The 72,089-nt window shown below is 34.7% G+C and overlaps 6 protein-coding genes across 9 annotated transcripts in view; 3 read left to right on the top strand and 3 right to left on the bottom strand.

The window, feature by feature from the left end:
• The window catches only part of LOC125218888 (elongation factor 2-like), a 7,038-nt gene extending 2,534 nt beyond the window's left edge, over positions 1–4,504 (bottom strand). The window contains exons 1-4 of the mRNA XM_048120680.1: positions 4,425–4,504; positions 3,823–3,866; positions 3,647–3,734; positions 2,777–3,525 (exon numbers count right to left, since the gene is read on the bottom strand). Of these exons, the coding sequence (XP_047976637.1) occupies positions 2,777–3,525; positions 3,647–3,734; positions 3,823–3,825 (840 nt within the window). The 5' untranslated portion in view covers positions 3,826–3,866; positions 4,425–4,504. The remainder of the gene's footprint in view (positions 1–2,776; positions 3,526–3,646; positions 3,735–3,822; positions 3,867–4,424) is intronic.
• An 8,886-nt stretch (positions 4,505–13,390) lies between these two features.
• Positions 13,391–17,127, top strand: LOC125218890 (elongation factor 2). Its single transcript, XM_048120684.1, has 4 exons — positions 13,391–13,493; positions 14,147–14,190; positions 14,279–14,366; positions 14,487–17,127. The coding sequence occupies exons 2-4, from the start codon at positions 14,188–14,190 to the stop codon at positions 16,925–16,927; spliced, it is 2,532 nt and encodes an 843-aa protein (XP_047976641.1). The 5' UTR covers positions 13,391–13,493; positions 14,147–14,187; the 3' UTR covers positions 16,928–17,127.
• Positions 17,128–27,197: 10,070 nt separating this feature from the next.
• LOC125218892 lies at positions 27,198–29,722 on the bottom strand. 3 transcript variants are annotated; one of them, XR_007176044.1, is made up of 5 exons: positions 29,231–29,599; positions 28,310–28,347; positions 27,987–28,210; positions 27,676–27,875; positions 27,198–27,587 (listed from the first exon to the last, which is right to left on the bottom strand). XR_007176044.1 is itself a non-coding variant. In XM_048120686.1 (4 exons), exons 1-3 carry the CDS (start codon positions 29,255–29,257, stop codon positions 28,193–28,195), a joined length of 576 nt encoding a protein of 191 aa, XP_047976643.1. In that variant the 5' UTR covers positions 29,258–29,722; the 3' UTR covers positions 27,198–27,875; positions 27,987–28,192. The 3 variants fall into 3 exon arrangements, 1 of the variants encoding a protein (XP_047976643.1); XR_007176043.1 differs by having other exon boundaries at positions 28,310–29,596; XM_048120686.1 differs by having other exon boundaries at positions 27,198–27,875; positions 28,310–28,840; positions 29,231–29,722.
• A 1,850-nt stretch (positions 29,723–31,572) lies between these two features.
• LOC125218889 (elongation factor 2-like) lies at positions 31,573–35,275 on the top strand. 2 transcript variants are annotated; one of them, XM_048120681.1, is made up of 4 exons: positions 31,573–31,670; positions 32,313–32,355; positions 32,440–32,527; positions 32,647–35,275. In XM_048120681.1, exons 2-4 carry the CDS (start codon positions 32,353–32,355, stop codon positions 35,085–35,087), a joined length of 2,532 nt encoding a protein of 843 aa, XP_047976638.1. In that variant the 5' UTR covers positions 31,573–31,670; positions 32,313–32,352; the 3' UTR covers positions 35,088–35,275. The 2 variants fall into 2 exon arrangements, with proteins under 2 accessions (XP_047976638.1, XP_047976639.1); XM_048120682.1 differs by lacking the exon at positions 31,573–31,670 and having other exon boundaries at positions 32,296–32,355.
• A 311-nt stretch (positions 35,276–35,586) lies between these two features.
• Positions 35,587–38,427, bottom strand: LOC125218891 (porphobilinogen deaminase, chloroplastic-like). The gene is made up of 5 exons (XM_048120685.1): positions 38,163–38,427; positions 36,969–37,374; positions 36,331–36,537; positions 36,065–36,242; positions 35,587–35,965 (listed from the first exon to the last, which is right to left on the bottom strand). The coding sequence occupies exons 1-5, from the start codon at positions 38,375–38,377 to the stop codon at positions 35,853–35,855; spliced, it is 1,119 nt and encodes a 372-aa protein (XP_047976642.1). The 5' UTR covers positions 38,378–38,427; the 3' UTR covers positions 35,587–35,852.
• Positions 38,428–51,531: 13,104 nt separating this feature from the next.
• Positions 51,532–53,119, top strand: LOC125218044 (probable BOI-related E3 ubiquitin-protein ligase 2). Its single transcript, XM_048119640.1, has 3 exons — positions 51,532–51,708; positions 51,793–52,156; positions 52,241–53,119. Exons 1-3 carry the CDS (start codon positions 51,653–51,655, stop codon positions 52,754–52,756), a joined length of 936 nt encoding a protein of 311 aa, XP_047975597.1. The 5' UTR covers positions 51,532–51,652; the 3' UTR covers positions 52,757–53,119.
• The last annotated feature ends 18,970 nt before the right edge of the window (positions 53,120–72,089 follow it).

Here is a 72,089-nt window from a genome sequence, read left to right on the forward strand (position 1 = left end):
ATGAGAACATTTTAAATATTTTTTCAAGAAAGGAACACGTGCACATGACACACACCCAACCCCCTCATTCTTTCAAGTACTTATATGTCTAAATGTGAAGAAAAACTTAAAAAGGTGATTTATGAAAGTAGAAATTTTACAGCCACTCCTTCATTGGGGGAGGAAACTTGAGAAATTGATTCATATGCCATCTTTGAGTCCATGTTATGCCCCTAATGTCAAATAGGCTCAATGTGTCACCTCAACTTCAACCATAGTGGTAAGACTTGTCCGTAAAAAATTAAATGAAACCGGGGATAAATTTCCTTTTTTTTTTAGATTCCACAAGTTTTATTTTTGAAAGCAAACTCAACTTTTGACCAAAATTGATGATTCCATACTACAAATTCTAGAATCAAAAATATGTTGGCCCAAAAGATTAAATCTCATAATTAAAATGATCATGTTTGATTCATAAGTTTTAATCTTATAACAAAAATCCGTTTGGAAGTCAGAAAATTTAAATTAAGGGCCTTCCCCCCAACTAAAATAACCCCCAAATTTAACCAAAGGAAAATTTTCCCCCCATTATTAATTAAAAGCTACCTAAAGCAATATATTTTTACCCTAATGTTTTACCCATATAAGAAAATACCGTCCGAAATCCTAATCTTTTTGTTGTGAAACGATGACATTTGACAGGGTTTAACCACCACATAAACTCTCACCCCTAGGCCCTAGCCAGTCAGTTAACAAATTTTTGCACAAGCTTATTATAGAATCAAAAAAATACGTTAATGATAATAAGCATGAAACCATCAATTTTAGTAAAAAAAAAACCGAGCAAACACAAAAAATTACTAATCCAAAAATGACCAAACACCACAATTACTAGTAATAAAGTATTGTTAAGTCGGTAATGATAAAAACATATTGGAAATAAAACAGTCACTAAGAATCAGCATACCCCAACGTTTTAACCTTAGTAGATGATTCCAAAATGTCACGGAATAAATAGAAAAACTAAAAAAAAAAACCGGGAAACAATAAAAATACTCGAGAACCGAGATGTCTAATAAAAACAATACAAACTTGATAACATTAGCTGCTCACAGCCTGTCCCGAACCCCCGGGAAAGAGGAGTCATATTCCCCTTCAAACCCTTCCTCTTGCGAATATCAGGGGCGGGGTTGAAGCCTGGGGTACCTGGTTCAAGAGGACCCAAACCATCATCTCCCAGTGATCAAACACACATTGGGGGAACGCCTGCCCAGAGGTTCAGCTCTAGGGTACTTAAGAAACCAAAGGATTGATAACTGGAAGGTATGTTTGATGGGAAGGGGAAAGGTGCCTGGCCTCTGCTTTTCCTCGAACACATGACCACGCTTCTGATTCAGCACACTATAAATTCCCCCAAAGGGCTTGCTCTGGTGCCTGGACCCGACGGGGTACACAGGTTCCAAAGCCGAGGTTTTGCTGTAAGCTGGGAGGCATAGATGACCCTCCTCGCAGTGGGAATAACCTGCCCACCACCTCTGTGAATAGCATCAGCGTGAAGAACAACATCACAAACCTCGTAGCAAATGCCACGCATGTTTTCTTCAGCCAGTGCACCTTCCTTAGACGCCCATTGGAAACCAGCAACAACAGAGTCCTTGATTTCATTCAGGTACTGCACTCCCTTACACATATCCACGACCATGTTGGGACCAGTCGTTTCAGGACCAAAGCACCAAATTTTCTTAGCAAGCTCCTTGTCCCACCCAAATTCCTCTGCCAAGATCTTTGACCGAATCTTGGGATCATCCCTTGGACCAATGCGCCCATCATCGATGGCCTCAGCTAATCCCTCTTCCATTGGCCTTGCCTCCATGTAGAGCCTGTTGTGCTTGTTAGGTGATTTGCTCATAACTGTACGGCACGACCTCTCCAGGACCGTCTCACGGAAGGAAACAACGGGATCAGATTTTATAATCTCAGCACCGCCCATGAAATCATCCTGCAAGTCCTTCAAACAGATCTCAAGATGCAACTCTCCAGCCCCAGCAACAATATGCTCACCGGATTCCTCCATGGTACAGACAACCATGGGGTCAGATTTGGCCAAACGCTTCAGACCTTCAACAAGCTTTGGTAGGTCAGATGCAACCTTGCACTGCACAGCAACACGAACCACAGGTGACACAGAGAACTTCATGGCTTTGATTGGATGAGCATCTACTTCTTTCTCATTTGTCAGGGTAGCATTCTTGGTAATAAACTGATCAAGACCAACCAAAGCCACTGTGTTACCACAAGGCACATCTTCCACTGTTTCCTGCTTCTTACCCATCCAGATAACAGTTCTCTGAACACTCTTGGTGTACAAGTCCTTTTTCTCACCAGGAACATAGTTCGGGCCCATGATTCTGACCTTCAAACCAGTTGAGACTTTCCCAGCAAACACACGGCCAAAAGCAAAGAACCTGCCTTTGTCAGAGGCTGGAATCATCTTAGATACGTATAGCATGAGAGGACCATCAGGATCACAGTTCCTGATGGCAGTTGCATACTGATCATCAAGAGGTCCCTCGTACAGGTTCTCAACACGGTACTTTTGAGCTGTGGCGGGTGAGGGAAGATGGAATATCATCATCTCCAATAGAGCAGAGCTGGCAGGAAGCCACGTTTGCATAACACGCTTCATCAAAGCTTTCCCCATCAAATCCTTCTCGTCAGACTTCATCGTTATGCCAAGCTTCTGCAACATAGGCCACAGCTTGTCTTTCTGGTCATTCATGCAGGTGTTGATGATCATCTTTATAGGTTCGTAGCAGAACTGAACAAAACCACGTTTGCAGGTGGCAGATCCAGTAGGCTTGGTGGTCCACTTCTTCGTGGCTGGGTCAAAGAAATTCTCTCCCCAAAGCCTTTCCATCATCTTGGACTCATCAACACCAAACTTGGCTGCGTACATCTTAGCAAAGTTTGTCAAAGTAAAAGCCCAACCGTGCAGACCAGCAGAAAAGGCAACAGTCCCCTTCTCTGGGTAGACCTGAACATCACCAAGCAACGGATCCTCATATGTGGCCATGATGACATTGGCATTTTCAATAACCCTCTGGAATGTCTGATATGCTTCCTCTCCGTCCACTTGCAGTTCAAGGAAGCACCTGTCCATCTTGTTAACAGTCAAGACGGGCCTAATTCTCTCACCAAGTGCCTGGCGAAGGACAGTCTCAGTCTGGACGCACACACCTTCAACACAGTCCACCACAACAAGAGCACCATCAGTGATACGGAGTGCAGCAGTCACTTCTGAAGAGAAATCAACGTGCCCAGGCGAATCAATAAGATTGATGAGGTAATCGTTCTTGTGGCGTTCCCCCTTATAGCTCTTCAAGGACTCATCACTCATTTGATAGTACAATGAGATACCAGTCGACTTGATTGTGATGCCGCGTTCAGCTTCATCAGCTCTAGTGTCTGTCATTCTAACATCCCCAGCAACCTCTTGGGCAATAATACCAGCAGCAGCAACAAGAGAATCTGTTAGGGTGGACTTTCCTGCAACAACAGTACAAGTAAATGTTACTTCAACTTTCATTGTAGAAAATCACACCAGGCAATTCATTCATAATGGAGTTGATTGTAAAAAAAAAATATATGAATAATGCAGCCAGCTTACCATGATCAACATGGGCAATAACAGACATATTACGGATGTTATGCTTGAGGTCCATAATGGCACGAAGCTCATCTGCTGTGAACTTCACCTGCAAAATTGAATTGTGTACTCAGCGTTAGATCATATCACATAATTTGATAAATAGGTTTCAACCATAAGTAATTCCTTCCAAGTACCATTTTGACTGATTCTGGTTGTCTTCGCAAATATGAATAATTACCTGCAAGCAGCAACATAAAAATAAATGAGAATCTAAAAGCATGTGACTATGAGCTCCTGCTAGTAATGCCAAAACTATCACAAATCACAGAAGAATTCTCATATATATGAAACACTATACATTCAAAACATAAAAATGAAAAACATAATAAATTTTTTAGTCATACATATCCTGAAAAAAAATAATTTATAAACGATTTGAACAAGATACAATATAGCTGCAGAGCACAAAAGAATCAGTGTGTTTATTTGAGCAAAACAGATATACTCCGTTTACAAGAGAAAGCTAGATGCACAATTGAAAAAATTCTCGATCCACACAAATCAGTAGATATCTAAAATATACTGACGACCAGATTCAGAAAAAATATAAGATTTTTTTTTTAAATCAGAAAAGAACTGGATCAAATTAATATATCTGATCTAATAAACTTTAAGCAATAATCCGTTTGCTCAATTCAAATTAAGCCATAGCCGATAAAATCGAAGCATAAATCAGAACACACATATTAATTTCTTGTTAATTCAATGAAGAAAAGTAATGATTTAGAAAGCTCACTTGAAAACGGAGGCGCTGAGGCTGCAAAGAGAGTGTGGGAAGAAGCTGACCAGTGGAGATATAAAGTGCGTGGCGTTGGAAATCCCCAAACCCTAATAAAATGATAAATTGCAACTAAGGCCCCCAAGTATATTTTACTTTCAAACTGAACCCACGACAACTTTATAAAATTGAGTGAACTACATAAAAGGTCCTTGAATTATGGATTTATCTCGTTCATGATCCCTGAACTTTAAAAATATTGTTAGACATCCCTAGATTAAGAGTTTATTTTAAAATTGGTTCTTTTGACTATTTTCTATCCGAACATGCTCATTTGGGCTGCTGGACAATTTTGTTTTTTTACATTTATTAACTTTTTTAATATAATATTATTTCAATGATGTTATAAATAGGATATTATTTTAAAATTATCTTCTTCTTCCCATTTTTTCATCCTTCATTTTGTTTCATTTTTAAATATCATATTTAATTTTATAAAATTAAATTTAAAATATTAATAAATTATTTTAATTAAAATTAATAATTTATAACTTTGATTTCAACCTTTCTTACAATTGAATGTATAGCTTTGATTTTCAACCTTTCAATATATTTTTTCTAGCCCTTAGAATATTTTAGACAGCTTAGTGAAGAGAGTTAATTGTTGTTTAACTTATTTGTATTTCTTAACTACTAATCATATTTGTTTATGTTTAGAAAAAAACCAAATCATAAATTAACAAATATTTTACGGTATTGATGTCAATTGTTACCTTTAGTGCTAAAAATATTAACAGCTACTTAAATCACAATATTTAATCAAATTTTAATTCGTTTCATAAAATTTAAGATAAAATAATAAATTTTAAAATATCAAATATTTTCAATTATCTATACAAAACTAACATCTTTAATTAGTGATGTTTTTATTAAAATAAAAGAAAGGAAAACAAAAGGAAAAAGATATGAAAGAGGCCAGACATCCTTGTTGTGTGTATATATTCAAAAATAGAGAATAACAGGTCCCCTAGATCCAGCAAATCCACTAGATCACGTGGTCTAGGAACTCGTTGAACGTGAGGGAATCCCGGTCGTCAGACACACAAAGTACTGCTTTCAAAACCCTCAACCACTTTACTAAACCTAGTATAGGGAAGTAGGGATCGATCCCACAGAGAAGGAGGCGTAATACTCATGTTCAAGGATTTGGGTGTGTTTTTGGTGTTGGCTGCTGCCACGCATTTTCTTGGGTTGAGAAAAAAATAAAATTAACTTGACTAGGGAACTTTTAAAAATTCTTAAGTTAACAGCTAGACCCAGGCAAAATCATGAAAGAGCGTAGTAAAGGAAATTTAACTGTCCGACACTTGATCTAAGAAAACCTCTACACTACTAGACCTTGGAAATAAAACTACTGTGGGGACCATGTCTACGAAAAAGCAAGGTACGAATGAAAAATTGGCAGAATAACTAACTCTCGTACTAACTGACAGTGACATCGTCTTCTACAACCAAATAGCATAAAACTTCTCAAGAAAAGCAACATAAGCAAAATTAAAATAGAGCAACTGACTTGAAATCAAATTAATGCATAACAAACGAAGAACTAAACAGATCTGCATACTCTAGACGAAGTAAAATAGAAATCAAGAAGAAAAACAGAATCTATCGAACAACTATCTTTCCACACGTCGAATCCAACCTCAGACGCTAAATCCACTCCGGATCCAAGCGTCCGACATGAACTCCAAACAACAGAAACCCTCCATCACGTCAGATTTAAGCCAGGAACTCCGAATACTCAAACAACCACAGATCTGTCACCAAATTCCATATCAAACACCTCAACATCAAAATAAACAGAGATCGACTTGACATTTAAAGAAATAAACTAACAACAGAGAGATCTATGCAAATTGACTTGAAATTTAACTGCTAAACGCGGATCAACAAACGGTAAAACAAATAAGCATCATCAACATCAAGGTCGACTCCCAAAAGTGAAGTTCGACGGTAAAAACAAGCAAACAACTGAAATTAAAGGTAATTGTATCTTCGCCCTCACTCGGACGGTGTTGCCAACCACGAGATTTCTAAGAAAGTGACCTTCCGTTCCCGACTACCCCAGATCCATTCCCAAGTGTGTGTAAAGTGTGTGAGCTAAGAAGAGTGAAAAAGTTCTTTTCTCTTGCGTTGCATGCTCTTCTATATATAGGCGTTTGAGTGGGGCCCAGCGAGGTATAGATAAGACTTTGATGCCCTCAGCTATTGACTCCTCTGTCACGCCAATTTCCTTGTAAGTCCTGCTCACTTTGCTCATTTCCTTTGCTAGACCATCTCCTTTAGTACTTCCTTGATCTAGCGATTTTCTTCACACACCTGACTTAGGAAAAGTGTTAGACCCAGCAAATTATAACATTTTTTCGCACATTACCGATGCATGAAATTAGCCTTATCAAGATACTTATTATATAATTATGCAACGTCGATTTGAACATCACCGAAAGACGTTTTTTACACATATGAGACACTTATGACAAATTAAAACTCTATAATTTTATGTTTTATTTTAAAAATTCTTATAAGACTATAGAAATAAAACTATGCAGCCAGCTCACACAAAATTCTTTTATAATAGAATACATAAATTATTAATTTTAATTAAAAATAATTTATTAGTATTTAAAATTTTAAATTTTAAATTTAATTTAATTAAATCAAATATTGAAATAAATAAACAAAGTGAAGGATGAAAAAATAGAAGAAAAAGATAATTTTCAAATATATCAAATTTAGAACATCATTGAAATAATATCAAATTGAAAAAGTTAAAAATGTGAAAAGACAAAATCGCCCAACAGCCCAAAAGGGCATTTTAGGGTGGAAAATAGCCAAAATGACCAATTTCGAAATAAACCTTTAGTCCAGGGATGTCTGGTGATATTTTTAAAGTCCATGGACTATAGGCGAGATAAACTTATAGTCCAAGGACCATTTTTGTAGTTGACTCTTATAAATTTTGGTGTTACTTTCATATTCAAACATAGCAAAGTATAAAATTAAAAGTAGATGAATGGTTAATATTCTACGGAATATTTGGATTTCATGAGTAGACATTCTTGGCTGGCAAGGCAACGGCAACGGACCCATGTGGGCAATGGCGGATCCAGAAACTAAATATCGTGGATCGAACTCGAATTCGAACCAAACAATAAAAATAATCTTAAGATAAATTTTTAATAAAAACATAATTTAATTAGTGTTAATGAGTACTTTTTTATGTGAGAAAAACATGTAGTTTTTTCTACCAAAAATTAGAAAATACAAAAATAATGTTTGAAATATTAAATTAAAAAACTAAATATTTCAAAAAAAATTTAAAAATTTGACTTGTATTATCATCATTAAATTAAATAAGATAATTTATTGAAATATAATAATATACAAATTATTCGCCATCTTATTTGGCTAAAATAGATATCAAAATAAGTACTACTACTTGGCTTATTGAAACAAACAAATAAAGAATATTAATAAATTTTATTCAGCTAAGCTATTTAAATTTTTAACTAGGTAAATACATGTGAAAAAAATGGGATGACTTCTGATAATTGCATCTCAGTCTCTCTCCTCGCCCACGATAAGCATAAATTGAAAAGAGCTTCTTCTCCCCTCTTTGCATTCACGGTGGCTACCTCCATTGTTCCACCTCCGTATTCCAGATGTAGTCGCTGCATCACCTCTCATCTTTTGCTCAGTCTCGTCGTCATCTCTCTCTGCGTAAAATAGGGGCAGATTCATGGATGTTGTAGGGTTAGAGGCAGCTTTCCAGCGGCACTCTGGGGATGGTGGGGGGGCGGACGACCCCACCCAACCCGACCCAGCATTGGACAAAAGGGTACAACTGTATCCCAAATAAATAAGCCTTTACATTACTCCCTTTATCCGTGAAATATTGTCTACTTTTGTCATTTCGATACCTCCGCAAAATGTTGTACACTTTGCTTTCTTTCCATTTTTGGTAAATGGAGCTCACTTTCCACTAACTCATTACACTCACATTCTATTATAAAATAATATATAAATGTGGAATTCACATTCCATTACTTTTTCTACTAACTTTTCTTCACATCTCTTGAAACTCGTGACGAGTCAAATATGGACAGCATTTTGCGAACGGATGGAGTAGAATTGAAATCCATTTTACAAGTTGTGTTAGTGGCCTAGCGGTGGCTGAGTGTTTTCCTCAGCATTAGAGCATCCCCAAAGCGTCGGGCCGGGCCGCACCTGGGGTCCGGCTCAAGCCTGGATGCATTGCGAGGGTTTGTGGCCCGGCCTTGCATTGCGAGCTCCTAGGTCGCGCCCCGTTGTGGCCCGGCCGGCGTTGCGGGCGCACGGGCCAGACCCAGACCCCTTTTTTCAGTTAAAAACACAATTTTTTTATGATTACATATTTAAACTCCACAACATTTTCATTCATTCTACGTTGTTTCTATGAATTTTTTGAAATATAATTGTTCAAAGTTTTCAAATTTTAGGAATTGTAAATTTTGAATTTTTAAGACTTGTTATTTTTAATATATAGGGTTTGTAATTTTTTTATTTCTAGGGTTTGTAATTTATAATTTCCGAATGAACACTAAATTTTTTGAAATATAATCGTTCAACGAGTCAATTTTAAATGTAAAATACTTTGAAGTTCTGAATGGTGCAAATTAATGTTTGTGGCCCGAATGGGTTGAATGGGACCCATAAGATTGTGAGAGTTGTGGTCTGGCATGGAAAATGAGGGAAATAGTGACATCACGTGGATGGGACTTGGGGCCTGGATCTGAGACGGGGTTGGATATGCTCTTAGACACGATTTCAAAACACACACACTTTAGTTCTCTAATCAGAAATATGTTATTCTAGTTTTCATCATTTATTAAAGTTTTTTTATAAATATTCTATTAGTCTTGTTTTCTTTTATGTACTAGTGTTAGCCCACGCGCTATGCGCGACACATAATATTTTTGTTCTATTAATTAGATATTTTAAATAAACTAAATAAAATAAAAAATCAATCATTACATGATTAAAAATTTAAAAAAATATAGTAGGAGGACTATACGGTGACAATATGTTAAATAATTATAAATATAAAATTAAATAAATTTTAAATTAAACCAACATGAAAATATTTGTTAATTATGACACCTTTAGGTCACTACAGCAAAGAAAAATTATCATCGTTACAAATACATACTTCAGTACTAAAATACTATCAATATTAAATTGATATAAAATATTTAATATACAACTAAAAAGACAATGATATCATCATAAAAAGATAAAATAATGTACAAAATAAATAAAAAAACACACACATATAAACATTAGAACAATAAAACAATAGTTTGTAAAACATGAATAAACTTATATGTGAACAACCTTCATTGTACAATAATAAGAATAGCAAAATAAAAATAAATAAATAATAAAACACAAACTCCAATATCCCGTTAACTCTTCTTAGCCTTATTTTGCCCCTTAATTCCCAAATAAATGATTTATGCGTATGCGCGAAAACAAATGTGATAGTTTATGATATTCGTCTTTTTTGCTTCTTTTGTTGCTTAGGTGTTTTCTTTGCATGAAAACTATGGAGTGACGAAATTGACGACAAATGTTTAAAGTTGTATCTTCAAAATATTATAGATAGTCAAAAGCTTATGTGATTTCTATATTTGTAAAAAAAAAAGGATTATTAAAGCCTGGACGAAAAACTTAAAACAAAACTAACAAAAAATAAAACAAACTAACATTAAGAAAAAACATAAATATGAACTAACATCACTGAAACAAAATAATCTCATACATATGTACTACTATAGATAAAGAGCAATAACCATACCTTGAAAAATTCTTCTTTTTGCAGATAATTCGTGATACAATGGGACAAGACAGTGAGGAAAGATGAAAGTATTCTAAAAATTTCTTGGAACCATGCCTTGAATCATTGTTCCCTGCATAGAAAAATAAACAATGAGTGATTTTAGTTTTAGATAAATTTCGAAAAAATAGTACTAATAATCTAAGCAATGACATGCATACCATCTGATTGCGGAACACATATTTCAAGGAGATTACATTGGTTTGTCCATATTTAATGAATTCATAAACATGCAAGCACCGCACTCGAATCACTACTGATGAAGTATTATAAGATTGTAGATCGTTAAGGAATGTGAATTCTCTCATGTGAACAAATTTTTATTTTTACCGAAAATTTGTGATGAAGAGGGGAGACAATGAAGAAGTGAAATAGAAACTTGCAAATGATACATATTAATAAATATAAAGTACTATAAAGTCATAAATGTATCAGTTACAAATTACTCCTAATAAGGAACAATTAATCATTTTTAATTATAAAAAATGCTACATTTAAGATGGAACTGCAATATATGGTTTTAAAATTATATTTACAACGAATCATCATTCTTAGCTCCAGAACTTTCAATGAAGCTCTTTAAATGCGATGAATTTTAGATGCTTTTGGAAAGTAACATCCAAATTTTTCTCTTTGCTCTTTGGTGTGGTGACAATGTAACATAAATATAATATGGTGATAACTATAAGTTTATGCATGTAATGGCCATTGGAAGGAATAAGTTATTCCATACATATTTAAATTGATCTCATAACTTATAAATACTCCAAAATGAGGACAACACTTTTAAATATTTCAAAATAAGACCAAAACTCACCTTTTATTTATGTCTAGATATACATATATATTACTTACTTCGATCATAAAAGATACTCTTATTTGTATACAGTACGGGTTTTAATGAGAAAATTAGTAAAATAGAAAAGGTGAAAAAATAGTTAAAGTAAGAAGAAAGAGTATGGGAGAGAGGATAAACGCAGGTGAAGTAAGAGATATAAGCTTTCTATATAAGCTTTCTATTTTCAGAAATGAGAACACCAAAAAATGGCAAATTATGACTATTTTTTTGTGGACAGAAGTACGTTGAATTAGTGAATTTGACTAATTTGTGTTTATGCTAACTAAATATTTAAAGAAAAACTTTAAAAAATTAATGAAAACTAGAATAACAAATTTCTGATAAGAGAACTTAAGTGTGTGGGTTTTGAACTCAGGTCTAAGAGCATCTCTAACCCTGACCTAGATCCAGGCCTCAAGTCCTATCCATGTCATTATTTCCCTCATTTTCCATGCCATGCCACAACTCCTACAACCTTATATGTCCCATTCAGGCTCATTCCAGCCACAAACATTAATTTGCAGTGTTCAGAACTTCAAACTATTTTACTCTTAAAATTGAAATGTTTGAACAATTATAATGTTTGAACAATTATATTTCAGAAAATTTATTGTTTATTCGGAAATTATAAATTACAAACCTTATAAATTAAAAAGTACAAGTCTTAAACATGCAAAAATTACAATTCCTAAAAATTGAAAACTTTAAATAATTATATTTCAAAAAATTCATAGAAATAATGTAGAAGGAATGAAAATGTTGTGGAGTTTAAATAGGTAATCATAAAAAAATATTTTTTAACTAAAAAAGGGGTCTGTGTCCGACCCGAAGGCCGGGCTGCAACAGGGCGCGGCCTAGGAGCTCGCAACGTCAGACCAGGCCACAGCCCTCCGCAATGCATCCAGGTCAGTGCCGGACCCTAGGTGCGGTCCGGCCTGACGCGCTGGGGATGCTATAATGCTGAGGAAAACACTCAACTACCGCTAGACCACTAACACAACTTGTAAAATGGATTTCAATTCTACTCCCTCGTGAAATGTTGTCCACATTTGACTCATCATAGATTTTAAGAAAAGTGAATGGAAACAGTTAGTGGAATGTGAATTTCGCATTTATATATTAATTTTATAATAGAATGTGAGTGTGATGAGTTAGCGGAATGTGAGTTCCATTTACTAAAAATGGATAGAAAGCAAAGTGGACAACATTTTGTGGACGTAACGAAATGCAAAAGTAGACAATATTTCACGAACGAAGGGAGTAATGTAAAGACTTATTTATTTGGGATACAATTGTACCCTTTTGTCCAATACTGGATTGGTCGACCCCATCCGATCCCACATGCAGCGGTGGATCTAGGTGGGGTTGGATGGGGTCGGCCACCCCCACCACCGTCCCCAGAGTGCCGCTGGAAAGCTACCTCCAACCCTACGACATTCATGAATCCGCCCCTATTTCATGCAGAGAGAGATGACAACGAGACTGACCAAAAGATGAGCGGTGATGCAACGACAATACATAGGTGGAACAATGGAGGTAGCCAGCGTGAATGCAGAGAGGGGAGGAGAAGCTTTTTTTAATTTATGCTTATCGCGGGCAAGGAGAGAGACTGAGATGCAATAATCAGAAGTCATTCCATTTTTTCCCATGTATTTACCTAGTTAAAAATTTAAATAGCTTAGTTGAATCACTTGAGAATTTATTTTTTAATTTGTTTATTTCAAATAAGCTAAGTAGTAGTAGTTATTATTTTGATATCTATTTTAGCCAAATAAGAAGGTGAATAATTTGTATACTATTATATTTCAATAAACTATCTTATTTAAACTAAGCACATTACTTGAATTTAATGATGATAATATAATTAACATTTTTTAATTTTTTTGAAATATTTTAGTTCTATAATTTAACATTTCAAACATTATTTTTGTATTTTCTAATTTTTGGTAAAAAAAAACTATATGTTAGTTCTCACATAAAAAAAGTACTCATTGACACTAATTAAATTATGTTTCGATTTTAAGATTATTTTTATTGTTTGATTCGAATTCGATTTCGATTCACGATATTTAGTTCCTGGATCCGCCATTGGCCACTCGGGTCCATCGCCCACTTGGGTCCATCGCCGTTGCCTTGCCAGCCAAGAAAGTTAGTCGTGTAGGGTTCAGTTTGGAAGTAAAATATAATCGGGGGCCTTAGCTGCAATTTATCATTTTATTAGGGTTTGAGGATCTCCAAGGCCACGCACTTTATATCTCCACTGGTCAGCTTCTTCCCACACTCTTTTCGCAGCAGCCTCAGCCTCCGATTTCAAGTGAGCTTTCTCAATCATTACTTTTCTTCATTAAATTAACAAGAAAATTTATGTGTGTGTTCTGATTCATGCTTCGATTTTATCGGCTACGGTTTAATTTGAATCTGAGCAAACGGATTATTGCTTAAAGTTTATTAGATCAGATATTTTAATTTGATGCAAGTTCTTTTCTGATTTTTGAAAAAAATTCTCATGTGTTTTTTATCTGTTCATCGGTATATTCTAGATATCTATTGATTTGATCAAGTGTCGGCTGCTTCCGGAATTTAATTTTTGTGTTGATCGAGAATTTTTTTTCGATTCTGCATCTAGCTTTCTCTTATGAACTAATCACTTTTGTATATCTGTTTACTTAAATAAACACACTTACTCTTTTGTTACAAGATCTAGTATGCTTGACCGGCTAACAGTTAGGCAGCTTGTTGGCTGATATTATGTTTCTTCGTTTGATTCATAGGATGATCATATGTGTTCTGCAGCTAAGTTGTGTATGACTGAAAATTTATAATGTTTTTCGTTTTTATGTTTTGACTGTGTACTGTTTCATATATATAAGAATTCTTATGTGATTTGTGATAGTTTGAGCATTGCTAGCAGGATCTCATAGTCACATGCTTTTAGATTCTCATTTATTTTTATGTTGCTGCTTGCAGGTAATTTGTCATATTTGTGAAGACTACCAGAATCAGTCAAAATGGTACTTGGAAGGAATCACTTGTGGTTGAAACCTATTTATCAGATTATGTGATATTATCTAACGCTGAGTACACAATTCAATTTTGCAGGTGAAGTTCACAGCAGATGAGCTTCGTGCCATTATGGACCTCAAGCATAACATCCGTAATATGTCTGTTATTGCCCATGTTGATCATGGTAAGCTGGCTGCATTATTCATACAATTTTTTTTACAATCAACTCCATTATGAATGAATTGCCTGGTGTGATTTTCTACAATGAAAGTTGAAGTAACATTTACTTGTGCTGTTGTTGCAGGAAAGTCCACACTAACAGATTCTCTTGTTGCTGCTGCTGGAATTATTGCCCAAGAGGTTGCTGGGGATGTTAGAATGACAGACACTAGAGCTGATGAAGCTGAACGTGGTATCACCATCAAGTCGACCGGCATCTCATTGTACTATCAAATGAGTGATGAGTCCTTGAAGAGTTATAAGGGAGAGCGCCACAAGAACGATTACCTCATCAATCTTATTGATTCGCCTGGGCACGTTGATTTCTCTTCTGAAGTGACTGCTGCACTCCGTATCACTGATGGTGCTCTTGTGGTGGTGGACTGTGTTGAAGGTGTGTGCGTCCAGACCGAGACTGTCCTTCGCCAGGCACTTGGTGAGAGAATTAGGCCCGTCTTGACTGTTAACAAGATGGACAGATGTTTCCTTGAACTCCAAGTGGACGGAGAGGAAGCATACCAGACATTCCAGAGGGTTATTGAAAATGCCAATGTAATCATGGCCACATATGAGGATCCGTTACTTGGTGATGTTCAGGTTTACCCAGAGAAAGGGACTGTTGCCTTTTCTGCTGGTCTGCACGGCTGGGCTTTTACTTTGACAAACTTTGCTAAGATGTACGCAGCCAAGTTTGGTGTTGATGAGTCCAAGATGATGGAAAGGCTCTGGGGAGAGAATTTCTTTGACCCAGCCACGAAGAAGTGGACCACCAAGCCTACTGGATCTGCCACCTGCAAACGTGGTTTTGTTCAGTTCTGCTATGAACCCATCAAGCAGATCATCAATACGTGCATGAATGACCAGAAAGACAAGTTGTGGCCTATGTTGCAGAAGCTTGGCATAACGATGAAGTCTGACGAGAAGGATTTGATGGGGAAAGCTTTGATGAAGCGTGTTATGCAAACATGGCTTCCTGCCAGCTCTGCTCTGTTGGAGATGATGATATTCCATCTTCCCTCACCCGCCACAGCTCAAAAGTATCGTGTCGAGAACCTGTACGAGGGACCTCTTGATGATCAGTATGCAACTGCTATCAGGAACTGTGATCCTGATGGTCCTCTCATGCTCTACGTATCTAAGATGATTCCAGCCTCTGACAAAGGCAGGTTTTTTGCTTTTGGCCGTGTGTTTGCTGGGAAAGTCTCAACTGGTTTGAAGGTCAGAATCATGGGCCCGAACTACATTCCTGGTGAGAAAAAGGACTTGTACACCAAGAGTGTTCAGAGAACTGTTATCTGGATGGGTAAGAAGCAGGAAACAGTGGAAGATGTGCCTTGTGGTAACACAGTGGCTTTGGTTGGTCTTGATCAGTTCATCACCAAGAATGCTACCTTGACAAACGAGAAAGAAGTTGATGCTCATCCAATCAAAGCCATGAAGTTCTCTGTCTCACCTGTGGTTCGTGTTGCTGTGCAGTGCAAGGTTGCGTCTGACCTACCAAAGCTTGTTGAAGGTCTGAAGCGTTTGGCCAAATCTGACCCTATGGTTGTCTGTACCATGGAGGAATCCGGTGAGCATATTGTTGCTGGGGCTGGAGAGTTGCATCTTGAGATCTGTTTGAAGGACTTGCAGGATGATTTCATGGGCGGTGCTGAGATTATAAAATCTGATCCCGTTGTTTCCTTCCGTGAGACGGTCCTGGAGAGGTCGTGCCGTACAGTTATGAGCAAATCACCTAACAAGCACAACAGGCTGTACATGGAAGCAAGACCAATGGAAGAGGGTTTGGCTGAGGCCATCGATGATGGGCGCATTGGCCCAAGGGATGATCCCAAGATTCGGTCAAAGATCCTGGCAGAAGAATTTGGGTGGGACAAGGAGCTTGCTAAGAAAATTTGGTGCTTCGGTCCTGAAACAACTGGACCCAACATGGTCGTGGATATGTGTAAGGGAGTGCAGTACCTGAATGAAATCAAGGACTCTGTTGTTGCTGGTTTCCAATGGGCGTCTAAGGAAGGTGCACTGGCTGAAGAAAACATGCGTGGCATTTGCTACGAGGTTTGTGATGTGGTTCTTCATGCTGATGCTATTCACAGAGGTGGTGGGCAGGTTATTCCCACTGCAAGGAGGGTCATCTATGCCTCCCAGCTTACAGCCAAGCCTCGTCTTTTGGAGCCCGTCTACCTTGTTGAGATCCAGGCACCTGAGCAAGCTCTTGGTGGAATCTACAGTGTGCTGAATCAGAAGCGTGGCCATGTGTTTGAGGAAATGCAGAGGCCAGGCACTCCTCTCTACAACATCAAGGCGTACCTTCCGGTCATTGAGTCCTTTGGTTTCTCAAGTACTCTGAGAGCTGCAACCTCTGGGCAGGCGTTCCCACAGTGCGTGTTTGATCACTGGGAGATGATGGCTTCGGATCCTCTTGAACCAGGTACCCAGGCGTCTACCCTCGTCACCGATATTCGCAAGAGGAAGGGTTTGAAGGAGAACATGACTCCTCTGTCCGAGTTCGAGGACCGGCTATGAGCGGCGACTGTTATCAAGTTTGTATTAATCGTCTTTTGTTGGACCTTAATTGTGGCTACTCGGTTTTGATTATTCTCTCTATTTTTCCTGTCTATTAGGGTACATTGTATCACTTTCAACATACTTATTTATCATTACGGCTTTACAATACTGTAAAGTCTGTGATAATATAATTTTGAGTTGCCCATTTTAATTAAAAACTGCATGTGTTCTTAAGGTGCTACTCACTGTGGAGTCGGGTGAGCTCGATCGATTTCGGATATGTGCCGAGGTGAACTCAATCGAGCCCATCGTTCTGGAATAATAGGCGCTCGATGTGCTGAAAATGTGAACGTTTTGTACCAAACTACATATTCTCAAATTCGATTAAACATCATTAAACATGAAACTTCTTTATATATATACATAAACTAATAGTTCGTTTTAATTTTGTATTCTTTATACTTCCTCCATCCACCAACACAAGGGGAGTTTTGAGCCATAACGAGTTTTAAGAATGTGGCAGAAAGTTGGTTGCAAAGTTTAGTGGAAGCTGGGTCTTATTTTTATATATATTAATTTTATAATAAAATGTAAGTGAGTAATTATTATCCCTTAGATTTTAATTATACTTTACTGGTCACTAAATTTTTTATAATTTTTATAATATATAAATAATTATACAAAAGATTTAATATTTCTGACTATTATAGTTCACTATTTACACTAAGGGCGTGTTCACTATAGAACATTTCCATATCTAACATTTGGAAGAATTAAATTTTTTAAAGAATTGAGTCATAATTAGCCACATAAATAATTCATTTTCCCATTGTTTAGTATCCTAGAATTGGCCCAAATAAATACCTAAAATAAAGACTTTTGACCTAATACAATTATGGAAGGACAAATTTACCCCTCCACTCCCAAAAAGGAGAGAGAAGAAAATGAGGTGGAAGGGTAGGGCAATAAATCATTCTAAGTCCAATTCTTGGGATTCGTTTGTTTGCCTTGGTTGGGTAGGACAGGAAAGTGTGGATACTTTCTACATTTTCATGTTAGAGCATCCACAATGCAAATAGGTCAGCCATAGGCCAGCCACTCTCTCTTCAAGCCACATCAGCAGCACTAAAAATTCACCTGCCACATCAGATTTAGGCCAGCCATAGGCCAGCCACAATAAAAATAATTCAAAAAATACTGCATTTAGGGAATTAAAATTACGATTAAATTACAGAATTAAATTTACGAGATATATACGGAAAAATTCATTAATTGCATTAAAAAAGGTACATAGATAAAAAAAAAATTACATAATAAAGAAAAAAAACTATCGTCGTGCAGTCCTCCGTGCCCACAACTCTTCAATTATATCCTTTTGGAGTTGAATATGAGCATCCACTTGGCGCATGTCGGCATATTCCTTGAGGCGGCCGACTTCATCGAGAGGTACCCCACGTCGTACGCTAGGGGTGGCCGTTCCGTGACTTGGACCGGCTTCATCGTCATTGGCCCAACTAGTCGGTTGTACGCCTTCGTCTTCGACGATCATGTTGTGCATGATAATGCAGGCGTACATTATTTGGGAAACGCATTGGACATCCCACAAACGCGTTGGACCCTTAATTGCCGCCCATCGAGGACCGGAGCACACCAAATGCGCGCTCCACGTCCTTGCGCGCCGACTCCTGTCGTTACGCAAAGTAGGCCTTCCTTTCATCACTTGCGTGCTGATCGTCTTCACAAAGACGAGGCCACCTAGGGTATATCTCATACGCCAAGTAGTAGCCCATATCATGCCGGTTGCCGTTGGCCACAAATAAGACGGCTGGACCGATGCCCTGACACTTCTCGTTGAAGAGGGACGACGAGTTCGGGACGTTGAGGTCGTTGTTCGACCCGGCTACCCCAAAATACGCATGCAAGATCCACAGCCGGTAATCAGCTACGGCCTCGAGGATCATCGTGGGATTCTTTGACTTGTAGCCGGTCGTGTAGGCCCCCTTCCAGCGGTCGGGACAGTTCTTCCACTCCCAATGCATACAATCTATCTTTGCCTAACATCCTCGGGGAACCCATGCCGCTCCTCGTGCATCTCGCATCAAATTCTGGCAATCTTGGGGAGTAGGGCTTCGAAGGAACTACTCACCGAAAATGTTTATCACGCACTCACAGAAAAACTTCAGACATTCCAGAGCTGTCGTCTCACCGATGTGGAGGTACTCATCCCACATGTCTGCCGCGCCTCCGTAGGCCAACTGTCCGCCGGGTGGCCGAGTCTCGGGACGAACGCGGCGACCGCCGGCTGAGCGTGCGTGCGGCCCGGCCGAGAAAGGCGGCTAATCCGACCAGCCCTAGATTTGCTCCAAGATTTACTAAATTTTGCAGATCTTTTTCCTTCTATGATGAGGAATAATCTTCCCTTATAAATAGGACCTCAAGCTTCATCAAAAAGAGTTTTTTCACACAACAAGAAAAACACATTCATAGAGATCAAAAGCTAGAGTACTTCAATTGTGCAAGGAGTTGGAGAAGGATTTCAAGAACATCAAAAACGACAAGGATTCAACCTACTGGTTTTATTTGCTTTAGTTTTATGTTGGGATTTTTTTCCCCTTCAATCTATTTTTTTTATTTTTATTGGGTCATGTGTAACTAAACTCATAGGTTTTAGGGATGTTTTAGTAGCAATTTTTGGTTATACTTTTTTTCTATTCAATATCTTTTGTTTTACTTTGTTTTTTTCCCTAAGTTAATCTGATCTTAATAATTGAGTGATACAATTATGTATGATTCAATACAATTTTGCTTCAAAAACTGTGATAGAGTTCAAAGCGGTTAGATCCCTTAGTAGACACTAGGTTGCCCTTTAAAAACGCCTTTAAATTGGGGTGAGGATTTTTAAGGGTCTTAGGAGTTTTTTGGAGTTATGTGTTAGGATTAAAAAACCCAATGTTAGTAATAAACGTTTGTTGCAGGCATAAGCTAGGTGACTCGTCCTTTCAAAGTATTGCTTAGGGGTATTGTAGTTTGGAATTTGTAAAACCCATAAAGGAAAACCCCCGGGGAACCCCACCCCTCTACATCTTTTCTCCCCGTGATTTGCTTGCATTTAGTTGTTTTTTGTTTTTAATTTTTCTTTTTTTTAAAAGTTTCCAAAAATTCTTGTTTCTCCGGTTTGTAATTGAGTTCTAAAATTTTGAAGATAGACCTTTGTGTACATCTTCCCCCGGTTTAAAAAATCCCCTTTAAAACCCTTTTCTTTACTTTTTTCCACCTTGTATACTTGGGGTATTTATAGTGCAAATAAAAAGTGCATCAAGTTTTTTGGGGCCGTTGCGGGGGCAATTCCCTTTTGGGTGATATCTTCAAAACCCCGGGTAATTTTACTACTTTGGATTTTAATCGCTTTCATTTTTATTTTATTTTATTTATTTTATTTTTTTTTTTTCTTTTTGTTTTTTAAAGGATTTTTCGGGGAGGAAATCCATGTGGTTATTTTTATGGCCGGCATAGGGGATCGCACTCGATCCCCCGGGGTTTTGATTACTCCTATGATGCCAAATCGTTCTAATGATTATGAAACATGTGCGAATTTTGGAGGATCCAACCCCCCTCCCCCGGGTTTGGGGGGTTACGGGAAAATTTGCATTTCGAGGTTCTCCCCCCATAGAAAAGGGGCCCAACAAAGGTTGGAGAATTTGGAAAAAAACCGGCGCCTTGGAAAGGGGTTGGCAAACCTGGGGCCCCCCCTTTTAAATCGGGACAAGAAGGTGCCTTAGAGTCCGATTGTAGTTCAGAAAGTGTATTCTCATTCTACCATTTGGTTGTTAAGAAAGTAACCTAGGTTTGCAAAATTCTTATTTTATTCAATTACGATTTGACAAATATACCATCATTATAATTTTGTATTGACAATTCTATCCTTGCTGAACCCTAAAATGAAAAAAACTCATTTATTAAAATCTCCCGCCTTAATAATTCGACTCCTTCAGCTGCTCACTACAAAACTCTGTCGCAGAGAGTGTGGGATAGAAATCAAATACCGCAAATCAGAGTTGGTCGAAGGCTTCTTCAACCTCGGCGGTAGGTTTTCTGTTCGTGATTTATGTTATTGTTTACATTTGTGTGATTCAAAAATTGGAATTGTACGCTGTCGTGTTAGTTTGCAATTTCAATTTCCTGCTAAATGAAGGTTCGAGGGTTATTAGTTATTCAATAGTCGGAGTATTGTGATTTATGGACCAAGCTAAAGAAGTGGTAACTACTTTGAAATTTTCTGGTGCAGAACCAGAGCACATCAATGTCATCCCAACATATGGGTAGTAATATGGAAGATGGTGGTAACCAGGACGACGATGGAATCAACTTGGCTGGTAGAAGGTCCGTGAAATCCGACAGGTCGCGATGTTGTTGGTCAGTGCGCGAGGAAGAGATCCTCATAGCAATAATGAAGAAGCTGACCACTGCAGGATGGAAGTCCGATAACGGATTTAGGGCCGGTTATCTTGTCCGTTGTAGGGAGGTTATCAAGCGTGAATTTTCCAAAACCGATATATGCGTTCAACCCCACATCTACTCGAAGGTCTCAACTTGGAAGAAGAATTATTCTTCGCTCTTGAACATCATTAACCGAAGTGGTGTTGGATTCAATTCCGATGGTGACTACAAAATCGAATGCGACGATGAGCAGTGGTCACAGATTGGGCAGGTTTGAACTAAAATTTATAAACAATCTGGTAGAGAGTGACCTTGTCTGTTTCATATGAAGGTTGTTTCAAATTATAGTGTCTCCTGTTCTTATGAGTATATATGTTTGCATCATACCCTGTGATTATTTGTCCTATTTTAGGTATCATATTTGAAGCTGGTACACTTATTTTGTTATGTGAATTACTTTGGACAGAAAGATAGTAACGCACGGTATATGCACAACAAGTCTTGGTCAATAATCGAAGATTGGAAGGAGATATTCGGTAAGGATCGGGCTGATGGAGCAAAAATTATAGATGTTGGGGATGCGGCTGCCAAGCCCTATGGCAACAAAGCTGAACAGGGTGAGGACGGTGTTAGTTCGCAGCACATGACACTTGACGAGCTATTCCCAGACGAAGTCTTCCCTGAAAGTTTTCTCCCTGAGATGGTTGACGAGAACAGGTCTGTTACTCAGGGCGCTACCCCTACCCCAAAACCATTGAAGAAAATCCTCAAGAAAAGGAAGATGGACGACAAACTGGACGGAATCATTACACTGATGACCCGTATTCATGAGGACACAAATGAGCGCCTAAAAGAGATTTCAACTAGGATTGTGTATGATTTCGATCTTAGTACAAAGAGGGCTGAAATTTTCGACCAAATGCAAGGTATACCGGGTCTTACTTTGAAACAACAATTCTACATTTCGAAGAAGCTAGTGAAGGAGCCCGAGATTATGGATCTCTTTAGGGGATTGTCAGAGATTGCTTGTCCCGCGTTTGTGTTTGACCTCTTGGAAATTGATGGGAAACTTTGAGCAATCAATGCATTATATTAATGTATACCGGGTATTAGTTTTTGCTTAAGTTTTACCTATTCGCGTATCTATTCTGCGAAGGACTTTCACATATTAGGAAGAAATTACTATTCTTCATATTAAACTTGGCTTTTGAAAATCCCGGTTGAAGACATATGTAATCTTTTGTAGTAGTATTTGGATATCTTAAGTTTGTCAGAACCATATATGTATTTTGGGATGACTTATGCATTATGACTCTGTGTGTTGATTTCATTATGTCTTGTGTATTTGATACCATCCTATTGTTGATTTCATAAGCAGAGGCCCATAATTTGGCCAAAAAATATGTCATTTAACTTCATTACTTACTAATGATGAGTTCAATTATTGTTGATGCTCCATTTAGTCGGCTACGTTGCTGAAAAAAAATGTTTTACTCCAAGATTTACCAAAGCGTGCATGCTGGATTTGTTTCTTTAATGAAATCTCATACTTTGTTTGACCATTTCGGCTGCTCACTAAAGCATACATCCCATTGAAGATAACATCCCTCATTAAAGCATAAATCTTATTGAAGATAACACTCCATACAACATGGTTCAAACATACACATTGAAGACACTAACAAATAGACAACAATTGTCCCTACTTTGGAGGCCACTACCTTGCATGATACATCCAAAACATAGAACTGGCCAGCTTGCATCATACATCCAAAACATAGAACTGACCGACCATAAAACATAGAATGCGAAAAAAAGAAGGAAAGATAATAGAGGGACGATAGATATTCGTAGTAAATCAAACCGCTAAGGGGCTGTTTTGCGGGAAGTAGGGGACGGACTCCACGATGCACACGAAGACCCTTTGGGTGACGAATATAACTGCTTCATAAGCGGCATGAAGCAAGCAAGGGACTTGTTCGAAGAAATTTCATCGGGGCATTGATATACATTCTGAAAGTGTGAATTATATTAAATCACAATATTTTGGAGCTTAAGTGATTTAATCTTATTTGTCACTATCAATTTCATATACTCTATGTGCCGAAAATATCTTCAATATATTAGAGTATTGGAATACAGGGTCCCCTTATTCCCACAACACCTTCTTAGTGTAGAACTAGAGACTAAATATTAGCCATTGGATTTTAATTTAGTGGATGAGATTAGATCTCCTACATCTTAAATTCGTATTTCATACTATGAATTAAATTGTTCAGCCAAAGGGCATCTTAGTCATTTTGTAAATGAGTGTAACTGGGTAAAAATGAATCTTACGTAAATCAAGGGAGGTTGTATTAGGGTGAAACGAAAAGTTACCCTTTCACTCTTCCCGCTCAACGTTTCATCTTCCTCCCACTCTCTTCTCCCCTAACGTGGCGTGTCTTACTCCCATTATCTTCACCCATTCACCGATTAATTCCTTCACTCGGCATTCTCCACCACAGCTTATCTGTGTAATTTCAACATGGTGGAGACAAGAACTGGAAAACTGAACGGTATTTGTTTTCTCCACCATTTTTACCATTGTACGAAAACCTTACAACCTAACCTCAAAAATTTTGGTTTTAGATGAGAGGATGTTGCGCTCCAAAACTTCATCTGGTGTCGGTGAGTTGAAAGCATTTGTTAATTTTGTTTAGATTTTGTGTTTTCAAATTCTCATTTTGCTTCAAATAATTTCAGCGCATATGGTAATTTAGTTCATCCTTTATGTTTTCTGATTCTCGTTTTAATGGGTAAAGTTAAGGCCATATGGTAATTTAGTTCATCCTTTATGTTTTCTGAATTTGTGTTTTCAAATTCTTGTTTTGTTTTCTGATTTTGTGTTTTCCGATTCTCGTTTTACTTCAACCTAGTACAACTGCATTCAATTGGAAAAAGTAAACCGGGACGCCCTCCTAATAACAAACCCATGTCCACCGCAAATCAAATCCAACCAAACCGTTCTGGTGAGCCATCCACAATTCAGGAATTTTAATTTTGGTCCACACTTTTTTGTTTGATTTTAGTTCATTAAAGTGTTCGTTTTTTTCGTTCAAGCATCGGTCAATCGAATAAAGTATGGTATGATGTAACTGAAGTAATGAAGTTATTCGATGAAGTATTTTGAATATCAGCTGAAGTATTTATTGGATGAAAATGAGAATGATTTAGCTGAAGTTATGAAGTTATTCGGTGAAGTATTTTGAACATCAGCTGAAGTATTTATTGGATGAAAATGAGAATGATTTAGCTGAAGTTATTTAATTATAAAATGAAGTCGTTTCTACTTCTGATGAAGTATTTATTTCTGATTTGTGTCGTTTGGTGGTTTTGTGAATGATTTATGTGTGTGATGTATGAAGTGTTTTCATTTTAAGATGAATTGGTTCTAATCCCTTTTTATGTATAGGTCATAAAAATTGTGTGAATAAGATGAATACATGTGATTGTATGATGATATGAAATGATTATTTGATCTCTAAGATCAATCCATTCTATGCATTTGATTCATTATGTATGTTTTTTTATTTGAACTTGTTGTGCATAGAGAAAACAATAGCTGCATCTAGTAAGGAGATTGCTGCTGACAGTAAAAAAGGAAAATCTGTAAATGATCGACAAGAGAAGGTTAAGAAATTACTTCATTCTTGTATGCCGGTCAGCGTGCTAAAAGGTTTGAATCACGAGACATTTCTTGTTTGTTTTTTAAGTACAAAATGTGAAATTTGTGCATTCAATTGAATAATGTGTTTTTGTATGGTAGAAATGATGAAAACGGGTGGCTCGTTAGTATGTGGTGGAAATGATACAGCAAGGACGAACCCGCATAAGATAATTACACCACAAATAGAAGGTTAGGCAGGCAATCGATTGTTATACCAAATTTTAGATGCGTAGATTGCATGTAATGCTGAATTAATTATTTAATAAGCTGAAGTATCTCCTAAATGGCATATATGCATTTTGGGAATGGAGTGGTTTCATATTATTGTTTATTATCTGATACTTTCATGAGCTTCAAAAGTTGATCGAGAACGAGCTAATAAAGAAAGGAAGTCAAAACAGAACAACGACATAGTACAGAAAGGCAAGGGCAATAAAAACAATGATGGAAACAATGATCCTACTTCAGGACCCGATAATTCCAAAGGTGTGTTTTATTAAATTATAAGTGTAATACGTTCTGTATGATTATCCATACTGACAATAAATCCTTATTTTAGGATCGAAGCGAAACAGAACAATGGATGAAGAGTTTGTTGGGGAAGCTGATAAAGACTCAACAAAAGCTAGAGGAAAAGGGAAGAAACAGAGAAAGGAAGCTGCTAAGCAGTCATCTGGACAGCCCATCAAATCAACAAATTCTGATGATGAAGTTGAGAGTCTATGCTTAAAGAGAAGCCCCAGACAGTTCGTCAAAATGATGGAGGTGCTAAATGATGAGCAGATGGCTTCCGTAGAAGAAATGGGGTTCAGCCACCTAGTACACTACAAGGTGGCATCAATTCCACATAAACTCGCGTATGAAATAATTCATGCCTTTGATCAAGACAGTTGCGGCGTGAAGTATCAACGTGGCATACTCCATCTCTGAAGACGTGCATGCGACATTTGGGTTGCCTAAAGGGCCAAATAGGATCATGACTAATGGCCATCAAAAGAAAGGGAAGTTTGTTGATGAGCTTGCAGCTGCTGTGAATAGGACATTCAGGGATGTATGACACTGAGATTAAAAGAAAAAAAGTTCATTCACTTTTATGAACTTTTGTGAAATATATTTCACTACTACGAACAAAATTATACATCAATATATTTTATATGAAAAATGTTCACTGCGATTAACAGAACAAATATTCCAACTACCTAGCTCTAGTTCTTCATCCTCGGATGATTCGGAGTCAGAATCAAAAAGTGAGCCGCCAACCGGAGATTGTAACTCATCGAATATTGACCCATGATTGTAGTTAATATTTTCTGTAGAAGTAGTTCCACATATGTTTCCTGCTTCGGGAGAAAATTCAGTTGAGTGAGAAGGATTGCTCGAGTCGTCCATTGATATACTAGTAAAGTCCGTTCCAGGCGTAAAGCTGTTTGAAGAATCCACACAACGAAATAAGACGAAGAAGTAAAGAAATGATAGTTGAAGATTGCGAATGAATATAATTGGGATTAGTTTATATAGAGAGATTGAACTGTGCAAATTAGCAGATTCAATGGCAAATGAAGAGTTGATTAGAATTGTGTGAATATCATTATCATATTAACATGTGTGAATATATTAGAAGATTGAATTGCAAATGAAGAGTGCAGTAGAATCGTGTGAAAATCATTGCCATATTAACTTGTCTGAAATCAAGGAAAACAAAATAACTGTCAAAGTTACAATTGCAAAATAAGCCCCCACACGTTACTTGCATAATATTATATTATATGTAGACAATATTTAATAATATTTGAGATAATTAATTATGACCATAATATTATAAAAATGGGTGGACAAGATTTGTTCTCTAGTTCGGTCATTAAAATTGGTTCTACATTGAATACAATCCTTGGAATACATATATATATATATATGCTAGGGAAAATAAAATAAATAAAATGCTATTTTGATTAGCTCAGATACATACCTTGAATAAAAAAATAAATCTTTTCTATACCCTATTCATCTTTCTTCTCCATGCCGCCTCACAATTCCCTGTTTGTTCTTTCCATAATTTTTCTTTGTGCAAACACAGATTTCTCTCGGCCTCTTCAAAAATAGTAAATAAATCATTTCACCAATTAGAAATTGTAAACAAATCAATTCACAAATTTCAGTAATAGATTAAAATAACATATGAAAATGGCATCTTAAAACAGCCCTACAGGTTACAATCAAGAGCTGAAAATGTCAACAACTTAAAAAAAATTCAAGTCTCGGTCACCAAATGTTCACAAAAGAGTAGCTTAGTTGGAAATACCAAGAAAATGAAATGAAGTGCTAAGGTTACATCAAAGAGATCACAACATTCTAAATTATATATTCTGTCGCTCAGCCCATATTTCTCTAGCTAGATCATATCTTTTCTTATTCCACGCTGTTGTTGGCTCAACACAAGTGATATGTTCACCAAGCACCTCATCATTATCACTCTCGTTGCCATCTTCATTTTGACTGCTCAGCTCAGTCTCAATCGGATCGACCTCTATTTGGCTACGTATGAAATTGTGAAGTAAGAAACATGCAATAATAAGGCTGGTTTGGATCTCTATTGGGTAGAAACTTGCACAGCGGAGTATACCTCATCGCATCTTCAGCACGGCGCAAAAGAGCGCTCTATTACATTCCTTGTCTTTGCGTGCCTCAAGTTAAACAACTCCTCCGTCGTCTGCGGGGCTTGGCTACCAGGGCCCCACTCCTTCAAATGATAGCGAACTCCCTTGAACGGGGTCATAAATCCATCACTATTTGAGTACCCACTATCACAGAGATAATATTTACCTAATGAACAATAAAACAACAAGGTGTGCATAAATAATTGCATTGATATGAAGAATAATGTACCAAATAAGTAATACAAATAATTCTGTCAAAGTGACACACAATTGTTACCTTTAGGCAATTTAAGGCCAAGTGGTCGGCTAATCGCTTCGCATAAAATCCGTGAATCCCAGCAGATCCCTCTCATCCAAGTAGGATATAAATGAATCGGAATTGTGGGTCACAAACGGCAAGTGTGTTGGTTGTGATATGACCTTTCCTATTGCGGTAACACGGTGTGTCTGCAATAGGCACCCGAACATTGATATATGTCCCGTCTAGAGCTCCAAGGCACCCTTGAGTAAGATATTTACAAAAGAAAATAAACATTCATATTTATTCGGCCTAAAAAGAATTCAATTATAACAAAACATATATGGATCGAGTAAGCACACCTTAAACCACTTCCAACGTCGGTCCGTGCAGTCATCGCCTACAGCCGTGGGTTTCACCAAAAACAAATTATGAAGAGTAAGCACTCCACGAAACACAATGTGTACGTAGCGTGACACAGTTTGGGAAGATCGCATGAAATCATAACATACTACTCGAAGTTTCTTATGGTGAGATAGAACACATAAGAACATGGCTACTTGTTCCTCGACAGTAACAAATTTCTGGTCAATTAAGCCGGCACGGCCACGGAGAAGACGACACAAACGCCCAAAAGTATTTCTATCCATCCGTAAATTATCAATGCATGACCGGTCTGAGACACGCACTAGCCTATCTAAATACTTAACATGGTCAGGTATTCTATCAAGCAGTTCCCATTGGTCACCTCTAATTGAGCGTTTCCTCTTACAGATCCTAGGACCAAGCATTTTTAGCGTCAAAGCTATCAACAAAAGATTTATTTGCTGATTCCTTATAATTTGATCAATCAAAATCATCACAGTAGTCGTTTCGTGACACCTATGCACAACCTAAATGGAGGAGAATAGAATATGCGTGTGATTGAACATGAGCAAGGTAAAAAGCTGGCAAAATCAAACATCAAAAATTGTATATGAAGGAAGAATTTTATTCTATAAACACAAAAATAGAATTGCAATATCATCTTAAGATTCAATTATTTTCTATTATTAACATCATTATATCAATAATTGCATAATATTTTTCAATTCATACCTTTGTTTTGGGGAGAGTACGAACACACCAACAAATAGATTACAGGAAGAGCAAACATAAATCTCACCAATTACAAACTCAACACTCCATCTGGGTATAATAAATCTCAATTTACATTCAGTAGAGTCGTTTCAAATCGACAACCATGGCAAGATGTAAAAGTCGGCCCGTTGTGGTACACCTACCTTGCGACCTTCGTCTTCGTTACCCATGGAGAATCCAGAGTCAATTGGTATCCTCCGAACTGAACGCAATTGACGGCAGTGAAATTGATGTTCAGACCAAAATAAGCGTAACAAGCGGCCGATTAATCGATTAATCTCCGCGTAACAAGCGGCAGCTCAATCGATTAGTCATTGGAGGAAGAAATTGTGTGGCGCCGACGGATTTGGCTGAATTTGGCGAAGAGGGGAGGAGAATGTGATAAATGGAGAAGGGACTGAGGCGTATAATTTGTAACTATGGTGATCTGTGTACTTTCTGAAAAATCAGATAGTGCTCTATACCAAGAAAAAGTGTGGTTAGTCTATTCTCCAGTTGGGTAGATACGTATCTTAATTGCAAGCGGGTCAATATTTTTATACCGGGTTCATGAGGTAGGCTAACATGGCAACCAAAGTATGGAGATAGATTAGAAAAGGCCTCTTATCTATGCCTACCATGCCAACCAAACCACCCCTTAGTGGAGTTTTCAATGCAAACCCAATTCTTACATATTTGAAAGATTTAATGCTCCCCCAATTCTCCCCAATTCTTTTCTACAGTGCAGCCCTCTGCTATTTGGGAGGCCCCCAACAATTAATTAGTTTACTATGAACAATCATAATACCAAGAATTGACCTAAAAATTGGCTAATTGTTCCAGAGTGAATATGTCCTAACTAATAATATGAAAGAAAAGAACCAAAACACATAAGGAAGAGAAGGTTTTCGAGATGTATGTGATTGATTATTTGAAGAGTGTGTAATATATTTAATAATTTTTGTTATTCATACAACATGCATATTTTTTTGGCATTCATCTCAAAAAATAGCCTTCGTGAAAAAAACCAATTAAATACTAATGGATTATAGCACAGTTAGTACTGCTGAGCTGTAGTGACCTTAAAGTTACGGGTTCAAACCTTGCTATATGCTTGGAGAATTTCGGCCTTCAATCACAAATTCAGTCGAACAAAAGATTCGACCAAAAGCGGGTTCGATACAACCGTGATCAAACCAAAAAAATTATCAATTAAATCATGTATATTTTGTCATTAATTATTGCCAATCCTTTGAAATTTTATAAGTCCAAATTATTATGTTCTCAAAGGGTCAACATTCAAAATCTTTTCTTAAAATATACAATGAAAAAACTTGGGCATCAAGCATAAAATTAGTACGAGTGGCTATAAAACTCTACCTTCCAAATCATTTATTTAAATACACACTAAAGAACTTGGACACCAAGCATAAAATTACAGACAAGGCGAGCAACCTTCTAACTCATCACATCTCTATCTTCAACTTGACCCGTAAGTGTTTCATAGGCTCTTATTCGTTATTGCGTATTACCGATTTTCAATTTTCAATTTTCAATTTTTTTGTCCATAAAGTGATTTTTCATGGATTTTGATAATATCCCAATTGTTTGATCACTTTAGTTGGTTATGATATGGTTCAGTTAGATGTGTTTTATTTATTTACTTTGGTATAGAAAGCAAGCTAATGTGTGTTATTTATTTAGTTTGAGGGATGCATCTATTCTATTGGCTGAAAATGATATGTAGTTTGATTATGAAAATGATTCGTAGTTTGATTATTTATTGCTACGTAAGCTTAATCTCTTGTATTCATGGTGTAACGTATTATGCTACTAGTATTTGTAACTTGTATGGAGAAAACGTACTATATTGATTTATTTATAAGCGTATATGATATGCAGATAGGGATTCTCAACACACGAGTTAAACCACTACCATTTTTATTTTTCTAGTTTTTAGTGTTTAAATTCACCTAGATTTAATGTAAATAGCTATACAAAAGCATTTAACACGTATATTTGTTTAAAATTTTGTGAAAGAAGATGTGATTTTTTATTAATTAGCTATTAATTTATATTATTATTATTATGATAGATTATTAAACAATAAAAACAAGGAGTATTATTTACCTAAATATGCATAGATCCTGAAATTAAAAAAATTTACATACTGAATTTTTCAAAAGTTACAAAATGTACTCTTGTTACTTTCATTCTCTTCTTAAAAAAAACCAAAATTTTAAAATGAAGGATCAAATTAACATTAAACAAGCATATCCTCAATTCTTTTTCTTCCAAAGTTAATGTGAGACTAATTTTGTTGGTTTGATTCAATTCCTTTAAATATTTCACAAAAACCAGAAAATTTGTACTCCTAATTAAACCATATCTACAATTTTATAAATATTTCATTATTTATTTTAAGGAAGGGCTATTATAGCAATTATGAAAAGTATAGTTTCCTAAATTCGATATAATTGAGGGAGGTGAGTGAAATTTATAACTTATATTAGGGTTTGACGAAGGCCTTCGTCGCACACTTTAAATCTCTAGTGGTCTGCTCTCCTCTGCTGCCGCTAGAGCTCATTTCCCCTCTCATCTCAAGTAAGTTTCATCTCTCTCATCCTTTTTATTTCGGATTTTTACTGTATAGCATATCCTGTTACTATAATCTGGTTGAATTCGACCAAATCAATCATTACTTCGATTTTATTGGATCAGTTACTTTGATTTTGTGTGCAAGGTGAATTCGATGCTAAAATATCCGTTTGCTATGTTTTTCGATGATATGTATATTGATTATCTATTTGAAGATTGTTGCTTGCTTTTCATCTAGATTAGGGATTTGTTAGTTGTACTTGGACATCATGATGTTTGATTGCAATTTCTGTAATTGCATAAGTTGAAACTATTGGGTTAGTCATCGTTTTATTTGATTTAGGTTTCGTCGTTTTATTCATTGAATGCGTGAATGTCAGATTCGGCTATGTATTCTGAATCTGACTAGCTTTCTTTACACAAATTGATCGATTTTCTTCACATGTAATTGGTGCATTTCACATAACAATTTCATGATATAAGTAATTTATAAACCTTGATTAATTAACCTGATACTTTCTTGTCTGCTCATAGAGGAATATTAAATTTATGATCATTGGAGATAGTTAGTATTCTAACATGCCTGTATGAGAAGATATAGTACATATCTGTTTTTAATAGATTCTCAGCTGTTGTTATTAATTGCAGGTAATTTAGCTGACTCGTGAGATTATTGGAATCCATCAAAATGGTATGTGGATTGAATCAGTTTGGTTTTAACCTATTTATGTTGAGCGATCCGATCTGACATTTTATGCATGATTGATGTTTGCAGGTGAAGTTCACAGCTGATGAGCTCCGTGCCATTATGGACCTCAAGCATAACATTCGTAACATGTCTGTTATTGCCCATGTTGATCATGGTAAGCAAGCCTTAGTATTGATACAATTTTTTTGTACAAGCATCTGTATTTTGAATGAATTGCCTGGTATGATCCTCTAGTAAGAAAGAAGTAATATTAACTTGTGGATGGTGTTGCAGGAAAGTCCACCCTAACAGATTCTCTTGTTGCTGCTGCTGGAATTATTGCCCAAGAGGTTGCTGGGGATGTCAGGATGACAGACACTAGAGCTGATGAAGCTGAACGTGGTATCACTATCAAGTCTACTGGTATCTCATTGTACTATCAAATGAGTGATGAGTCCTTGAAGAGTTATAAGGGAGAGCGCCACAAGAACGATTACCTCATCAATCTTATTGATTCGCCCGGGCACGTTGATTTCTCTTCTGAAGTGACTGCCGCACTCCGTATCACTGATGGTGCTCTTGTGGTGGTGGACTGTGTTGAAGGCGTGTGCGTACAGACCGAGACTGTCCTTCGACAGGCACTTGGTGAAAGAATTAGGCCCGTCTTGACTGTTAACAAGATGGACAGATGTTTCCTTGAACTCCAAGTGGACGGAGAGGAAGCATATCAGACATTCCAGAGGGTTATTGAAAATGCCAATGTCATCATGGCCACATATGAGGATCCGTTGCTTGGTGATGTTCAGGTTTACCCAGAGAAGGGGACTGTTGCCTTTTCTGCTGGTCTGCACGGTTGGGCTTTTACTTTGACAAACTTTGCTAAGATGTACGCAGCCAAGTTTGGTGTTGATGAGTCCAAGATGATGGAAAGGCTTTGGGGAGAGAATTTCTTTGACCCAGCCACTAAGAAGTGGACCACCAAGCCTACTGGATCCGCCACCTGCAAACGTGGTTTTGTTCAGTTCTGCTATGAACCTATAAAGATGATCATCAACACCTGCATGAATGACCAGAAAGACAAGCTGTGGCCAATGTTGCAGAAGCTTGGCATCACGATGAAGTCTGACGAGAAGGATTTGATGGGGAAAGCTTTGATGAAGCGTGTTATGCAAACATGGCTTCCTGCCAGCTCTGCTCTGTTGGAGATGATGATATTCCATCTTCCCTCACCCGCCACAGCTCAAAAGTATCGTGTCGAGAACCTGTACGAGGGACCTCTTGATGATCAGTATGCAACTGCCATCAGGAACTGTGATCCTGATGGTCCTCTCATGCTATACGTATCTAAGATGATTCCAGCCTCTGACAAAGGCAGGTTCTTTGCTTTTGGCCGTGTGTTTGCTGGGAAAGTCTCAACTGGTTTGAAGGTCAGAATCATGGGCCCGAACTATGTTCCTGGTGAGAAAAAGGACTTGTACACCAAGAGTGTTCAGAGAACTGTTATCTGGATGGGTAAGAAGCAGGAAACAGTGGAAGATGTGCCTTGTGGTAACACAGTGGCTTTGGTTGGTCTTGATCAGTTCATCACCAAGAATGCTACCCTGACAAACGAGAAAGAAGTAGATGCTCATCCAATCAAAGCGATGAAGTTCTCTGTCTCACCTGTGGTTCGTGTTGCTGTGCAGTGCAAGGTTGCATCTGACCTACCAAAGCTTGTTGAAGGTCTGAAGCGTTTGGCCAAATCTGACCCTATGGTTGTCTGTACCATGGAGGAATCCGGTGAGCATATTGTTGCTGGGGCTGGAGAGCTGCATCTTGAGATCTGTTTGAAGGACTTGCAGGATGATTTTATGGGCGGTGCTGAGATTATAAAATCTGATCCTGTTGTTTCATTCCGTGAGACGGTCCTGGAGAGGTCGTGCCGTACAGTTATGAGCAAATCACCTAACAAGCACAACAGGCTGTACATGGAAGCAAGACCAATGGAAGAGGGTTTGGCTGAGGCCATCGATGATGGGCGCATTGGGCCAAGGGATGATCCCAAGATTCGGTCAAAGATCTTGGCAGAGGAATTTGGGTGGGACAAGGAGCTTGCTAAGAAAATTTGGTGCTTTGGTCCTGAAACGACTGGTCCCAACATGGTCGTGGATATGTGTAAGGGAGTGCAGTACCTGAATGAAATCAAGGACTCTGTTGTTGCTGGTTTCCAATGGGCGTCTAAGGAAGGTGCACTGGCTGAAGAAAACATGCGAGGCATTTGCTACGAGGTTTGTGATGTAGTTCTTCACGCTGATGCTATTCACAGAGGTGGTGGGCAGGTTATTCCCACTGCGAGGAGGGTCATCTATGCCTCCCAGCTTACAGCCAAGCCTCGTCTTTTGGAGCCCGTGTACCTTGTCGAGATCCAGGCACCTGAGCAAGCTCTTGGTGGAATCTACAGTGTGCTGAATCAGAAGCGTGGTCATGTGTTCGAGGAAATGCAGAGGCCAGGCACTCCTCTCTACAACATCAAGGCGTACCTTCCAGTTATCGAATCCTTTGGTTTCTCAAGTACCCTTAGAGCTGCAACCTCTGGGCAGGCGTTCCCGCAGTGCGTGTTTGATCACTGGGAGATGATGGCTTCGGATCCTCTTGAACCAGGTACCCAGGCTTCAACCCTCGTCACTGATATTCGCAAGAGGAAGGGTTTGAAGGAGAACATGACTCCTCTGTCCGAGTTTGAGGACAGGCTGTGAGTTGCTGTGCTGTTAAATTTTGTGTTTGTCCGAACTTTGTCAGTTATGTGCCCTTTGTGGCTTCGTTACCTAATTTTGTTGCTAGTGGTTTTGTACCCTTTTTTAATGTACTATGATGAACGAGTTGCGTCAGGATTTTGTTATTGAGTGTTTTCTGTTTATGTGATACTCCTACTTTCAAATTTTCACTCTCATCTGGTTCATTTGCTCTAATTCTTCAATTTCACTTTGTTATATAAGTATTTTGCCTTTTTTTTTTTCCTGTCTTGTATGTGTCGATTACCAATAGGGATTTAAACATGTTTTGCCTAACATTGACTCAAATTGTCCATCCTCAGCTCAAATTGTTCCAAAAGACTAAACCCTTTGAAATATTTTTTAGTTTCTGTTTATATATATAATGTAAAGCGATTTTCCCAATATGAAAATTATCTCCATACTAGTGTTTATTTATAAGTACTATGTAAAGTGATTTTCAATCGAAACTCAGACAGGTTCGTATATTAACAGACATAATATTTCCGAAAGGCAAACTGTCAACACCAGATCCTCATACAATAACAAATGCTGGAATATTCTACAAAAAAACCCAACGATAATCAAATGCATTTTAGCTCACTGTTAACCCAAAATTCAAACAAGCATAACAAGATATAGTACAACAAAACTTCATCTTTACTACGACTTGGGCAGCTTGACGAAGAGCCTAGGTGCTAATCGGAAATGCATAAACGTGGCTATCTCTCTCTCTGAATACTTGACTACTCATCGGTCAAAGAAATTAGGACCAGCTAGCGAGAGAAGTTCCTCACCGGCATCTCTACCCATCTTCACCATATCGTCAAAAGCATAAGGACCTCTTCTAGAGGTTTCAAGTACTGCATTGTAACAAAATTAGGATATATCATATGACACTCAAAGAAGCATCCCACCATTGGTTTAAGGGTTGAGTTATCTCTACAACAATTTTCAAGTACCTTTGATTCCATCGGGAGATGCCACCAGTCCTCTGAAAAGACAGTTTCCGTCCTCATCACGACAAGCGTATCCAGCTATTGGAGTACGGCACGATCCATCCAATTTCTCTAGGAATGCTCTCTCACAGGCTACTGCTAATCTGGTATCCTCATGATTCAAGGATGCCAAATAAGTGGCCTGAAGAGAGAATGCTTTTAATTAGGCGAGAACGAAAAAAATAAAGATATGACCTTCAAAATCATAAAGGCAGAGAGAGATGGCATACCATCTTTTCATCATCACTCCTACATGCAATTCCTATAGCTCCTTGAGCTACAGCAGGAAGCATGTCATCAATGGATAGGACGGAAGTAACATTTTCTGTCATATTCAGGCGCTTCAATCCAGCTAATGCCAACAGTGTTGCTTGCACCACTCCTTCATGTAACTTTTTCAACCTTGTCTGTACATTACCTCGAAAATTCTCTTGTACCTACACAATATTAGACCAGATATTATAGTACTACATACATAAAAAAGAAAAACATGTAGGGTAGCCCAAGGAAGGGAAGCAATGGCTGTAGTAGACAAAAATAGGCAAACAATATGTGAAGATTTACTTTCAGGAGCAGCTCCGGAATGATCTTTATCTGAACTTAGCAAGTGACTTCAAACATTAATGGAATCGATGAAATTCAGGGATCAATATTTTCGAAGTCAATAAATTATATAGATACATCTCTGTGTGAAGCTAAAATGGGATGGTCAGTTATACAAATACATCTCTACATAGTACATACTATATAAATCATATGCATATACAACAATGTCATAGTGGAAAACTGCATAATTTTACTTCACAACAGATGTAACTTCATCATACAAAAGAAAAGCAGAAATAAGTTAATGTTTTCCTACACTCACCTGAAGTGATGGATATCTGTTGAGAAGTTGCGACTTCCTTCTCAATGAGGCTGTGCCTACAGTGCTTCCGGGAGGAAGCTCAGCGAGAGATGCCGCAGTCAAGCAGATAAAAGCATCCCGGACATCTTCTCTAGGGAGATTGCAAGGTATCATTGTGTTTTGGGGAAGATATGTAGGGACATCTTTCATCGAGTGGACAGCTATATCAATATCATTGTTAAGGAGTGCATCATCAATCTCCTTTGTGAATAAACCCTTTCCACCAATATCTGCAAGAGGCTGAGTTAGAATTTTGTCTCCAGTTGTCTTGATGACAACAATTTGAATTGCTCCCGTTTCAGCTAACTGGGGATGCGAGCCTATCAGTTTATCTCTAGTTTCATACGCTTGTGCGAGGGCCAGTGGACTGTCCTACCAAGTATAGAAGATAAAGCCATTCAGTAATGAATTCAATACCAAAAACTACATGGAAGAAAGAAGATTCAACTGATCTTACTCATCAATAATCACATAACTGACTTATAAACTAACACCCAAACAAATTCTCCCAAGTAAATAAAACCACAACCTCAAAGATTACATATTTCACGAACCAAAACAAAACAGAACATATTATAGACATAGACAGCTAAAGTTAACTGAAATACAAGCTCAAACAGCACATACTGTCTAAAGCCAATCTCTATGGTAGCTTAGATACTACAGCAGGAGGAAATAAGCTAGACATATAACACGAAATTTGCAAAAATGCGCGTGGATATATGTGTAACCGGCTGCTCAGACAGCAAGAAACAACGATTTGACTAATCTCACTCTTCAATAATTTACAAAAAAGCATGAAGATTCGACCGATCTCACTCATTAATAATTACATGAGTGACTTATCAACAAATAACCAAACAAAGATCGCATTTTTACGAACCAAAACAAAGAATTCGACGCAAAACAAAACAACTAAAGATAGAGCTCAAACAACACATTTCGGTCTCAAGTCAACTCCTGTGGCAGGTAGAGCAAGAGGAACTAAGCTAGACATATAACACGAGATATGCTAAAATACACCCAAATTAATGCCTAATTGTATGCTCAGACAGCAGAAAACAACGATGAATCGTCGACACATTGATTGAGTGATTGACATCATCAATTAAAGCAAAATTCAAGGAATTAATCGAGAACCTAAGCAAAAATTACCTCCCCCTAGTTCCGATTCTGATCACGGCAGCTTTAGTCTCAGCCTGCTGCTCGACGGCAAGGGAAGCCCTAATTAGCCAAGTCCTAGCTCGCGCGAGCGAAGATTTCCGACGGGTCGAGGGAGAAAATTCGAGAGCTGAAACTGAGAAATTAGCCGAAAGATGCCTACATTGAGCTGGATTAACGGTGGGCAAGGCTCCGGCGGCAACCTCCATTGCTGATGGAGTGGAGATGTGAGCGAGGATAGCGTTGAAATGGAAATCTGTTGAGATTTGTTTATCTTTATCCTTTTTATTTTTTCTTTAATTTAACCAGAAGATAAAAGATTTTACATTTTTATTTGATTGGGCCACGTCATCAATTCACCGCCACGTCACTCTCGATTTTAGGCATAATATCTTGTCTGAATCCCTTATTAATAATTGGATATAAAATTTATATTAATACCGTAGGGCATGTTAGTGTGCCACCATCTCTTAAAATAACACCATATAACCATTTCTAGTCAATCACGTGGGCGAATAATAAGCTGCCACGTGGGAAAAAAAAAACCCCAAAAAAGACGGTAAGCAATATGTTGTACACTATACAACAATTTTTGCTTTGTCTAGCGTATTGAATATTGTTGTGTAACATTTATAATATTCTTTGTATAAGTGGTGTCACGGTGTCACTTTAAGAGGGGTTGTCATTTTAACACAAACCTAATATCGTATTTACAACGTTTAATTAAATCCTTTGAGTCTTCATTCGTAACAGATTTTACAGTTAATTATGTTTAAGGTCGATTCTTAATCATTTTTGTAAGGGTTGGTTAAATTAAGAGTTATTATGATGATTAATATTTAATCATATCTTTAAATTCTAACCATAATTATAGCACGTATTTAATCAGCGTTCCCACAGGACTTTTTCTATTTTAAAACCAGTTGTAACCTCTATTTTCAGAGTATTAGTTTGAATTTAAAGTATGAATTCTTGGAATAATTAATGGTTGTTAATTTACAAAATGTTTGAGAATTTCAAAGTATTTTGTAACTGTTTTCTTATAAATAGAGAAGAGTATTATGTTAATAAAAGCCCCCATTTTATATTATTATAAATAATTTTGCAAATGCCACAAAACTCTTCTTGCCCGCAATCACACATAGTTCTATTATTTCTTTCAAACATCATATATATATATATATGAAAAGCACAACAAAACCGCCCTTACTCTAAGGGCATTAGCAATAAGGGCCCTTCTCCGAAACCTATCTCAATTTTTTCTGCAACGTCAGCAGGCCCATCCCAAAATCTATCTCAGAGCTTATCTCATTTCATTTCATTTTTAAAAAATACTTCATTAAAAAAACATACTTCATTAAAAAATACATACTTTATTAAAAAAACATATACATCATTAAAAAACATGCTTCATTAAAAAAAAACATATTACGAAAAAAAAAATAGATAGATAAAAACAAACAACACACATCAATCATCGGGTTTCGGCTCGTCATCCTCGTCAAGACCCATGGAGAAAGGTGTATATATAGAAAGTAATGAAATTTATAAAAAAAATACAAAATCGGCTCCGACATCGGCCCTGCCTCCGCAATGGAGGCCCATCGCAGGGCCGATGCGGAGCCCATGGCTATCGGCTGGGCCGATTTATTGGCGCGGAGGCGGAGGCGATAGGGAGGGAGAATCGGCCCTCCCTCCAATGAAGACCCATGGGAGCCGATTGGGGGGCCGATCCATCGGCTCTGGGAATCGGCCCCCATTGCGAATGCCCTAGGCCCAATAAAAGACTAAAATCACCATATGCACACACCTAATAGTCAAATTAAATTAAAGTATCGCCTGACTTTTTTTTCCCTTGAATTTTCACTGCGTTTTATTATACTTATAAAAGAGTTGGATCAGATTTAGGGTCCAATGAAAAGAAGCTGGGCATTTCTTAATTTTGGTAATTCCACTCAATATCTTTAGGCACCTCAAATTGATTAAATCTATATCTATGGTTTTATTTTTCCTTACTATTGATAGCCCAATTACAATGCTAATATTAGTTTTGGATCTCTAATAAAAGCCCATGGGATACTGGGCAAGATGTTGGGTCCAATACTTCATAGTTGAGTGTTCTTCTATTTTTGTTTCAAACAAAGTACTCCTTGATTTTTAAATTACATCAACCTATTAAATGGAGTTTCAATTGAACTGATTTAATATTTCAATATCTCAATTTGAATCGTTCGATTATTCAAATTCAAGATGTTTTGTCTACACCTAAAATTAAGAAATACCCATATATGAACTTTTAAACTTTGCACCATTTTATTTCAATTGGAAACATACGAAACTTCGTGTTTTTTTAGATGAACTTTTTAAACTTATGCAAAACTAAATGAAATTTACTTTTCACGATTTTCTCACTAATATTCAAATCGAACCTGACACAACAGTTATGAAATACAAAATTGTCATTTAGATTTGGATATGTAAAACAATCCAAAAATATCATGTTCAAAAGTTAACAAAATTCAAAGATTACGTGGATAATAAATAAGAAAAATCCTAAAATCCATGTTACTATTTAAGTTAATCAGTCCCAAAATTAGTTAAATGCATCAAATGAATGCAACATTTAGGCTATCATTGAATTAAAAATATAATATACCATCTCAGTCCAAAAAATAGTTTTAATAATGGAATACAAAATTGTTAAAATAAGAGAAAAACATGAAAAAAAAGTAATTCATATGATGTTGCATAAAAGAGTTATAAGCAGGGGGTAGGTACGGTATACCTTATCGAAACTACCATACTGTATACCTTACCATAAATACGGTATACGTAAAAGTCATACCTTTACTTTACCAAAGTTTTCGGTATACCTTATTTTCGGTATGACGAATTTCATACCGATACCGTACCTCATTTTCAGTATACCGTACCGAAGTTTGGTATACCTTACTTTTGCGGTATATCTGACTTTCAACATCAACTAAAATGAGTAGAAAATTAGAGTTTTTAGAATATTATTTATATTTTATAATATTAAAAATAAATTAAATATAATTTATTCATAATTATATTTATATTTAACAATATATTTTATAATTTAAAAATATATAAAATATATTTTATATATAATTGTGTTTATATTTTTGTGGTATATACCTTAGTTTACGGTATATACCAAATTTCGGTATGCAGCGGTATATCGCGGTATTTGAAATTTCATACCGTTACCTTACCGGAATCTTTCAGTAAGGTATCATACCGTACCGAAAGTCACGGTATTTTCGGTATTTTTTTGGTACGATAAGGCCGATATTTCGATATTTTTCCCCAGCCCTAGTTATAAATATCATATGGACTAATTATAGTGAATTATAAAAATGAAAAAAGGTGAATATTTTTAGTAATAAAAAATAATCAAAATACTAATATTGGAAGAGTACGAAAGTGGTACCTCAATGAAAGAGGAGATTGTGGTGGGCCTTGGGCCCACATAGACCCGTGACTAGTCATCAAATCTAACGGTCAAATAAGTTTGGCAGAAATATAAAAGCCTTGTATAATTATCCCTATCCTATCCATCTATCTTTACACATATCTACATTTTAATTTCATAATTATAAATAGTGTCACACATAATTAAATGAAAATGAAATACTTCACGCTCAAGGAAACATGGCAATAAGTTGCACAACAAACTTTCACTATCCCAATTAATAAAAGGCAGAAAATAATTATAGAGTCAAGTACTCTCTTTCCATATTGCTTTACTTGTTTGCTCAACTTTAGCTCTTTGATGAGAGAGAAAGCCGCCCTCTGACAATATTAATTATGCACCTTCACACAAACTTTACTCCCTCCATCCTACTTTAGGAGTCTCAGTTGACTTCGGCACGGATATTAATTTGGATCCTATTTTTTTATATTAGTTTTATAATAAAATATAAGTGAAAAAAATATTAGTGAAATGTGGGGCCTAATACCATTCATAGAATATTATAACTGAGACTCCTAAAGTGGGACACCTAAATGTTAAATCGTGACTTTTAAAATGGGATGGAGGGAGTATTATTCTCTGCATTCGTATCAACATTACATTATTTTATTTACTCGTACCATAACCAAAATTTGCAGACATTGAATGTGGGTCAAGATTGACTGAAATTATATATTGTCTGCTCATTTTTTTAATTGATATGGTGCCTGGTGGCCTGCCCAATTTATTGGATACCACCTTTCCATTTTTTGGGGTGTAAAATACAAATTATGTATGTATAAAATAACTTTTGAATACGTCAAGTTAATCCTTTATCCTCTCTCTAGATATGTGGATTAATTTGATGAAAAGCTTGGAGGTCACATGTAGAATAATCACATAGAAGTAGTAGTATAAGATATAAGATATAGTGCAACTTTAAGTTGAATGTAACGTAAAGGGGAAAAAAGCATAGGGAAAGGATTAAAGGGAAAATCCAACAAGTCAAGGTGCTTCAATTGCCCTCAAAAGGGGGGAGCACATATACACATGCTTCTCTCTCTTTTCTCTCCCACATCACTTGATGAAATTAGTGACAAATCTTTCTATCTTTTTGTTGAGGTAACAAATTATTAAGTTCAAATTATCAAATAAGTAAATCACAAAAAATGTCGAATTTTGATCCATTCTACACTTTTTAAAATTTGGAAAATAAATCATGAAAGATGAAATTATTGCAATCATCTTGTCATTCTCTTTTTCGGAAAATTACATGCCGATGTGGCAATCGATTGGAACACGTGGAAAACAGTGTTGGGGAAAACGATATCGTCTAGTTAAGTTTGAAACGATGTTTTATCTATGTGTTTTTAAATCAACTGCAATATCAATGCGCAATTTGACGGAATAAAGAGTGATGGGATAATTGTAAAAAAATTATTTTTTGTAATTTATATTTCAAATTTTGAAAATTATGGAAAGGACCAGAATTTGATAATCTTTCATATTTATTTGACAATTTGTTCTTATATTTATACAATATTTTCTTGTGAGCCACCACCAACTTTTAGATAAATGAATTATTGTTCTTATATTCATATAATATTTTCTTGTGAGCCACCACCTACTTTTAGATAAATGAATTAGATAAATCTTGCATTGTCATTAATATTAATGAAAGTAAAAGTGTGTCACTTTTGGGTCTATAGATTTGGGTGGTGGTTAAAGGAAAGTAGGAATAGATGTGGAGGGTTGATGGAAGCAATAATATCGTGGAGAAAAAGAGATGAATAAATTTTATTGGGGTTTGGGGAATCCACCCATCCATCTACTTTTGGAATAGTTTCTTCTTCCTCGGAAATACTATATATTTCTATAAAATAAATATCCTTCATTGGGTTTGGTTTGCATTTTCAATGTTTCATTATCATTGTCACTAATTATTTTTTATTTATATAATTAAATTAGTATAACTTGGAGAAAAATGTTGATTCATATATATACAGAGATATCATGATTCATGAACACCTATATATCTTGCGTTGATTTTGTTGTTAATATACGAGTGAATTTAAGTTTGAAATTTACCATGATTATATGTTTTATGTAAAGTTATTTGCTATTGGCTTCGCTTTTGTATCACATCATTATAAAAACTTTGAGTAAAAAAATTTAGATATGTTTTTCAAATTTATACATGCAAGTGTTCTTAGCCTATAAGCTTCTAATATGTTAATATTATTATAATTTAGATGGACTTTTTAAGTTAAAAAGCTCACCTTTATTTTTGCATCCAAATATTTGTCCTCTGCTTTTAGAGATTTGTTTTCATGACATGATGACATGCTCATAAAAATAGTTAATTTATTTATAATGAATTAAGTGAAACTTGACAAAAAAAAATGCACTCACAATATGCACCAAGATGCCTGCCTTTTAAGTAGAATAAATTTTTTTTATTGGGTAAATGACCATAAATTTAAAGACCGCTTTACAGAGGACTCGAATATAATACCTTTGGTCTCTGCTATTAACTTCTCTATCGCCGGGCCTACTCATACACAGAGTATACAATTTCTTATACTATATAGAGTATTATAATTATTAATACACGATTAATTATTGTAAATGCAATTTACATAAGGGAAAAATAAGTTATACTCCTAAAAAAACAAAATATTAAGAAGAAAACTATTTCATCTAGGCGGTATGCGGCATCAACAAAGTATAACTACATAAAGACAAGAAAAATAAAATAAAATTGAGAAGTGATTTGTCTATGCTATGGATTTGATATTGACTATTTTGAGTGTTCATACGCATTTTTACTACAAAAACTAGAAAAGTCTGAACTTTCAGAATATGCTAATTGCTCTATAGCATATGCAATGGTGATTAAATATTTTTGTTTCAAACAATGGCAATAGAAACATTAACCGTGATTGAATTGTTTATCCAATTTGATATGATGCGTATGTCAAATTAGAGATATTGATACTATGTCTATATATGTCAAACTAAAACTTTTACTTATATAGTTTCGAATGCAATTGACGATTCAATATGAATTTATGAAAATGATTCAAATATGAGGGAACTTTCTGAAATGGAAAAATGATTTAACTATGAAGGAACGAAGGGGGTATTTATTTAGTACTCCGAGCAACAATTTTCGTACAACAAGAGTTAATTTCTTTAAATTTTAAGCATTTAACAAAGCATTTCTAGCAATTTGTAAATAAGTATTTTGTGTTTCTTGAAAAATACATTAGCGCAAGTCCAATTATTTTTACTTGAGCCATTAAGCCTTTTTATTATCGTTATCACAGTTTATGACGATTTAGTGATCTTATGCATCACTATAGCAAATTAACCAAATTCTATTTGCTTTTAAATCCATAGAAGTTGTTGACTATCGAAATATATAGGATATTTTTTTAATTCAAAAATTGCCAACTCGTTTAACTTAGTGCCATATATGGTTTAATATGACCACTCATGTATTTTTGTCATTAATTTTGTGTGTCCCATTTCGGTTCACTAATTACCAAGGATATTCACTGACGGACATATTGACTATTTCCGCACTGACTAATTTGTAGATATCTCAATAATTTAAAGTTACTCCAAAGATGCACGAGTCTCATACTCTCATGTCACTCTACTTACACGTTACACCTCTTTGGTTTACAATCTTGCATCTTGAATTCATGTAAAATGCATAAATTAATATCTCAAAAATATCAGCCCTAATTAATAAGCATAGCGAGAGGACTTGACAATTTGAACGCATTAATTAATTACTAATGCACAATTATTCAACTAAACCTAAACTCCACACCTATGAACAATCCAAGTAAGAAGTCATGAAACAACCTTAGCTACTAACCGCCCCACAAACGCCCAATATCATTAATTAATTATTTATGGTACTATACTACTAATTAGACCCATTTAGATAAACGAGCTAGTAACGCAACACTAGTTTGTTTAATTAGGGTGGAGTCACTAATTAATTAATGAAACTGAATTAATGGGGATGGTGGGATTTTGACAGGCCTGCTGCGTTTGTCTCCTTAATTGCAGCTAAATTATCTGTCATAAAAATAAGGGATTTGATTATTACATTGGATGCATCACTTTTATTGTGTAAATAATATTCAAATTGGATTTTTGCCTTTGTTTTTGTGGTCTTTGGCACTATGATGATAATACCAAAGTGTGTGACAGCGCACTTCATGGACCTTCCATTCCAACACCCCAACAACAACACACTATCTCTATGTATCTATATATATATATATACATACACATACTCTTCCAAAATCTTTTGTTTTTTTTTTCTTCACATCAAAACAAACACCACATGCATTCATTTTGTGAACAGACTTATCTGAATGGGAACTATTTACGTTGTTTTTGAGATAAATGCTGTATTTACTTTTGCATCCAACCGATTAAGATGCCTTCATAGGAAATTAAGAGCTACTATTAGCGCTAAAAGCCAAATTAAATACACTATTTATAGATTAATTTAGGTTTTTACCACCAACTAATTTGAATGTGATAGAAAATACATGAATTTAGCATGTAGTTAATTTCTCAAGAAATCGTAATTCGCTCAAATTGAATCCAAACTGGCGTGACAAAATATTCAAAACGATGTATTTTGATCGAAAGTGTGAAAATTAGAAGTTCAAATTACATTAAAAATAATCACCTGTTGAATTATCATAACGATGCCGTTTTAATTTATTGACTTACCATTTTAATACTAATAATTTTACAATGTGTTATGAACGTTATTTAAAATTGTCTAAACATGCAATATAAGATACAGCTCCGCTACTCCCTGATTAAAAGTCACACTTTGACTGGACACGAATTTTTAAGGAATGTAAAGAAAAGTTGGTTGAAAAAGATAGTGGAATGTGAGATCCATTTTTTTATATTAGTTTTATATTAAAATGTGAGTGAATTGAGTTAGTGGAATGTGAGACCTATTTACTATTTATAGTAAAAATAAAGTGTGACTCTTAATTGAGGACAGAACGAAATGGAAAAGTGTGACTCTTAATCGGGGACGGAGGGAGTATAATAGTTCATCATGGGAAATTATTTACACACACAAGTTCATACATTTATTCACAACATATTATATTATAAGGACTAGAATTAACCTATAATTGATGTGTTTTCTTGCTATTTGCCAAGTATACATGAAATATTAATTAATAGCAACACTTCATCTACTACTAATCTGAATTACGGCTCTTAATTATTTTGATTTAATAGAAAGACTATATCAAGTGAAACAAATACAAAATGTTTACTAAACCGTTAGCTTTATATAGCTAATGTTACAAGTTAACATTATATAATCACTATATTAAACAATTATACAACCGAGAAAGCCTGTGCTAAGGTAAAAAAAAATAAAATTAATATATGTATGTACTAGAAAATCTAAAATTTAACGTTAATAATTGCGCACCAATTTGTCCTGTACTAGTCTATGGATACATTCAGATACACGACTATTCATATCATAATATCTATGAATGTATAAATGAAACACACATATCTATACATTAATTTATTGGATAGGGACCTTGCATTATTTTAAAAATTGAGAAATACTTGTCGTAATTGCCTTCTCTTAATGCAATTATCTAACAAAGAAGGCGCACATGTAAAAGAGAAAGACTGAGAGTGTGGACAACCATATCAATAATCATACAATAAAATTGTAGTACTATATTAAAAGAAAACCCAATAATTTTTCCAATGAATATAATTACAACCAATCTTTTTATTACGTACAGTGTTGTCTTTAATTGACGATACGTTTTGGGGTTACATTTATTTAATACTGAGATTCACAAACTTATATCACCAAAAAAGGTGGGATGTTTTAAGAGAAAGAGAAATAATTAATTCAAGGGTTTCTTTAGTTTTGGGATAAGATCAATTCTTTCGAACAAGTGAGATATTTCAATATTTTGTATTCATTACAATTTTCTATGAAATAGTACATGCTACAATTCACTATGAAATTCAAATATTGGAAATCACAGATTTCATGATGGGAAATGTACCACAAAAATGGTTGAACTGATAAAAAAAACTCAAAAAATAGTTTCTTGATTCAGAACTTATTATAAAAAACATTTTAAAATGATGAAAAATAGTAAAATATAATGACGATTTTTCGTGTTTCCGGTGTCGCTTGATGGTAACTAAATAATTCCATATATAGGATATTTATGATCTACTAGGTTCTAAAATTCTCGAATCAAATGGAAACTCTTGAATTTTTCGAAAAAAAAACAACCCTATAAAGATTCATTATTTTACCAATTAAGATGTGCTAACATTATATTAATTCAAATCCAAGCATGGAAATATGTTTACATGTGCTACTAAAGATAATAATATATCCAATAAATTAAAAAAAAAAAAAGTAAGATACCAACGGGTCGCAGCGCAGTTGGCAGCGCTCAGCTGTGGTGACTATGAGGTCACGGGTTCAAATCCCGCCACCCGCTGGGAGACTTTCGGCCTTAACTCGCAAACCCGGTCGAAGCAGGATTAGTCGGATTAGTAGAAAAGGCGGGTTCGGACACCCGTGGTTAAAACCAAAAAAAAAAAAAAAAAAAAAAAAAAAAAAAAAAAAGAGTAAGATAAATTGAGAATGAAATTGCAACAAGAATGGTGGGGCAAACCTACTATGGGGGCCATGAACCATGAGGTGCGAACTGCAATCATCTAACATGCATGCAACTGTCACATTGTATGGCTAAATATATATACATCAAATTTAATACATTTAATTTAGGAGTTTAAGTGTAGGCTTGGTGAAGTAATTTTGGGCAAGAAGAGTGTGATCATATAATATACATGGTTGAAATTATTGTGGGGAATTTAAAATTTTCATCCGTGACAACTTTAATTAGAAAATGACATTTTGCAAACAGTTTCCGCAATTAATGTAGATTCATTATTCATGCAAACTGTTTATTTGATACATTATGTTTTAATAAGAGTTCTAACGCTTCATAAAGAGATATTTGTATAGTTACAATCGTGTTCGACAAGTTACCGTGCGGTGTTCTAGCGAGACTAGCGTGATAAAATTTCCGGGTGATGTTGCAGTGACCCAATTTTTTGACGAGATTATCGTGACTTAGTTGGGTCAAGGTAGCTTCACAACTGAGTCACGGTAGCATCGTAAAAAATTTGGATAACGATATTTTCATTGGAAAGTTGAGTAGTATGGTAGCCTTGTCAAAATGACACATAGTAATTTAACCATAATTATGCATGGTTAACGAGTATGTTTTGTGGCAAAATTGATTACTTGCGAATTAAAAAGGACTATAAAACAATAGAAAGGGAAATTTGCAATTTAAATTATAACTTTTTATTGACTTCTGGTTAATTTCATAACTTATAAAAGTAGCTAATTAAATCATAATATTTGCACATTTTTCGACTGTCCCATATAAATTAAGTTTTGATAAAATTTATCGCTTAAATCATATTTTTAGTTAACTCCGAGATGAATTTAGCATTATTTTGTATTATGATGGTCGATTTTAGATGATTTGGCAATTAAAGAAGATATAGTGACGAAAAGTACAAACGACACAACAAATTTCATTAAATCTTTAATTTTATGGGACAATTGAGAAATGTACCGAAATTGTGATTTAATTAACTACTTTTATAAGTTATATATGAAATTGACCGAAGCCAACAAAAAGTTTAAATGACAATTTACTCATTTAGAATCATTGCACCTGGTATGCTATCGACCTGTCAGCGTATTTTTTTTTTGTTTTGCGCTCCATAAATTTGGTACGAGTAACATAACTCACTCGAAAAAAGCCCGTTTTAAATGAAAATCAAGTTGCGAACCTCACCAACTATTCTTTCTAAACGGGTATTATCGAATCAAGTTTATTCACTCTACCCTTCCATCTCCGGAATAGAAAGTGAGTAAAAATAATTCAATGTTGAGAACTCTATTGAATAAACAAAATATTCCTAATCATCTCTTTATCTTATGATATCATTATATTAGACGGATGAATTAAATGAAATGAATGGAATTGAGTGTGTAAATTTGATATACACATTTCATTGTATTTACATATAAGTGATACACTATACAAAAAAATACATATATAGAATAAGTAACGCATTTTTTTTGTTTCGCACCCCATAAATTAAGTAAGAGTAGAATTATAAATGAAAATTAAGCCATGATTCTCACCACTAATCCTTTTTAAAAGGGTATCATCATGTCGGGATAATTCAGTAAAAGCCGTCCATTGCCAATCCACTCTTCCATCTTATCTGACGTTTTATCAAGAAGAGAAGAGTGAGAAAAAAGAATTAAATGTTGAGAACTCTAAAGGGAGGAGTTGAGAAAACAAAATATTCTAATAATCTCTTTATCCTATGATATTAAAGAAAAAAATGAATCAAATGAAATGAATATATTTAAACAAATTGTTGATGTAAGATGGAGTTCTTTTCCTCTAAAAAAGAAGTATTCTAACATATTTACATACAGTGTGAAAGTTAATATCTCTAAATGTAATATACAAAGAGTAACGAAGAACTACTTGATGATAGGATGTTTTATTTTATTCGGTACATCGAGAGTTTGAATCACACTATACCCATTGATGGATTCATTACACATAGTTTGCTATCGGCCCATCAACATATGTTTTGTTTTGCGCCCCATAAAACTAGCTAGCATAACCTATCTGGACATAATTTCGTTTAAAATGAAAACTAAGACTCAATCCTCATCCTGCTAATCATTCTAAATAAATACTATCGGATTAGGTCAATTCAGTAATAGCCGTCCATAAGATCACATAACTTATCAATCTAAAATACAACATACAAGACCGAGAAAAAAAATTTAATATTGAGAACTCAAAAGGAAATTGAGAAAACAAAATATTCCTAATCATCTCTTTATCCCATAAATTTAAGGCAGGATGAATTAAATGTGTACAATCTGATCCTACACATTTTCTTAATTTGTTATTGTATTTACAGCAAAATTGAGTGAAATAAGTAAATTGGCAAAATGAAGAGTATGATCTGATTTAAGGGGGCGATTAAGAGCATCCCCATCCGTACTTTTAGCTAAGAGTACGGAGGTCGGCCCGGACTCACTTTTACTCTTTATTCTTAGTTAAGAGCACAACACTTATATCTGTGCTCTTAGCTAAGGACAAGCTCAAGAGTCCCACCATTCTATTATACAATTTATTACTTCAATTACTAAAAACATTTCTACATTATAAAAAATACATTAAAAAATAAAAATTATATAATTAAAATCCTAGAAAATAAAAAAATACATAATTAAAATCCTACAAATTAAAAATTCTCATAATTAAAGTGTTATGGGAATTTTTTTGTGTTGAAGTGGGGGTATTTATAAATGAAAATGTGAATTTTAGGGGAAAAAATTGAAAAATAAATTAAAAATGGCGCTAAGAGCACCGCTACGGATGCTCTAATGCCCTCGCTACACAAACTAACAAAAACACCCTAACCTCATGGGCCCCACTTTGTCGCACGTGCCACCGCAATTAATTAATTAATTAAAAATAGATTAGTGATTAGACATAGGAAAGAAAATCATGGTGATGCTAAAATGCCGGTATTCCGGAATAGCCCCTCGCAATTAGCCGGAAATACGACCCGCTCTGCTTTACACTCCAACAAAAAAAAATACCAAAAAAAAATAAATAAAAAATACCATCTTTTATTTTTTTTTCTCCGTAACGTAAGCACAGCCAAACCCTTATTAAACCCCACCCCTCCCCCCATTTCCGTATATATATGCTTGCCCTCTCCACCATCTCACTTTGCTTTTCATTTCTCCCTCACTCCCCCTTTCTCTCTCTCTCTCTCTCTACGCAAAAATCTACCAAACCTCCATTTTCTTCGCTGCGTATTGATCAACGTTGTATTCATGGCTGTTGAAGCTCGGCATCTCAATCTCTTTCCCCCGCAGATTCTCGGCAATAGGTAGGCGCGCGGTTTTTAATTTTTTCGTTTTGTATCGATTTCGGAGCGGGTTGAATGAGTTTTTGAGGTGAATCTGGTGTGCAGAGGGCTGATGATGAATGGTGTGGAAGGCATTGGAAACGCCTACGCCGCGCCGGCGGGATTCGGTATGCTGCCTCCGTTGTCGGGTACGGCGATGGAGACTATGGTGCCGATCTACTGCTCGGCGATTGCGGAAACCGCGGTACCGAAAACGCCGGCGATTAAGTCCGACAGCGGCTTGACGTACGCGGCGGTTCCTGTTTCACGGAAGCGATCCAGAGACGCGGCGAATCCTACGATGACCGGCGTTTCTCACCACCACCACGCCGCGGGTAACCGATGCGGTTCGATGACTTTTCTCGGCGAGGATTTCTCCTTCCACTTCCAGCAGCAGCAGTTGGAGATCGATCGATTCATCGCGCAACATGTGCGTAACCGTCGGATCTCGGATTTTTTGAATTCAATTTTGAGCGAATTTGTGGTTTATTCTGATGAATTTTGCGTTGAACAGACGGAGAAGGTGAGGTTAGAAATCGAGGAGAGGCGGAAGAGATTCTCGCGGCGGATCGCGGCGGCGGTGGAGGAGAACGTGTTGAAGAAGCTGAAGGCGAAGGAGGAGGAGGCGGAGAAGATCGGGAAAATGAACTACGCGCTGGAGGAGCGGGTGAAGTCTCTGTGCGTGGAGAATCAGATATGGAGAGACATGGCTCAGGCGAACGAAGCCACCGCGAATGCTCTGAGATCCGATCTGGAGCAAGTCCTGGCGCAAGCGCAAAACGAGAATCGTCAACAGGATGCCGCCGACGACGACGCGGAGTCGTGCTGCGGCAGTAACGACGATGAAAAAAACGCGGAGGAGCGGAGGAGCAGAATGTGCCGGAGCTGCGGCAAAGCGGAATCGTGCGTGCTTCTCCTACCGTGCCGGCATCTGTGCCTGTGCACGGTGTGCGGCTCGTCTCTGCACACCTGCCCCGTCTGCAGCTCCGCCAAAACCGCCAGCGTTCACGTCAATCTCTCCGCCTCTTGAAGCCAGTACGATCTCTGGAATCGTGATACGGAAAAAGGAAAAGAGAAAAAAAAAAAAAAAAAAAGGAATTAGGGGATAGTATTAGGTTTTTTTTTTTCTTTTTTTTTTAGTTTGAAATTCTTTTGTCAGACTCCACTAACATTTCTTGAATGTAATTAGTGTTGGGGCTAAAACGATTAGCGCATTTCATTAAATTTGGCGGGGCAAAAAATAACTGAAAATACGCGCTCCTGCTGAAGTCAACTGTAAAGGCTGACACGTCGGACTCGCTAAAATGCCGCTGGTGAGGGGGAAAAAAGTTGAACACATGCTTTTGTCTCATTATAACATAATTTTAAAATGTTAAATAATTATTTTCTTTAATTATGCCTCAAATTATATGATTATTTAAAATTTGTGTACTCCGTATTTGTCTTAATATTTTTTAGCTTTTGCCAAATATTGATTTTTGATATCAGCTTTCAAATTTCCATATTAATTACTCCCTCCGTCTCCGAGTAGGAGTCACACTTTGACCGGCCACGAGTTTTAAGATATGTAAAGAAAAATTAGTTGAAAAAGTTAGTGGAACGTGAGACCTATTTTTCTGTATTGATTTTATAATAAAATGTGAAGTTAGTGGAATGTGAGACCTAGTTACTATTTGTGGTAAAAATGAAGTCTGACTCTTAATTGGGGACGGACCGAAATGGAAAAGTGTAACTCTTAATCGAGGATGGATGGAGTATCATATTATTGTTTTATTCTTATTTTTCAATCAATTAAAGTTTTTTCTTAATTATCATACTATAATAGTAATGTTTAATTTTTGCTATTTTGATTAGTTTACGATCGATCTCGTTCATTTTTTCTATTTTTGGCAAACAAATTATATATTCTCACTAAATAATTACTCTTTCCATCCCACAATAAGAATCACATTTGTTGTGGGCACGAGTTCTAAAAAATGTAAAGAATAATTTATTTATTAAAATTAGTGGAATATGAGTTCACTTTTTTATATTGATTTTACAATAGAATGTGAGTAAATTGGGTTAGTGGCATGTGAGACCTTCTTACCATTTATAGAAAAACTGAAATGTGACTCTAATTGTGGGACCAAAATAGCAAAACATGACTTCTAATAGAGGAAGTACAATCATAGGAGTACTATTTCTACAATAAAATCTATACAAATTCAAAATGAAATATTAAATTATGGACAAATGAAATACGGTGTTGCTTCCCTGCCTAAAATGTGTCGTCTTTAGTTGGCGTCCGATAAAGTCACTAATTCTCCTTTAAATTTTGCAATTTTTATCATACTAGTACTCCTTATTTATATAAAATAATAAAATTAGGATAGTACAAGATTGATGGGCAGTCGAGAAAATAAAGTATGCCTTCCCACCGTAGTTTCCGCTGCAATGCGTACAACACACGCTCTTCTCGTTCTAGATAATCATACCCTAAACACACCCCACTAATCACGTTTCATGCCTCACACCAACAAATTTTTAAAAAGAATAACAATTAAATGAAGGAGTTGTCACAAAGAAATGAAATGGAGAGAAAACGTGAAAGCATCTAATTCATCAGCCTCTTGCTGTTGTTGATGGGATATCTCCAAATTGAAATAACCGACGGCGGAAAGAAGGGAAATGGGTGGTTTATTAATGGTGATGGGGTCTGTTTGTTTGATTGTTTTAGTCTCTCATCAAAATGTCATTTTCAGAGTAGGAAAGGACAGATTAGATTAGCGTTTACTATTTTAATATAAGGCGTGGGGAGTGGTTAAAACTACAAGTAGAATGCAGTAGGGTAGGCTATCTGTGTAGAGGGGCAGAATAGGTATTTTAATACATGTCCTTTTATAGATTCCGCCTGCTATTCCAATATGGATTGATTGTTGGGCCGTGTTTGGCTCTGCGCTTATGCCTCTTTTTGTCAGCCTAATCTTTTCTTTACCAAACGTGGATGTATCTAGAGGTGCCCACAGTTCAAGAATCGACGGTTACGGTTCGAAATCGCCGATTTCAATTTTGGAAATTTTTGAATCGGAATCGAACCGCGAGGGTGTTTCGCGGTCACGGTTCCGGTTTCAAAACCGCCGGTTTCGATTTTGGTTCCAAACCGGCGGTTCTTTACGGTTTTGAACCGCAGGTTTTTTGCGGTTCAGACTTAGTTTAACGATTTTCCGGCGGTTTTTCGCGGTTCTGACATGGTTTCGGTTCGAAATTTTTTGAACCTGAACCGAACCACGGTTCAAAAATCGACGGTTTCGGTTTTAACCGCCGGATCGGTAAACCTTGGGCAGGTCTAGATATATCTCTCAACAAAATCCCACATTTTCCTTTTTCTTTATTCATGAATTTTAATTCAATTTTTCGATACCCATAGAAATAAGAGTTAATTACTCCATCTGTCCCGTAGTAGATGGATAGATGAATAATGACACGGAATTTTAGAATATGTTGTTTTGTGTGTTAGATGGAGAGAGAAAGTAGTATATTTATATTAATGCGAGAGAGAATTTTTTCCAATAAATTAAATGTGACATCTTTTTTTTAGAACAAACTAACAAGGAAAGTTTGACCTCTATTATGGACGAAGTACAATTTTACTTTTACCTGCGAAGTACAATTTTACTTTTACAGCAAAAAATTGTCTCCTTTTCAAATATTCAAGTGTCACACCATTTTTCAGATTAGTTTAAAATTTGTAAAATTCAAATGTCATGAATTAGGCTGAGCAACAATATTATAAATCACGTAAAATAGTTAAAATCAAAATTCAATATAACGGTTGGAGATAATAAATTAAAATATGGGCTAATTGCTTTAATACCACCAATATTAAGTTGAGTCTAGTCTTTAATTAAAGCTAATAATGTAGATGGTAAGTCAAATTTTAGATATTTTCAAAGCATTTAATTATTTTTAGGTATCAGAAATATCGATTAAAACATGTATTAATTTAAGTTTTACCTCTAAAATTGTCCGCTTTCGGAAAGTAGAAATCACGTTGTTTAGTATTAAAGGCATTCATTAAGAACACAAACTATAAATTTATAGACAAGGAGTATTATTCACGTGTCACATCAACTTTTCAGGTTAATCACAAAATATATACATTCAAATCTTGCAAATTAGGTCGGATAATAAAATCATGAATCACAAAAAAAAATCTAAAATCAAAATTTAAAAATGACGCTCCCTAATTCACTTATTCCATGCACCATTAACTGTCTTGCAATCCGCGGTTCACAACTCATCACACTCTACCACAAAGGACGATTCACACCCGTACCTCATGTCCGACAAATGTTGTCAACATTTGTGAGTGCTCTAAAACTGAGCCCCATGCCTTTGCTTGCATATAATCGATAACCGAAATATTAAGCTAAATTAGACTTTTATTAAAACTAATAATGTGGATTAGAGTCAAATTTAGAACATTTAGAAATTATATTTAAGTTTCTACTCGAGCTAAATAGTGAACTTTGTAAATGAAAAATATAAAAAGATATTGTAAAAACCATCAATATAATCAATTATTCAATACTCCTATTTATTTTGGAAGGATATAAGTTGCACAATTATTAAGTTTTAATAAGTGTCCAAGTTCAAGGTTTCCGAGTGGCCTGTGGAAGTGGAATGAGGGGTGGTCCTTCACGTGGATTCAACACACTTCTATTTCATATTTTCTTCTTTTGCTTATAACGAATTCTTGGAAATGGTATAAACTCTTGCATCATTAATCATTCAATTTCATTCTATTTTTATATAAAGAATAACGACAAAGCTCTAAATCAATAAAATTGAATAATTATAAATACCATTTACTCGGTTCTTGGGGTATATTGCCGAAAATAGAGGTGGTGGAAAATGAGTTCATCACCTAATAAAATAATTCATTTACATTTACTTGAGTTTCCTATATAGTGGAAAACGCATTTATATTGCAGTCTCAAAATAGAGATTAAAAAATACTCCCTCCGTCCCGCTTTAGGAGTCCCGATTGATCAATTTTGGGTATTAGGAGTCTCGGTTGGGATAAATTAATAAAAAATGCCTACAAAATGTTAAAAGTGGATCCCAACATCCACTACAACATTTATTTATTGGACACTCAATTAAAAGTGGGTCCCAACATCTATCACAATATTTATTGATTATATCTTAAAACATGTGTTCGACTCAACTGGGACTCCTAAAGCGGGACGGAAAGAGTATAAGATTATCTTTCAAATATGATTATTATAGGCAGATGTTTGATAGATATGTATGGCTTATCTATTTTGTTTGGTTTTCTTATTTTTTTTTTCGATATGATTTGGATGACTAGTTTGACCACTTTGCTTAGTGCAGAAGAATTTAATTAATTGGGTATTTTTAGGGTGTAATCTCCAATGACACATATGATGGGAATTCATTGGTTTAAATTTTAGTTTGTTTAATTGATTTTTTTTATTCCAAGAAGAACACCTCTCGATGATCACTAAACATGGGTGGACATGTGAATATGTGATGATATGTTGAACTCATAATCCTACATAAGATTGTTTTCTGCGATGCTTATAAAAAAATTGTTCATTTCTCTTTCTAGTATTTTGTTCCCTCTCTAGTATTTAACACCACTTCTTTATTCTATTCACTAAATTATAAATATATATCCATTATATTTAATCATAATTATGGCTTAGTATATTACTTTTCTTTCTTGTAATTTGAAAAACTTCCATCTATATATGTGTAATGAAGTTGATCTTGGTATTAAATTTCCAATTGAAAGAACATGAAGATTGATTTCTTATAAAGGGAAAATGTCCAATTTAAGTGATTTGACCTACTCATTAGTTATGAATTTAAATAATACGGCACCTACAATTAGTAATTGCAAACTTTTTATATGTTATGCCAATCGACAAAAAAAGCAAAAAACAAAATGGAATAGTATATAAATCAATATTCATATTACTTGATTTTCAGTTCTACCAAAGAGGCAGTTGGGTTAGAGATTTGTACATAAAGTATAGTGGGGCTCAATCAAGTAGTATCAACCATTAATTAATTAGTCGTTTTAGCAATAATATTTTACTCTAAATTCCAATTTCCAGCTCAACTTTCCATGATAATTAAATTATGCAATACCCATACATGTTCATAAGCACAATTATCAACGAATATTGTTTTCTCTAATTGTCGGTATTATAGTAGTATAGTTTTCAAGAAAAATGCATTTGCGTGACATAATACAAAGCTCAAGTTATACGCGAGTATGTATTTTAAATTCCCAAGTCTAAGTCCTAACTAAGTCATATATGATCAATTAGGTGCATGATAGTTACAATACTAAACTATTTGTTGATTTTTCAATTTTTTTTAATTAATTAAAAGAGATGATGATAAATATAACTATATAAGGTCGTACTTGGGATATGATGGGGAAATAGTGGAAACTAAATTAAATGCTTACATAATTACATCCAATAGAATATATTTAATTATATTAGAAAATGTCCAATTCAGGCATGAATTGGGTTGCATTTTTCATTCGTTTCTTAATAAATCTTGCCTAACTAAAAAATGAATAACTAGTTCTAGATATCAATATAGGGGCATGTTAGGGTGCCACCACCCCTTAAAATAACACCATACCACCATTCATAGCCAATCATTTGTACACGTGGACGAATAATAAGCTGACACGTGGCAAAAAAAAAAATCTGAAAAAAGACGGTCAGCAATTTGTTGGTCTTTATCCAATAAATTTTTCTTGTCCAGCAATATCCGACACACTATACAACAATCTATAAATTGTTGTGTAGTGTTTGTAATATTGCTGTGTAGCGTTTATAATATTACTGTATAAGTGGTGTCACGGTGTCACTTTAAAAGGGATTGTCATTTTAACACAAACCTATCAATATATATAGATAGCTTAAAATACAGTTTTAGTTTTTCTTAGTGTAACAAGAAGAGACTATCTTGCTATATATGACAAGGTTTTAGTATGATTCTTGGTGTTGGATTCATCCTTCCTAGATTATAAATTTATAATCACTAAGGACAAGTGCTAGATAACAAAAGATAGAACAATCAAATAGCTCAATACACCTATTACATCAATTCATAATTTGATACTAAATGACAAATTTATGAGTAAATAGTAAATCTTTCTGAGTTTTAAGCCTTATCTCAATATTTAGAATTCAAATCCCGTGTAATATATATATTGGATTTGATGAATAACTTTTTATATATATAATTCTAAATTTTAATTACTACTATGAATGAATAATAATTGTGACATAAGCATATTACTATTTGATATGCTACATACAGCTATAATCGAGGTGACAAAGCTATAATCAAATAGAATACAAATTTATCTAATGATGTAATTTTATAAGAAGCTATTAATGTGTTTTGCCTTTAAAATATCAACCACGTGATAGAACAACGTTTTTTTGTGATGTGTGGCCGGTGTGGGGATGAAGCTCTCATCCTTAAATAGATTCTCATTTAGTTTATAGTATTAATATTATTGATTTATTTATTATACACTTTTTTTCTAAATATCTAAAATTAATATTATATCATGAAATTAATTAATCTACAAATTAATTAAGATTATTCATTTTTTATATAAATTTAAATAAATGAATGGAATTTGATTATGTAACTTGTAAAAAATTTAATAATAAATATTATTATTGTTGTTGTTGTAGATTATGAATCAAATTAATTAAGCTTATTCATTTTATTTGTAGAATTTAAATAATGTATCCATACTTCTTAGATCCACTTTACTTGTTTCATTTTGCAGTATAAATGTCATTATTTGTTTTATTCTAATTATATTAACGCATTCCACTTTACTAACTTTTATCAACAAATTTCATATGGAGTATATTATTATTTGTTTTTGAAGATTTGAAATCAAACTAATTAAGCTTATTCAATTTATTTGTTCCATTGAAGTAAAATATCATACTTCTTCTAATCCATCTTATTCTTTCATTATACAGTATTCTTTTCGGTCGGTCTTTCAATACTGATTAGTGGTCACACTTATTTTTTAATGGATTCTCATTTTACAAACTTATTTCACTACATTTTTATAAAATTAATACTCCCTTTGTCTTAAGGACGATAACTCATTTCTTATGCGTATATGATTTATGAAGTTTTATTTTATTTCTTAAGTGTGGAGAAAATAAAATAAATTAAAGAATAAAATAAAAATATTTTATTTTTAGTAATAAGTGATTTTAATAAAAATAAATTAAAAATACATGTTAAAACTGAAAAAATATGGATCATACTTATTACTACCTCCGTTCTACAGTAAGTATCATATTTTTCCATTTCGATCTGTTCCACAATAAGAGTCACATTTCATTTTTACCATAAATAGTGAGTAGATCACATATTCCACTAAACAATTCTACTCACATTTTATTATAAAATTAATATATATAAGTGAAACTCATAATCTACTAACTTATTCAACACACTTATCTTTAAATTTTTTAAAACTAATGCTCACATTAAATGTGACACTTAATGTCGAACGGAGGTAGTAAAACGGAAAAAATATAGCTTTCCTAACATCTAACACTAGTGTAAATTGTGACAATTAAAGATTTATTGTACAGAGTTGTTTAATTATCCCCAATAGAAGCAGGACAAATAAGCAGTGGGACCTACGATACGGCAGGTACAATAACACGGGAATAATCGTATGCGGGCGGGACCCACAATATCATGCCCACCTTCTCCTCCGGCACGTGATTTCATTGTCCTCATTTTCTTATACTCTCTTAGTTCAAAATATATATCACATATTCTTTTTTAGCTTATCTTATGAAATATATTATTTCCTCCATTTCGGATGTTTCATCTCATTTTAGATACTCCCTCCGTCCCACTTTAGAAGTCCCGATTGAGTTCGGTACGGACTTTAAGAAATGTAAAGGAAAGTTGGTGAAAAAGATAGTGGAATGTGGATCCTACTTTTTATATTAGTTTTATATAATAAAATGTGAGTGGAAAAAGGTTAGTGGAATGTGGGGCCTAATACCATTTATGGAATATTCCAACCGGGACTCCTAAAGTGGGACACCCAAAAATGGTAAACCGGGACTCCTAAAGTGGGACAGAGGGAGTATTAGTTTTATAATAAAATATGAGTAGGAATGATTTAGTGAAATATAGGGCCCACTATCAAAAATGGTAAAAAGTGAAATGAGACAAATTATGTGGGACGGACCGAAATGAAAAAATGGGACAAATTATCCGAGATGGAAGGAGTATATTTATTTTTCTAGAAAAAACTTTTTCATATTAATATAAATATAAATTTTTTTTCTTTTCATCTAACTCACAAAACAACATCTGTTATTTCATGAGTCGGAGGGAGGGAGTACTATTTTAACGTGAATAATCGAATTACAACGATTAATATTATTAAATTTATTAGTTTCTTCATTTCTTTGTCCCAATCTAAGCAAGTGGAGTAGTGCGTTTTTCATCTCTTCTATGCCCCATCATTCACCCTTCGTCTCTAAACGATGCCCTTTTGATACTCAATTTTTGGACATAAATCTCTCTAATAATAATATCCACCAAATTAGTAATCACAAAACCATTAAAATTACATCAACCAAATAAGTATATATCCCAAACAAATATATCTTTCAAAAAGAAAAAAATGGCGAATAGTAAAATTCAAAAAACTTTATTCAAAACTTCATAACTAGAAAGATGAGTACAAATGAAGAAGATATGTAGGAATGATATGATTTGAATGCTCATTATAGTATTAGGACACTATGTTGAGCATCATAACCTACAATACCATGATGAAGTTTCTAACATAATTAATTTGACCAACGATCCTTTGGTCCATAATTCTTGTTATCGTAGCTTATAGAAACTCCAACATCGTCAACCTTCCAATATATATTAGTTTGCAATTTCGTAGTTGCAACATCTCGCACCGGGTCGAAAAGAAGTTCATCAACAAATTGAGCATTGTTACCTTCTCCTCGCTTAAATTCACAAGTAAAATATCGATCTATATCTTCAATAACGAGAACGAACTTCTCACCCTTTTTCAAAGTCTCGAACCTTTGATTTGGAAGATGATCATCTCTTTGAGGGGCAAGATTGAGTTGTATTGGAAACGGGTCGGTCATTGCATTAATCACATGAACCGTGGACTTCAATTTGCTACCCTTGATCTCTACCACATTGGCTAACATCAAGAGAGTCCCTAAATATAACAATTTCAACGCCATTTTATTTACCTTTTATCTTTGTGCTTTTCCTTTTGATTTTGATTTGATGGCCTTTATAGAGGAGTTAAACTATGTAATTCCATCAACCTAATATAGGTCAACCTTTTTTTATGGTATCTCTCTACATAAGGAGTATATAATATATGCATGTAACGGAATGATAAATGACCAAACAATGTTGATATCAAGTCCATATTTACAATTGCCTTATTTAGTTTTAATTTCTTAATGAGAAAATATTGAATTAATTTCATGTTCTTTTAATATGGTAGGTTGCATGGATAATAAATTTTTGTTCCATATTAATAATTAGTCTCTTTTTTACCGTAGAAAATTCAACTTATTTTTCAAAATATGCAATAACCATCTACTCCTATATTTTATTTATTTATTTATTTATTTATTATTATTATTGTTATTATTATTATATTTTAGATAATTATTTTAACATGCTTGTAATAGCATTATTTTTAATTATAGCATACTGTATTATTTAATTATTATTATCATGGTAAAACATATACATGTATAAAAACCATAATTTTATTTATAAAGAGGTAAAATATATTTTTGAGTAATTTAATTTTCATGGAAATAAGAAATACTTCGAGAAGTGAGTGTAATAGGTATTCCCATGTTCAATTACCATTTCTACTACAGTACTACTCCCCCCTTCTCTTATAATTTGTCATCATTTGACGCGGCACGAGTTTTAAGAATTGTAGTATAGTACTTCATAAAAATGGGTCGAAAAAGTTAGTGGCATGTTGGTCCTACTTTAATATATTAGTTTTATTGTAATAAAATGTAAATGAGAATGAGTTAGTTGGATATAAGGTCCACTATCAAAAATGGTACAAATGAAAGGTGATAAATTTTTAGAGACGGACAAAAATGGATTTAAGTGACAAATTTTCAAGGACGGAGGCCGAGTATTATGAAAGATTTAACTTTAATTTGTTCATTAAAAGTGAAAAATTGGAGTTGAACAAGATTTTTAAAGGTTGAGCATTATAGTAGTATAATTAAAAGTGAAAGAAGTTTTAAAAGGGTGGCCTTCTTATTTCAACAAAAAGGGAAGGAAAACTAAGAATTCTATTATGAAATTTACAAGGATGAAATAAGTGCAAAGGAAAATAATAACTATAATAGAAATAAAACAAGAATTACATTTGATTACCACGAGTAAAATATCAATAAAGTTTAGTGTCAATTTAAATAAGAAAAAAGTGCACGAGAATTATACATTAAATTACCACGAGTGCACAAACTCATTTTCTTGCTAAATTTAGTATGAGAAATAAATTTTTAAAAAAAACGTGTGGTCCAAATAAATATATATAGAAAACTAATCCTTATATAGTCGTTCGTGAATAGTTATTACTTCTATATTATTGACCAAACATGTCGTGTGGTGCAAATTACATTAAATCCGTATATTCGAATTCCTTTCTTGCTTTTGATTTCTCAAATCTCACCTCTCAAACATGTCTTCCAACTTCATAAAAGCCTACTTATTATACAAGAAAAAGAAGATACAATTATGAATTATGGTTATCTAAAATTGTAACGGTAAATAAACGTTAATGAAAAATTTTATTTCTTATCCCAAAGATATACAAATAAAGTCCAAATTAAACCTTCTCAATATCTAAAATTGTAACAGTAAATAAACGTCAATGAAAACTTTGATTCTTCGTCAATAAAGAGAGAATCTGATCAAACAATTACGTGGAAAATTTCCTTTAAATAATAAGATAACAGTTTTAATAGGGTTATTTTCGGTGAATGATGTATACTGCAGTATTATACTCCGTATATAGTTTGTATTTGTAAAATGGTATTAAATATAGTTGAAAAATGGTATTAAATAGTTGAAAAGGAAAAAAAGTAAAGTAGGAGAGAGAATAATGTAAATAAGACTCTTATCTACTTTATTCTTTCATTTATTTTACTCTCTTTCTATTTTAACTATTTATTATTATTTTTACAAAACGAGTGCAGAAAATGAAATGACTCAACTACCGCGGAATGGATGGAGTATGTATTTAAATCCAGAAATGCAGCTCAAATCTTAGCCATAAGATTAGATGATCTAATAGTCAATAATTAACCAAAAACACGGAAGGTCATAATTAAGCAGTTTTAGGTCATATTATAATATTTGAGTTTAATGTCATGCTAGATCATTTTAGGTCATACTTGGTTAGTATAACCTAAAAATACAGTAACCATGACCTAAAAAAGCCCTACGTATGATATTGTTCTGTGTTTCTGTATTTAAACCATATATATGATCAGGTCCATAAAGGAAATTCTGTCAAAAATCAAAGCAAATCTCAGTCATTGGATCTTGTGATGTAACCGTTAGATTAATGTCATGTGTCATCTAATAATGTAGATTGTGTAGTCTAATAATGTAACGCGCTTTAGTCTAATAATGTAGATTGTGCAGTCGTCCAATAATGTAGCTCAGTTAATAATATAACGCTTTTAGTGTAATAATGTAGCTCGGATATTATGATCATAACCATCCAATCTAAGGATCTAATGGCTGAGATTTGCTTTGATTTTTGACAGAATTTGCCTTATGGACCATAGTTCGCCTATAGAAAAGATATGTTCCTCCTTAACGGGCTACTGCGTACCCTAATTTAACCCTCTTACATGATGTCGGGTCGGAGTGTGGGGGCGTTAAGGCGACGGAATCGCCTTTTGCTGCAATAGAAAAGATATTTTCCTCTCATACTTCAATATTGACTACATACATTTATTCAAATAAATAATGATTGGAGAAACGTACAGAGTTGCAAAGTTGCAAGATATATACCATAATTTATGTAAACCAAAAAATGACCTAAATTATCGGCATCAAGCTACGGAAATTGGCATAATACATAACTCTAGGTCACATATTTGGTATTTATTGTTTTAGGGGTGAAGTCATAGTCACAATAATAGTATTCATGCGGTCCATGTGCATTATTTTGTATGGTCTTTAGGTTAAATCACTCACCTGTTATTTCAATTCATTAGACCAAAAATGTAGACATATTTTGGTTGATTTTGACATGGGTGATGTACACTTATTTATATCGGATAATAAAGTTTCCATTCATTTTGGTGCAACCAATTTGTAGCAATCCTAATTAAATTATATGGTCTACTTTGTCCAATTTGAATAGGCTGTTTTTATTATACATAATTGTCATCTCGATTTGTCATTTTCCAACCTCGGTTTTGTATTTGTATTTGTATTTGAGTTTGAAATTTAAGTTTTGATACTACTAGTAAATTACTTGTCGGGTTCTTTATTTTGTAGCATAGTCTTTTAGGATACTTGTCAATTATTATCATTAAATTTTTTACCTAAGTCGCATTTGGATCAAAATATATTAGTGATATAATTTCACCAAGTTTTAATATAATTTCTTAATCTCTTTTTTCATGATTTGAACAAGTCTATACCTAATCTTTCTTAAGCATACAATGAAATGAAAAGATTATGAAAGAATCCCACCAAAAAAAAGATAATAACCTGTCCCAAAAACATGATAATTTTCTTTAAAGAAATTTATTGGGATGTTCATCAAAGATGCTTTCTTTTTCATTTTTGAGAATCCAATTCCACTCTTCCTCTCCTTGCTACATCTATTTCTAAATTCCACAATCAACCTACCTCAAATTTGATTTAAGATTTTATTCCTTAGATATATAATATATTCAGCCGGATGTGAAGTAATTAGGCCTTATACCATTCATTTATTTTTGTCAACACTTTCAATAATGTATCAAAATCTTCTACTACTAATTAATGTCGTGTTAAACATTATATACCCACAGAAAATGATCAGTACAAAAATGCATTTCAATACAAAATCCAAACCAAATCCTGACCATGAGATTTTTCAATCTAATGGTCAATAATTAAAGAAAAGCATAGTAGGTCATTATAAAACTATTTTAGGTTATATTTTATAAAATTTGAGTTTGACGTCATGCTAAGATCCTTTTATGTCACCCTTATTATAATGATATAAAAATAAGCTTACGATAACCTAAAAATGACCTATGTATATTTGATTCTGTATTTTTGTATTAAGAATGGATCAAAACTCATATACCCACATTTCTTTTTCAGCATCAACGATGCATTCCACGTTAAAATCATTAATCTTAACCACAAATCCACAATCTCAAACAATATATATCCATTTTACACCATTTGTGGGCCCTCCCAAGAAATCACTCTTCCAAAAATTAATTAGTTTTTGACTCCAATTCCAAAATATAAAATTATAAGTAAATTGCAATTTTCGAATACCGTCCACTTTGAAATAATATTTATAAAAGGCATTAATTGACATGACCTAATAAATTGGATGTGAAGATGATCGCCAAAACCACTCGTGACAGTGAGGCCCACTCTCAACAGCCCGCCCATCACATAAATATATATTCGATAACGACTATGCTCCATTATTTTATAACATTATTATTATTATTTCATTTTATTCCAATCAAAAATTAGGAGCTTTCATTTTCTATTTCATTTTATGGTAAATGAATCGAGAACGTGGAATAGAGTTAATTATTTGATTCACCTCCTACTTTCTCCAATGTACTATCTATGAATAATGATAATAATCTATTGGTATTGGCCCTCTTCATGCTCCTCCTATTTATATTTAATAATGGCTCCACCGCTCTTGCTGTAAATATATATTTATAAAAAAGTTTAAACGAAAACTCTTTTTATTTGAGAATTATTTTTAGTTCTTGAATCACGAAACTTTATAATAAATGCATGTTTTTATTGAATGAATGCAAAATTGGATAGTGAAGGGAGCTAATATTTTTTTTTCATTGCATCTAATTTAGTTGTGAATATATTTATTTGTGTACTTTGAATATAAATGTTCTCGCGTTCTCTCGATTTATAACGTTTTGTATGATAGCCATATTTTTTCGTAAGAATATGAAAACACCAGACTATATGTATAAATATATTGCATTCGCAATGAAATTGATTTGCGCGATTCAAATTTAATTATATGTTGCATTCATTGCAAATAGATGCATATCCGTAACGAATCTTCGTGAACGATAGAATGAAATAGTTACATATGCATATATTCCATTTGTTCAGAATAAGTGCATTTTTTTTATTTTCGTTCATCCACACTAAGTATTGCGGTGCAGCGGTGGTTTAGTACCATGTTATATCTTATACCTAAACCACATTCAAAACTCCAATTTTTTTTTATTGTTGGTGACCCTAAACTACAAACAATCACTAACACAAATACTCATTGCAAAAAATTCTTCTATTAAAACTAACTCTCTCAATAATTTCTTAAAAAAATTGCGCTCCTCCCTTCACATCATATTTATTATATACAAAGAAATAATCAAAGTTGAATATTATGGTTAGTTGAGTTTTATAATCGTAATGGCACATCTACACCATTTTCACTTAAATTGATAAGTTTCACAACGTCAGCATTGGATTGGGCACCTGTGATTTACCTAAAATAAATTAAAGACTAAGTCAATGCTTGCTTCACATAAATCGACTCTCCACCTATATAATACTTTTGAATCTCACATTACTTCCACGACAAGTACTACCACAACACATTTCCCACAAACTACATTGCCCTTTTTTGGTGCCAAAAACTATTCGAATTACTTTCTTTAATTAAATATGAGAATAATATCAAATTTATTAGATCCATTTAAATCAATAATATAGGTGTTTTAGAAAAAGAAAAGTGACAAGAGGCAACGGCATATTTTTGGGGGTGAGGGCAAAGAGAAAAGGGCCATGCTTTTATAATCTTTTTGTACAAGGCATGTAATGCCATGGAAAATGTGTTCATCACACAACTTTTTGCTATAAGTTTCACACACCAATTTTCAGCTAAGGTAGGGTTTGTGGGCCCACATATTTTAAATAGATTGTTATAATGTATACAATTTCTCCATCTCACTTATAATATGATCTCCTTTCTCTCTCTCCATCTCTCTCTCATCAAGATCTTAACTTTTCAAGAATGGGCCCACCACACATCATTCTTGCACATTACAAAAGATTGAAGGACCCCTCCATCATCCATCCTGTCAAATTAAGGTTCATGTTTTTACTCCAACATCACTTTGTTGATGAGTCACATTGTTTTGATTGGAAAAAGACAAGAAAATATTGAACCACTTCTAATGGGAAAGTCGTAGCAAAATTGAACTCACGTTTATTAACACCGCCCTAGTGAAATTACAAGAAATGTATAGATGTGTAGATGTCACCTTTTTTTCCCATCCCACTTAATCAATTAATCAAGAGCTTAAAAAAGGATTTTCATTGAAAATGGTAAAAATGGGAAATGCCCATCTTTTGTTAAAGTGGTGTGGGTAGGTCAAGATAGGAATCCAAAATGGTGAAAAAAGGGCAAAAGAAAAGGTGGGCATAATTTCACAACACATTGAAATCATCCAACTTTATGCGAGAATTTCTATGTTACTGTCACTTTTCATGAATTGTTTGATTTTATGGTGGAGTAGGGCTAAAGATAAAGAAAGGTGTTTTTATTGCAGTTTTGAATTGGAAAACCCCTATATTGTAGTAATGTGGAGTGATGATTAGAGGCAAGTACACATAAAGAAACATAAAGAATAGGTAAAATATTAAATAAAGATAATAATGTTGCATTTGCATCTATTCTTCTTCTTCTTCTTATTTAATAGATTTGTGAGCATCATCACCCACTAACACATGTGCTCAAGGCTATTAAGACTTTTTCTTGACACTACATATTGTGTTTATTATGCTCAACACTATTGAATTTTTGAATGCACCCCACTTTGATTAAGCAAACAACATGAATGATTTAATTAGTGGACAAGCTTTTTCAATGGTGCCAAATGTAGACAGGAAAGCACACATGATATCTAAGAGGGAATGGATTTTCTATGTGGATGGATAATATATGCTGTGGGGCTGAAATGAGATTGGATTGGTTGGTCATAAGTTAAAAATACCCAAAGAAAAGTATTCCTAAATGCAATAATAGTAGTACTACCTATCAATGACAAGTGGGGAATGATGGCATGTTTTCTCTTTCTTTTTTTTTTTCCTTTTTTTTTGTTTTAAATTAAAATTGATTCTTTGAAAACTGCACATTCCAACAGTGGAGCAGACAGGGACTGGAGAGGTGACAAGGACATAACCAAGAATGAGTCCATCACTTTTAAACCAAGTAAAATCTTGTACACCACTTTTGGTAACCATTCACCAATATGGGGAATGCCATTATGTTAGTGTTGTCAACTACTCTTGCATTACATTCACTACATCAACCAACCCAACTTTAATCTCATTTCCATCATAATTGGACCCCATCTCTTTCACTTTCACCATGCCTCCATTTTTCACTGTTTACTTTTTCCCATCTTAATTAAGATGCCTAATTACAATTTTTATTCCAAACTTTCAATATTATAGCTTAACTTTGATAAAAAAAAATTTTGCAATTAGAGCCCAATTTGAAAAAAATCGGTATTGATTATAAGTCTCGGATGATACATAAAATGAGGTGAATTTTCAATTTCCCACCTCAATAAGAAATGACACCATTCGTATCAACATCATTAAGTACATGTGTCTTATGCATTTTTTTTTCTTGATGAATCATGCAATTCAAAGTCAAGAATCATAGGATTATTTCTTCCATGATGATTTTTGTTTATTTCGATATGAAGAATGATCGATCATAATTTTTATATGAACAATGTCATTTTTTTAGGTGAAAGAGAAAAAATCTAACTCAATTTACTTGTCACTTTTGCCACAAATTTTTTATATAATTGAATATTCTATCAAAATTCAGATCGTAATCAAATGTAAACTTTAAATATTGTACAAACTCAAAACTATGGTCTTGGTCCATTGAAAAATGTCAAAAGATCACAAAAAAGCATCAACGGGAATATATCAACAGAATTTCAGCGGTAGTCAATGATTGATGTTGTGTTGATAATGTGTTGATACTAAAATCTTGAAATTTTACACTCTGTTATTATTGTATTGAAACTGTGTTGAAGCTGTGTCGAGAAGTTTTGAATTTATACAATATATAAGTTTGCATTTTATCACTACCCCTAACTATTTTATCATCTTATACTAATTAATAACTACCCCTAACTATTTTATCATCTTATACTAATTAATAACTTCTTTTCTTGAAAATGTGAGAAGAAATGGAATAATGGGCAATGGCAGTCTAGTTGTTGAAAGGGCCCCAATAACATAATTGAGATGATCTAAGTCACGAGGGGGAAATCACTAGTTAATGTCACTGGTCCACTTTCACACACCAATCATCATCTCCAACTATTAATTCACTCACCCAAATTGATATTTTTGGGCTTTTCCATCGACACTGACTCCATGGGCCCGGGCCCAAGCCCGTACACCCTCTCTCTCCTCAATTAATACTACACCAAAATTATTTATTTATTTATTTGTTACTATTATTCATGTCACCAATTAAATGTTAAAAAAAATCTATTTAAAATCACATCGTTCAGACTGTCGGTTATCAAAGAGTGTGTTTGATGCTCTTACATTAGAATACAAACAAGAAAGTGAATCAGTGTTTAGGTTTTATTAGGGGTTGTGTTATTATTACCTTTACCTTTTTTTCTTGTCCCCACCACCGATTTTTATTTTTTATTTTTTCAAGAAAAAATTACTTTGGCATGATTCTTGGGAGGAAAGGGAAAGAATTCTATGATGGTTTGGATGGAGTGATTGACCAATTTAACTACCAGATTAATGAGTTTCTGACAAGGCAGAACCTAATTTCACTTCACCAAGATATTAGTAGAATACAACCAACTTTTTACAGACCTAGAGACACTGCTCAACTTCACCAACAAATAGGACAACCAACTTTTTACAGTGGTGAAAGAAAGAGAGTAAAAAATTATCTAGTCATAATTTTATGGCTGGTTGAACTGAGTAAAGAAATGAATAAGAAAAGCATATCTAAGTCTTGTAATTGTGAGAGCATCTCATAATTATGCAAGTGTTTTTATAAAGTAGATTTGCACTTTGGGGGTAGGAATTGGGAAAAATCAACCAATTAAGTTGAATTGAATGAATAAATGCTACTCTCTCCGTCCCTAATAATTCGTTATCATTTGACCAGACATGAGTTTTAAGAAATGTAATAGAAGGTGAATGAGTTAGTAGAATGTAGAGTCCAATACCAAAAATGATAAAAGTGAAAGGTGACAAATTTTTGGAGACGGACGAAAAGGAAAACAGGTGACAAATTTTCAGGGACGGTGAGTACTACTGAATAGGATAAGAGGTAAATTAATTGTCAGTAAAAAGGTGAGATTCCACCACTGAGTTGCTGTAGAGATTCCTCTGAAGAAAAGTGCTCAAATAATTAATTACCTTCCTAATGTCTATCATCATATACATCTCTCAATCAAATTTTAAAAAAATAAAACATGAATGTAAATGAATCAAGACAAGCCATCATAATTATACTACTACTATATCTTAAGGTAAAATTAAAAATTAATTGATAAAATAGGAAAAATGCATTAAGTAATGATTATAAATTTGTGATGAACAGATTGAGCAGTCTGTTTCAAAACTTGAAGCTTTGGCATTTATTGTTGAATAAAATAGGAAGAGCATCTTTGTCATCTCTTGGGCTGGATACAAATACCCTCTTCTGATTCTTGAATAGTCAAGTACTTCTTCTGCAGTGCAAAATCAATTTCTCTCTCCTTCTCTGATAAATTTATGTTTAACAAAATCATGAAAGGTCTTTCTACAGTATCTTGACTGAATCAAATCAGACTATTGCATTTGCTCTGGTAAACTTTAGAGTTTAACTGTCAATAAATAAATTCAATGAAAAAAATGGAAAGACAGAATATCAATCACTTGCTGCTATTTCAATGATATTGGGCTGCCATGTATTCATATTCACACATACTAATATATATGCTTGCACAATTGGACATTAT

Source organism: Salvia hispanica, chromosome 4 (genome assembly GCF_023119035.1).
Source record: "Salvia hispanica cultivar TCC Black 2014 chromosome 4, UniMelb_Shisp_WGS_1.0, whole genome shotgun sequence".
Classification (NCBI taxonomy): domain Eukaryota; kingdom Viridiplantae; phylum Streptophyta; class Magnoliopsida; order Lamiales; family Lamiaceae; genus Salvia; species Salvia hispanica.

Excerpts from the sequence above, each read along its gene's own strand:
- LOC125218889 (XM_048120681.1), top strand. Across the intron at positions 32,528-32,646 it reads TATTGCCCATGTTGATCATG|GAAAGTCCACCCTAACAGAT; the intron begins GTAAGCAAGCCT and ends ATGGTGTTGCAG.
- LOC125218044 (XM_048119640.1), top strand. The coding sequence starts at position 51,653 with ATGGCTGTTGAAGCTCGGCATCTCAATCTCTTTCCCCCGCAGATTCTC. Across the intron at positions 51,709-51,792 it reads CCGCAGATTCTCGGCAATAG|AGGGCTGATGATGAATGGTG; the intron begins GTAGGCGCGCGG and ends TCTGGTGTGCAG. Across the intron at positions 52,157-52,240 it reads ATCGATTCATCGCGCAACAT|ACGGAGAAGGTGAGGTTAGA; the intron begins GTGCGTAACCGT and ends TGCGTTGAACAG.
- LOC125218892 (XM_048120686.1), bottom strand. The coding sequence starts at position 29,257 with ATGGGTAACGAAGACGAAGGTCGCAAG. Across the intron at positions 28,841-29,230 it reads ACGAAGACGAAGGTCGCAAG|GTTGTGCATAGGTGTCACGA; the intron begins GTAGGTGTACCA and ends TCCTCCATTTAG.
- LOC125218891 (XM_048120685.1), bottom strand. The coding sequence starts at position 38,377 with ATGGAGGTTGCCGCCGGAGCCTTGCCCACCGTTAATCCAGCTCAATGT. Across the intron at positions 36,538-36,968 it reads ACAGATATCCATCACTTCAG|GTACAAGAGAATTTTCGAGG; the intron begins GTGAGTGTAGGA and ends AATATTGTGTAG. Across the intron at positions 36,243-36,330 it reads GGAGTGATGATGAAAAGATG|GCCACTTATTTGGCATCCTT; the intron begins GTATGCCATCTC and ends TTCTCTCTTCAG.
- LOC125218890 (XM_048120684.1), top strand. Across the intron at positions 14,367-14,486 it reads TATTGCCCATGTTGATCATG|GAAAGTCCACACTAACAGAT; the intron begins GTAAGCTGGCTG and ends CTGTTGTTGCAG.